Raw genomic sequence first — 72089 nt, forward strand, 5'->3', positions numbered from 1 at the left:
CATCTCCGCATTAGAGGAATATACACAAGGTAACAAACAAGTGCTGTCAGCGATTGCTTCCTTGGACACCAAGATAACTCAAATGAAAGCAGACATTTGTGATACCCTACGCGGGGAAATCGCAACGCTGAGGGCTGAAAATGATGAGGCCATCTCAGCTTTGAAAACCGTAATGGAAAACCATAATGTCCAGCTGAAAGATCTATCAGAATCAGCGACAATTACTTCAAACTCCGTGGTGAAATTAGAAGAAAAAGTCAAACAACTTTCTAACAAAGTGGAACAATTGTCTGAAAAATGCATTGATCTGGAAGGGCGTTCAAAGAGGAACAATATAAGGATAGCCGGGGTACCTGAAGGTAGAGAAAATGGACAACGTGTTAGAGATTTTGTGGCAAAGCTGTTACGAGATCTATTGGACCTGGATGAAACCCCGCTGGTGGACCGAGCACACAGAGCCCTGCGAGCGACCCCAGAAGAAGAAGCCCCGCCACGACACTTGATCGTGAGGATACATTATTGCCACACCATGGAAGAAATACTACGAAAAGTTTCTACCAGGAAGAATCTGAAGCTTGGAGATATTCGCGTTCAGATTTTCCGCGATCTACCTCAAGCAGTGGTAAAACGACGTGCAGCGTTTACTCCAGCAAGAAACCTGCTTCGAGACCAACCCGGAGTCAAATATGGACTTCTATACCCTGCTAAACTTAGGGTGACATACAATGGTACGGAACTGGTTTTTACGGATCCTAACGAAGCACACCGCTACGCACAAGAAAAATTTGGATCTTAATAAGGACGGCATAAGGTAGATAAATCAGAGCTCAGCCTCTGGCCCAGTGACACGTATTTACTTTGATGTAAGAGACTATAATTTGTTATGGAGCTTTGTTGGATAGAGGAAGTTTCGAGATAGACTATTTTGGTAAGCTCAGTTTTTGTTATAGCATCCCTTTAGATTTTTTGTTTTCGTTTTTGTTTTTATTTTTATTTGGGAATGCATGGAAGGGGATGCATCGCTTACGTATTTGTCTTATTTTGTTATGGTTATACATGGGTAGGGCGGTGGGGGGTGAGGGTTGGGGCCCATATCTTGACTGCATAAGTATGGAAAGTACGAGAATTAAGCCGCCTTAAGTTATCCAAATGCAAGACAATGGAAATGTAAAGAATGTGGACTTAACTTTTTGTACATGGAATGTGAAAGGTGTAAATGAGCCTGTTAAGAGAGGCAAAGTGTTATCACACTTGAAATCTCTTAAAGCGGATATTATTTTTTTACAAGAAACTCATCTGAAAAATGCGGCTCACAATAAACTTAGGTGTAGATGGATTAAACAGGTGTATTATTCAACATTTTCCGCTAAAACTAGAGGGGTAGCTATATTAATCAAGAAAGATACCCCGTTCAAGCATACCTCCACCATAGCTGACAAGAATGGTAGATATGTATTAGTGACCGGGGAGCTGCACGCTACTCCGATTACCCTACTGAACATTTATGGGCCTAACCATGATGATCCAGAATTCTACAGAAAGGTTTTCAGTTTAATTCCGGATATACCTAATGGTATTTTAATAATTGGAGGTGATTTCAACTTAGTGTTAGATCCATACTTAGATAAATCCCTGTCCAAAAAAACTACATCGTGTAAAGGTAGCAACTTTATTAAAACATACATGAGCAATATGAACATCTGTGATGTGTGGAGAACTTTAAATCCATCAGGTAGAGAGTACTCCTTCCATTCTCCTGCACATAACAGTTATTCAAGGATTGACTATTTTTTGGTGGATGGAAAAATGCTTTCCCTAGTTCGTAATGTAACCTACCACAATATTATTATTTCCGATCATTGTCCTGTCACCTGCTCCTTCGCACTTAGTAATCTCACTAAAGCATACAGGAATTGGAGATTTGACCCACAATTACTGAACGACTTAAAATTTAAACAGTATATAAATTCTCAGACGTCTTTATTCTTCGACATAAACGATAATGCCGAGACCTCACCGGACATATTATGGGAAACGTTTAAAGCTTATATTAGGGGTTCCATAATATCATATCAAGCTTCACGGAATAAAAATAATAAACTAGAACAATTAAAATTAGAAAAAATAATCCATGACTTGGACGCTAACAATGCAAAGGCTCCCTCTTTAGATAAGTATAACACTATTTGCGCATTAAAATATAAACTAAACCAGATATTAACTAGCAATATTAATAGAACTTTCATTTTTGTAAGACAGAAGTATTTTGAATTTGGGGATAAACCACACAAGTTGTTAGCTAGACAACTAAAGAAGTTAGAAAATGACAGAACGATTCATAAAATTAGATCACGTAATGGAAACCTGGTCACATCACATAAAGATATTAATGATAATTTTAGACAGTTTTATGAATCTCTCTATACTTCTCATCCCACTGCAGGGCCTAATGATATGCAGGATTTTTTAGATAAGTGTGATCTTCCTTTGTTAGATCAGGCGAATCGCAATATTTTGAATGCCAAGATTACAACTGAAGAAATCACTAAATCTATTGGTTTATTAAAAAATAACAAGAGTCCAGGCCCAGATGGGTTAGGGAATGAGTTCTACAAACACTTCAAGATTAAACTTGGTCCATATCTATCTAAACTGTACAACCATGCATATAAAATGGGCACCCTACCACCAACATTGAATGAAGCAATTATTACAGTACTCCCAAAAAAAGGTAAAGTCTTGGAGGAAGTGGGATCATACAGACCTATTTCTTTACTAAACTCAGATCAAAAAATCCTGGCTAAAATACTAGCGAGTAGACTTAATACAGTAATAGATAAACTGGTACACCCAGATCAAACAGGTTTCATACCAAATAGGAGTTCTTTTAATAATTTCAGACGTTTATTTAATATAATCTATTCCCCCAAGGTGCAACAGGACCTACTTGTACTTAGCTTAGATGCCGAAAAGGCATTTGATCATGTGGAGTGGTCCTATCTCTTTGCAGTTTTAGAGAAATTTCAACTGGGACAAGATTTCATTTCTTGGATAAAACTACTCTACAAGAACCCCACAGCCAGAATACTTACAAATCAAACATTATCAACCCAGTTTAAGCTCAGCAGAGGGACAAGACAGGGATGTGTTCTTAGTCCATTATTATTTGCTCTGGCTCTTGAACCCCTGGCACAGACAATTCGAACTCATACTGATATACATGGTTATGACACAGCATACACTTCTAATACTATATCGCTTTATGCTGACGACATTTTACTATACATAACAAAACCCCTAACTTCCCTTCCAGCAATCCTCTCCGTTATTGACAAATTTAGTACCTTCGCTGGCTACAAGATCAATTGGGGAAAAAGTGAAATATTGCCCATCAAATTAGAAAACAAAGAATGGCTTACATCCCTCCCATTTAAAATAACTTATGAAAAAATTACATATTTGGGCATCACAATAACAAAAAGATACAGTTCCCTAATGAAAGAAAATTTTCTCCCTCTACTGGAGAAACTTAAAAATAACATCCAGTATTGGAGGACACTCCCTATCTCATTGATAGGGAGAGTGAAGTCAATAAGGATGGTATTTCTCCCGCAGTATTTGTATTTGGTCCAAAATATTCCAATTTTCTTGCCCAAATCTTTTTTCAAAAAGTTGGACACCATCATTATGCCGTTTATATGGAACTACAAAACACATAGAATAAAAAAAGACCACCTATGTAAACACGGATCCCTTGGAGGACTTACACTACCCAATTTCATGCATTACTACTGGGCGTCAAATTTAAGAATAATTTCCCTTCTACTGGAAGATACAGCGCTACTCCCTCATGGCCTGCAAATGGAGCGGGAGGATTGCCTTCCTTATTGTGTTGGTGGAATATTACTCTCTCCTACTCCTTTGACAAATGCACATTATAATTCGAACCCAGTGATTCATATCACCTTACAAATCTGGAGACAAATAATTAAGCACTTTAAACTGAAAACACTATCAATGTGTACACCTGTTACAGCTAACCCCTCTTTCCTTCCATCATGTGCAGACGGAGCTTTCAACGTGTGGCAGGAATTGGGAATTTGTAAACTAAAAGACTTATACTTAAACGACACCTTCATGTCATTTCAACAATTAAAAGATAGATTTGGATTACCGCATAGCCACTTTTTTAGATATCTTCAATTACGAAACTATATCCGTACATATCTGCCGCAGTTTGAAAACATGCCGTCTGACTTTCTGGATAGATTCCTTAGTGATAGAAGGGGGTCTGAACAGAGAATTTCATTACTCTATAACTCAATACAGGAGATGAGTATACCCTCAACTTTCTCAATTAAAGAGGAGTGGGAAAAGGAATTTGGGATCCCCCTATCAGAAGATTTTTGGCAGGAGGTCTTACGCAACATAAACACGCCTTTTATTAATTCCCGCCACTGTTTAATTCAGTACAAAATTATACACAGATTACACTACTCAAGGGAAAGACTTCACAAAATGTACCCAGACTGCTCCCCCCTCTGTGAAAAATGCATGATATATTATGGAAATCTGTTACATTGTTTTGCACTTTGTCCAAGGCTTCAGGGTTTTTGGTGTGACATTTTTACCTACTTGTGTAATATTTTTAAGAGTAAGATTGAGCCAAATCCGATAGTAATTATCTTTGGGATCTCCAAAGAAACACAAAATTTACAACACTCTCAAAAAAGGTTTATGTCATATGCATTGATTATTGCAAAGAAACTGATCCTGCAGCTTTGGAAAGGCAACGAGATTCCTGTATTAAAGATGTGGCTTACAGAACTTACAAATACTCTTCATCTTGAAAAAATAAGATATATTATGAATGACAATGTAAAAGATTTTGAATTAATCTGGCACCCTTTACTTGCATACCTTGGGAAAATATAAACTTTTCTTTTCTGGCAGTCGGGGGATCGGGACCCATAATGGGCGGTTGTGGGTGTTTTTTTTTGTTGTTGTTTTTTTTGTTTGTTTTGTTTTGTTTTTTTGTTGTTGTTGTTGTTGTTTAATTACCCGTTTTGTTAGTTTAGAGAAAAAAGGGGCATAAGTTTTGTTAATTTGTAACAACCATGATATTTGCTCCTAATAAAAGATATTTGAAACAGACTTGTACTGGTGAGAAAATCATGGGCATAGCACAGGAGAATCTTACAGAGGCTTACTTGTTTGCAGGTGGAGAGAGAGGACTAGAGACCAGTGGTTTCACCTGAGACACATGGAACGTGGGATGCACCCGTAGTGATGAGGCCATACAGGCGTTGGCGAGCCACTGATCTGAGAGGAGTTTGCCTTGTTCTTGTCTAGGCTCAACAGCAGCACTGTACATGGTGCTGGATGGAGGGACCCCAAGTTCTGCTTCATGTTCAGGAAATAGCGGAAGCTGGTATCCTAAAGATGCTTCAAAAGGAGACAACCCTGTGGCAAAGGAGGGAAGAGTGTTGTGTGTGTATTCAGCCCAAGGGAGAAATAAAGACCAGAATGCCAGATCATGAGTAGTCATGCAACGGAGGGTAGCTTCTAGCTCCTGGTTTAGTCGTTCTGTCTGACCATTGGTTTGAGGGTGATAACTGGAACTTAGACAGGGTTTGACTCCAAGTGCTGCACAGAAAGCCTTCCAGGCCTGTGATGAAAACTGAGGACCTCTATCGGACACTATTTCTACTGGAATGCCATGTAATCGGAATACCTGCTTGACTACTTTGGGCTGTTTCAATGACAGCGGGTAGTTTATTCAGGCCAATGAAATGGGCAGCAGAATCTGTCTATGATGGTAAGAATAGTTGACTTCCCAGCTGAAACTGGTAACCCAGTAACAGTCCAGCACGATATGTGACCATGGGCGATGTGGTGTGGTAAGTGGTTGTAACAGCTCAGCGGGGTGTTGAGTGTGAGACTTATTCTGAGCGCAAACAGTGCAAGCGGCCACATACTCCCTGACATCCCTATCCAATGTCTCCCACCAGAAATATCTTTTAATCAGAGCATTGGTCCTACCTCTCCCCGGGTGGCCTGAACACCAAGTCACATGAATCCAGTCTAGAACTTTGGAACGGACAGCTGCTGGGACGTAACGCTGGTCCGCCGGGCCTGTAACTGTGTCGGGTTAGCCTTCAGTCCCTGGTGGATGGCCTCCTCCACTTCCCAGGTGATGTATCCAATCTTGCAGCTCGCAGGGAGAATGGTTGGAACTTCCAATGGTTTGGTGTCGGAGGCAAACTGACTGGACAGCGCATTAGGCTTGACATTGCGGGAGCCTGGACAGTAAGAGATAGAAACGTTAAACCTGGCGAAGAATAGCGACCAACGTGCCTGGCGAGCATTCAGTCTCTTGGCTGTTCGTAGGTAGGTGAGATTCTTGTGATCCGTCCAAATAGTAAAAGGCTGCTCAGCTCCCTCTAGCAGGTGTCACCATTCCTCCAGCGCGAGCTTAACAGCAAGGAGCTCCCTGTCTCCCACTTCATAGTTCTTTTCTGCAGGAGACAGGCGACGAGAGAAAAAGGGACAAGGTTTTAAGGGTGAACCTGAGAGCTGTGACAAGACTGCCCCTACCCCAATGCCTGATGCATCCACTTCAACAAAAATACTGCCACTCACCCACACCATGACATTATGTCAATTGCATGTCCTCACTAAGACTTGAAAATGAGTGTATGTGTGTGTGTGTGTGTGTGTGTGTGTGTGTGTGTGTGTGTGTGCACTTAGAGGTCCATGCCATATTCCCAATGGAGTAACAGCCTATCTGGGCTCAAGGCCTTGAGTTATTGATCTGCTCCTCGAAGCCATCATTCACTTTTTTTACACACTCTTGAACACTCCCACTTAATCTGTAGAGTTAAAGCTATGGCATGAAAGTTTACAGCAAAATGTTTGTCTTAAATTTCAAATGAAAGTGTTTTTCAATATTTGTGATGCATAATTACATAAATAAACTCCATAGATGAAATGCACTGAGGTGGGTTTCTAAAAATAAAAACTCTGTTGGTGAAGAAAGGAAAGTAGTGCACCGCTTAATCCTAAACTAAGCTGTTTTGCATTAATGACAGCTTCTGTAGAAATCATTCCTCAGTGGACAGAGTAAACAAGAGTGTGTTTGTTTGCTTTGGTTTTTTTTTTGCACAAAGCAAACAAACAAAAGCAACTTAAAGTCACACACTGGCTGTCTAAACCAACCACAAAATAACCTGTTTTTAACCGACAGTGAAAATGTTTGTGATTCGGAGCCTTTGAGAATAATAAAATGATTGTGAAACGCTTTGTTTAATGTATAAAGGAAGAAAAACCTGCTTTGGTGTACTGGCTCAGAAAAAAAAATGGTTTGGTTGTCATTTTGTGGTCAAAGCTAAAACTAACACTTCTATAAGATTTTGTAGAAATATCCAAGTGTACAAATCCACTTGGGTATTGGTCCTTAATTTATTATGCATGACGACAGCAAGCCCAAACAACCAACCAGAGTCACAAAAAGACAATTTAAGCCTCAAAAAGAACAAATATTTGGGCCACAAAGCGTGTGCCCACTCACAGCTCTGATCTCTAAATGATCAGGTCAGTGGGATTACGTGAACAGACACAAGTCACTGAGACAGATTGAAACCACAGAAGAATCCTTAACTTCAGTTCAGTTTTTATTGTCTGACAGTGTCTCTCTACTGCTGTAGTAATGCTCAGCCGCCATTAGTAGCATAAGTATGTGCTTATGCTTTGAAACATATAAGTGCCTCTGTGGACCATGACAGAATCAGTCAAAAACACATGAAGTCATTCTTCAAATGCAAACTTTCTCCACATACCACTCCCTCTGGTGCTGCACCTGGACTGAGCTTCCATCTCACTCTGTTTACCTCAATTTCAGTTATTCATGCATTTGTATCACCTTATTTTTTGTCAACACGCTGTCTAAATGTGAAAGACAAATTGCACAGGACTATGAATGCAACATCAGTGAAGTCTGCAAGAGCAGTAAAAGGATCAGGACAAGCAGGTGACTGAAAAGGAGAGCTGATGAGTGCTGATGAGCCCTGCCAAATCAGGTCTCTTTCTCTGATAGGAATGGCCAACTGCCTCATTCCTTTATCAGCCAGGCCTTAAAAGAAAGAGGCTTTCTCTGTATGCTTGCATGCAGCGAAGCATTCCTTCTCCTCTGGGTCTGATTGCAGTGCCTGGAGTAGAGAGAGAGAGAGTAGAAGATGGACTAGATAAAGAGATGTAATAGTGGCGGGGGAGAGCAAATGAACACTTTTATGGCCCTCCGTGAGCTTGCCAGCAAGTGCGTGTGTGTATGTGTATGTGTGGTCATCTGAAGATCCACCACAGTACAATTATACAGAGCAGAGATCTGTGTGAATCATTTTAGCCCCTACCTGCAGCTGGGATTTATCAGCTCTCACTGTTTAAACAATAGAAAAAGAAAAGAAAGCTCTAGTGTGCACCACAGTGGATTTTAAATCACACATTCAAGATCTGTTTTAATTCAGTGACTGAATGAACTATGTAGGAATTAACTGCCTTCCTCCCATAAGCTGCTTTGCCAGGTGCTTACTGCTGATGTGACCTATGCCTTCCTCCTGCAGGAGTCCTTGCATTTCCTCAGCATCACCCTTAGGTCATGCTGAAGACATCCTCATGCGTTCTTCTTTTTATTAAACAGTTCTTTCGGGTCACTAATGATCTACGGTTTGTTGTTCACGACACAAAGAATTTGATTTAAATGTATCCAGTATTAAACCCTGATCCTTTTTCCCCATGACAGAACAGAGAAAACCGACTAATAGTGTGTTAAAATATTGATATTTCTTTTTATTCAATCATCTTCCGGAAGAGAGAGAGACTCCTGCACAGCTCAAACGCCAGTTGCAAGAGCTCTAACATTAGAATCATAAACACATATAGGTGTTATTTTGGTACTTTACACGTCACACAGTTTCAAACATTGCTAATATGGAAAGTTCCTCTTTTCTGTGTCTTATCTATTAATATGCCTGTGCACTAAAACTTCCTGTTTTTCAGTCTGGCTGAGCACTTAGTTTGTGAGTCAAAGGTGGCCTTGCTCTACAAGCTTTCATTATTAAAGTACATAAAACAATCTAATGAGCAGATACACATTAAAAATACTTCTTTTGTCCCTAACACCAGTCAAACTGTTACTGTGTAACACACGACATCATCTTCCAGTCTGTAGACTCAAAGTGTGTGTTGCAGTTCCTTTATTACCTGGGTGGTGATGGAAGTGTTAAGACTGCAGTAGTGCTGTATTGTGTGCATTAGTAGTATTTGAATGCAGCATGTGTAGTACTGTTGAAATGATTAGTTGGTCCAACCATTATCAACATTCTCTGTGTTTTATTACTATTAGGGAAGTTATTACTGTGTATAAAGGAGGAGCCTCTTTGTTTTCCACTGCTTCGTATCACCAAGTTGTTTTGATATGCATTGAAATGCTTTAATGCATTTGAATTACAGTTGGCTAAAGTTGAACAGATAAAGACATTTTATTGTGTTTTAGTTAAAAACAGTCAAATTGAGTTTACCTGTTTTTTGACTTCCATTAAACTAGATAAAGTGATTATAATTAGAGATTTTAATTTGCACAGGTGATGACGCTCCCTCTCTCAGCTTTAGTTAACATAGGCGCTCATGCACTGAATTTTCTTTCTTTCAAGGAGTAATTATGAACAATGTCTACTGTGAGGATTTTTAATCAATGACACAAATGAATTTTCTTCACAGTTTGTAGAGATGATGACCCTATCCGTCCACAAAGAACTGTCCATTTGCACATATTACCCAGGCTCCAGTTTAGGAGTTTTCAGCAGTTTTTAATGCAGAGCTATTAAAAGTCTTTCAATGTAGTCTTTTAATAAGCAATTCTACTGCACACAGCACAACTACAGACAACATTTGGGGCTCTTTCTCCATGACAAACAGAATCAGTTTGAGTCACAGAGCCTCTAGTTCGATTATGGCAACACAGGGTAGAGCAGCTTATCTACCAACATTAGCTCAGTAGTTTGATCCCCCTCCTCTAGTTTGCATGTTGAAGTATCCAAAGTTGCCCCTGATACATCCACTGGTGTGTGAGAATGTTAGGCTCGAAGTGGTTAGGCATAGAAAAAAGTGCTTGTATTAATGCGTGTGAATGAGGCTTGGAGTAAGAAAGTACTTTGATTGCATGATGGGCTAGAAAAGCACTAATTAATATCTGCTAGCACCTGAAAGTTCGCTGACAAACTTTTATGTATTAATAAAGTCTTTCATTTGCAAAGATTATACACGTTCCAAAAAACCCCACGTGATCTCATATGACACTGTTATTAGCTTATCTTCTCCCCCAGTTTCTTCTTTAACCTGTTGAGCCCCAAACTCCAAAGGTTTTCTGAGCTTCCGGCTCAAAGATGACATGCCCAAAACCATTGGAGCATTTCTCTGCCGTTACAAGCTCTGTGTATAAAATTTTGGTCTCAAAATAAAGCTTACATTTGTTAGATTACATCAGAGGTGTAAATATTACAGCAGATGTTACTCTGTCAAAGTTAGTGAGGCTGGAAAGAGTAAGTAGATTTATTCCTCGCCCAATTTATTTTTGTGTTTTTTAGCATATAACCATTTTGAAAATATGCTTTGGTTCACTTTTAAATCCAGAAAACCAGTAATCAACATATGAACATCATCTATTCAAATGTGTGTGCTTCTAAAGTGAAACAGTGAAAAATTACTCCACTTTTAATAAATAAATAGCCAGGCGTTGTGCATTTTGGTACACTTTGGCACACTTTGGCACAATATTTGAGTTGAAATTATTCATGTATCAAACAGCAGAAATTATTTGATTTACATTTACATCACATCCAACGGGCCCATTATGTTGGATGGCCTACAATATAAACTGCCCTGAGGCGACTGTTGTTGTGTTTTGGTGCTGTATAATAAAACTGAACTTTTAAAACATGAATATTAATATTTTTGGTATATCTTTAACATGGCTGCTTTTATAATCAGTCTGTCACCATGGCGATGGCTTCTCCTGGTATGATGGTGTCTGTTTCTCTCTTTGCCGCTGCCAGCTGCTCATAACCATCACCTTCTTATCCTGTTCACACACACTACCAGTCAAAAGTTTGGACACACCTCATTTAATGTTTTTTTCATTATTTTCATGACTATTTACATTGTAGATTCTCACTGAAGGCATCAAAACAATGAATGAACACATAGAATTATGTAGTCAATAAAAAAGTGTCAAATAACTCAAATATGTTTTGTATTTTAGATTCTTCAAAATCTCCACAAACTCAAAATGCTGGGTCAAGCCATGACAAAACCATCTTGACTGGGTTCAGGTGACTGCGGAAGCCTGGCCACCACTCTTCTTCTTGGTCAGACAGCCCTCACACAGCCTGGAGGTGTGTTTGGGGTCACTGTCCTGTTGAAAAATCAATGATGGTCCAACTGTCAGGTGGGAGTAACGTGTTATGCTGCTATTATTTGCTGCTATTTTTTATGATCATTATTACTATTCCATTAATTATTAATATTGATATTGGATTTAGATGTTTAAACATATTGGCACCCAATTAAGCTTTTATTACAAGTCCAGTAAGAACCACTTTAAACTGTTGAGTTGAATCTATAATTTTAAATGCTTTTCAATGCTCCTATAATCTTAAATGTTTCTGTGCAGACTGCAGGGACAGGAAATATACTCTGTGTAGAGACAGGAAGTTACATGTTTTTGAAGTTGCATGCTTTGCAGAAGTGAAACTGAAAGCAGAGTCTCAGTGCAAGTGATTCTGAGGAGCAGTTTCGATGATGCTATTATCTTTTATGCATTTATCTTTGATTAAGCTTTAAGTAGTTGTATTAGATTGGAACATTTGTTTTATACAGTTTACATATAAGTCAAGATCGGCACACACAGGATGGCCTTAGCCTGGTTGCTTAAGCTGAGGTCAATTAAGGTGCAGCGTGAGGATCACACATGCACAGACACACACCCACACACACACAGTATTAGACTCATCTATATAGGTAAGAGTTTAATTATGTTTTGCTTGCAACTGCAAAGTTGTGCCTGCATGAGTGACAGTTTGTGCAGAACGTGGGCCTGATGTTCCAGAAGATAAGCCTGGGCAGGATGGTGACAGGAAGCACCTGGGTTCGAGCCGAAGACAATGTTCTTTTTTAAACTGTGTTCAAAGTTAACTGAACGTTTGTGGTTTTGGATTGACGTATGCTGTATTGAGTCTGCCTGGCAACAGGCAGACTGCCAACCCTATAAAGTCTTTGTTCTGACTATTGTAAGACAGTTCAACACTGCACAGTGTTGGACTCCACATGTGTAATTCATTAAAATGTCGTCTAATTGCACCCGGAGGATCTGTGGTTATTATTTTTGGATTCCTCCTCAATATCTGAACCTTAACACAACTAAACAAACCAGATGGGATGGCATGTCGCTGCAGGATGCTCTGGTAGCCATGATGGTTCGGTGTGCCTTCAGTTTTGAATTAAACCCCAACAGTGTCACCAGCAAAGCCCCCCTCCACCATCACACCTCCTCCTCCATGCTTATATGTTTGATGTCTTCAGTTTGTATCTACAATGTAGTAAAAGTAAAGAAAAACCATTAAATGAGAAGTGTGTCCAAACTTTTGACTGGTAGTGTACATGTCCAGTGTTAATTATTTTTTAGCTGCTTTGGTTTACAATTGCCTAACGCTCTACTGGATCATCTGTGATGGATCAATATAGCTTGTAGTCCTTTAGTTGTTGTTTAACATCTGGCAAACTCAGCTGGACCTTCCTAGGTCCATGCAGACCATAGAGACGGAGCGGGAAAAGAGTAGGAATCCAGGTGAAGCTCAAACTGTTCCAGAAGCATCAAGCAGAAGGTAAGCAATGTATGGCCTTCGTGAACATCTATGCTTAGAAGAAAAATCACCTCCATCGAAATCATCTATGTCCATAGGGATTCATGAGGACAACTTACTTCAGGAGTGTTCATCCCGATTGCTCATTTTGCCCTTTTTCTCCTTAGTGAGCAGTATTTATGAGCATCATCAATCAAGTCTTCAGTTTTTATGTCCCGTATCGTGGGCTGTTTCTGTTAGTAATCAGATTTCTGCCTTGGTAAGCACGGCTCTATCTAATGCCCAGCCTACGACTACTAAAATGTTCATGTTGAACGATTTTATATTCTCCCAGAACTTTTTTATTGCTCCATGAAATCAGAGAACAAGAATCAGATTATTCTTTCTTCAAACTTTGCTTGGTTGGTTATATCTTCATTAGCCAACCTTGGACATCCAGCTGAGGGATAGGTCTTTCTGCAGTGTGTGAAACTGGCTCTCATGTCAATCACCAAATGATATATTTTTTCTTTGTTTAAAGAACAGCTCATTAAATTTGGGATTGTTTTTGCATGTTGTTTGTGATTGTTAGTGTGCTCTACTTCTTCTTGGCTGTGGTTGTTCCCTTCAGGGACTGTGATAGCAGATCATCTGCCTCCATCTCATCCTATCTATAGCATGCTCGTGTGTAACACCAACCTTCTGCATCTCTTCACTGCATCAATGAGTCTTCGTCTCTGTTTTCCTCTTTTCCTCCTGCCTGCCACCTTTATATTCAAGATCCTTTGTCCAAAATACTGACTGGCTGCTCTGCACATGTCCAAAGTAGAGCTCCTACTCTACCACATTGATAGTAGCCAGCTAAGGCGATTTGGGCACCTGATTATGATGCCTCCTGGATATGTAATAGGTGACGTGTTTCGGACATATCCTACTGGGAGGAGGCCCTGGGGCAAACCCAGAATAAATCTCTTGGCTGGCTTGGGAAAACCATAGTTTTCCCACTGAAGAGCTGGACAAGGTGCCCAGGGAGAGGGAGGAAAGGGCATCTCTGCTTAGATTACTACGCTATCAACCCACAGCAGCAGAAAAGGGGACGGCTGGATGGATGGACAAATACTGACTGTTAGCTCAGTCAAAGAGTTCTGTTCTTCTGCTCCACCAACCTCCTCCTCTTTATTTAAAAGTTACTTTTCCATTACAGGCTGTTTCTCCATCATGTAAAAAGTGTTATGCCAAAAATATGTAATATCACAACAGTGGGTAGAGATTAATTGCAAACATTCACACACTCGCACTGCTGTATCATTAAAAAGGGTGAGAGTAATAGACATAGATAAATAAAACAATAAAAACAATAAAACAAAAATAACTCATAAAACAAGTAAAAGTACAAATGTGTACAAGTTAGAGACTTCCTCAGTAAGTTTACACTCTTTTGGAGTGATTTTAATTGTGTGTTAAAGAAGAAAGAGATTAGAGGTAAAGTAGAGGATGCAGAGTCCATCACTGAGGCCGTCTCTCCTGCATGAAGTCCAGGTGCTGGTTTTCCAGTGTGTGCGTCTGATGGCCCAAAGCTGACTCAGAGCTGTAACACCATCAATGGCTGCAGTATGGAACAGATGTGGGTGTGTCCTCATCTCCCAGAGGAGTCCAAATCGTCATCAAACAGCCCTACAGACACAAAAACATGTGAAAATATAAACAACCAGACTATCAGCAGTGATTTAAGCACTTTAAGACCTCTGTGAAAATCATTTACAGTATATATCACAGAATTTAAGGCCTTTATAATCACAGAGCATACAGAGAAAAGTACTAAACTGAATCAATTTCAGCTTTCATTTTTCATGATGTATATTGTATTAATAACTAGAAAGCGAAAATTTCTGAAGAAATTTTAAGTGTGCCTATGCCGCTGCTAATCAGTGTAGTTTGCCATTCATACGGCTGCTTAGGGCAAAACTCAGAAGAGCAGCCATTCTCCACCATGAACTATGGTAAAAACAAACACCGCTCACGCTTCACAGATGACAGCTTACAGTTTTGTGTAAAGATGAAGTTACTTCGTACAGCGCCGATTTGCAGATGCTGTGCACACAGGTTCATGAGCAGACGTCCCATTGTACCACGGCAGACCCGACAATGTTTGCACGAACACGCTTTGAAGCATTACGTTATGGACCACTTTTCACACATGGTTGGTTTACCCACACAGCCGGCTGTAGCTTTTCAACTTACAGCCCGACACACACCCTAAAAACAGCCGAGAGAGCACAGACTACGCCCGAGAGGCGTGATTGCAGATGCCGCTCAGGTGGGTCCACTTCCCCTGCAGCGGCACTGCAGACCACGCCCCGCCACACACATCAAACACGTAAAATAAATATTTATGCACTTTTGCATTCACTTTTTGTTTTTTGTTATTTTTACACAGTGTTCTGAATGATGAACAATGGTCTACAGCCAATCTTGTGTATTATTATACAAACTTTGGTTGTAAGATTCAGATAACTATTTAATAAAAGCTAAATATTTTATATGAGAGTAAGAAAGAAAAGTATATCTTTGTGTCCACCTTTCTCTGTTAATGCCCTACCTGGCCCCCTGGCAAAAGCTTTGCTAGATCCGCCCCTGCACAGTTACCAGCTGTCAGCTACACAAAAAAGGAGCTTGGTCTTTATTTGTCTCTCAGAAACAGTTCATAACTTCCCTTCAACTCATTCATGTCACCTAAAGGGTAAACCTGTTTCTCCATCACCTGTTCAGCTCTGATGATTCAGTAAGGACATCTGGTTTGGACCAGCCGTTTTTACAGGTGTGGCTCCAGCAAACATCAGCTGATACTAGAAATTAAAAGCAAATGAATTCTAACAACAGCTGGTCAAGCTTAAATGTGCAGCTGTTGTTTAGCGCCATAAACAAACAAGAGCGAAAAGCCGATCATTGATCAGTTTCATGATTGAAGTTGCAACAGGCAGAGAATGACAGGGGAGGCTTCGTAACGACAGAATAAATCGTAATATTTTCTCTGAATGTGGGACGATTCAGTTTGTACGGCAACTCTACGAACTAACCCTTATGAATAAAATAAAGTCCAACGTCAGTAACTTAGCGCGCACACAGCTGTATATATGTATATATATATATATATATGTATATGTATGTATATATATATATATAACTCCCGTCGCGCGCAGTACGATTGTAAAAAGTCAGCACAACGAAAATAAACTACACCTAAACTCGGTTTATATCTGACCCAAATAGAGTGCAGTTCATAACTTCTTACCTGAAATTCAGTTCACCTCACGCTCCTGCCTTCGGTTTCCCTGATCCACGATTGACCTACGCGTTAGCAACCACTGGTCTATCGGCGGTCGCCTCGCCGCCTCATATGTCTCGTTCGCGGCATGTCCTTTCTGTCATACACCAGTGGATAGCTGCTCTCTGTTGTAGCTCCGCGTTATAGCACCACCAAACAACTCAGTTATTTTTTCCACATCCAGCTGTAACTCCGATTCTGTGCGAGCATTTGCGAGAGACCGGGGAGGTGAAACGAGAGAGAGAGTCCCCTCGCTGTCCATTTGCAGCCAAGTGCGGCAGCTAGCTAGGTAGCCGGCTAGCTGTCAGGCAGGACCGACGTCGTCAGAGCACTGTCGCTAATATGGGATGTCTTGATAAAACAAACAGATATTTGAAGTTTACACACCTACATTCTCGCCTGAAAATATCTTAAAAGTTGATTTTGTGACCTAGAAACACTAATAAAAGACATATAAAACGAAGTGGTGGCCGCCATTGTTTACTCTGTAGAGGCGTGCTATGAATTGTGGGATATGGAGTTTTCGCCCAAGCATAGATCTTTTCGCCTGTACTACTCCGGGTATACCACTAGAGAGAGCCAACACACCACAAATGAAGTCTGTTTCTATGGGGCCAAAAGTAGAATCTTTCTCAGGAGCCTAGAAATTGGCCCAAATTTGCACTAAAATCAAAATATTTCAAAAACTATAAAAGTCATAAACACCAAAAGTCATACCATACTAGTACAGCTTCAGCCGCACAAAATGATCTAACATATGTAACCCTATTGTCAAAACTGTGCGGCAGAGAAGCGCGGGAAAATTTTCACTAAAATATTAATATTTAAAAAACTATAAAAGTCATAAACACCAAAAGTCATAGCACACCATTCCAGATCCAGACGCACAAAATGAGGTAACATATATGAAGCTTGTCTCAAAACTGCGGGGTAAGTTTCACTGCAAAATTTCAGGCGGAAACTGAAGAATAATAATAATAACTAGAAAGGGAAAATTTCAGAAGAAATTTTAAGTGTGCCTATGCTACTGCCAATGAGTGTAGTTTGCCTTTAATGTGGTTCAATTAGTGCCGTTTGCCATTTATAACACTAGAGGGAGCAATATGCAACATGAGCATAGTTTGCTATTTATACCACAAGAAGGAGGGAAATGGAACACAGCTGATTTTCAATGTAAATCAAAGTAAGCTGTATTGTGATCTCTGTTATATGCAGCATACAGAGATGAGAGAAAGATACTCCAGTTACATGATTACAAAAGACGTTAACAGATATAAAAGAAATAAAATAAATTATGCTTTAGTGTCAGGTGTTCAAGAGAAGTTACAATTTAGATTTTACAGTTTTGAGTCGTTTAAAGTGGTAGAAAAAAAAAAAGTCCATTAAGCGGTATTCAATTTGTATTTCAAAGGTATTTTAATGTGAAAGGGAATATTTTGTACAAATACCATTTACAATAATGTATGACATTTAAACATGATATTTAGATTGTGGTAAATAGCAAAGGAATATAAAATAAAAAAGGAAAAGGAAACCATTCAAGTAACTTCATATTATGAACTGAAGAGTAAGGCAAAAGTATAAATGAAAAGTATACAAGCATTAATGTATATAGATAAACCCAACAATCATATGACCCCCTATGAGTAAGCACTTTGGCGACAGTGGGAAGGAAAAACTCCCTTTTGACAGGAAGAAACCTCCGGCAGAACCAGGCTCAGGGAGGGGCGGCCATCTGCCGCGACCGGTTGGGGTGAAATGTAAACAAATCCAAAACTGTCCACAGAGCTACAGGGGGCACACTGGGATCGCAACAGCAGCCATAGAGGGAAACAGATTAGGATGTTCTTCCCAGTACTGAAGTTGGTCGGCTTTTCTTATGTGTGCGTTTTTCTCTGAGAGGTAGGTCTCCACTTTAGTTTCTGTTGATGAGGCACTCACGGATACTTCTGGATAAGGGTCATTTGGAAGCAAGAGGTTGGCTGACTTTGCGAAAACAGCTAGAAACAGATAAAAGTAAAACACAATTTAAAACAATAAAACAAGAGACATCACAAAGCGCAGCTCTTCAGTTAGCAAACTGACAAGTAATGAAGTTCTAATAAATAATTGCAAAAACAAATCTAACTTTAGAACTAAATTACCCAAAACTAAATTAAAAATGAAGTAAAAAAAGAAATTGGCTTAATATTGGTGTCTTTTGATGAGGTAAGTTGCCATGCGAGGTAAAAACCACACGTGGCTGTAATTTGGTGGCCTGTATACAGTTCCAATCCAAGCATGTAGTTGGCTTAAATGGGTTTAATACTGGTGTCTTTTGATCACTTGACTGTATATAAACCTGTTGAACAAAAGGTGCATTTTAATTTCACTATACCTGCCCATCCTTGTAGCCGGTCTCTACTAGCGTGGCACAGTTTCAAGATCAGTGTAGGGCTTCTCCACTGCCTTCACTGGACAGAACACATCTGAGGAGTTATGAATGGATGGATGACTTAATGAATGGATGAGATTATAGTTTGTTTCAAACAATATCAATATCAAATGTTACAATATAAAGTAAGAAACAAAAATACAATTACCTGTTATGGCAGGGATCCCATCAGGTGCAGTTGCAGTCTTTCTGTTCACGTTTCTGGTCAGCTCTTCAATGGATGAGAGCAGTCTTATCTATCAGCTCCCACTGGTGAGCTGTCAGTGTTGCTGGTAGTGTGCTCAGTTGCAAAGACACTAAGATCACTTGGCAAGTCCATATCCCTCACAACCTTGCAGTCATTTTGTGTTAGTGAATTACACAATAAATGGGGTTGTGATAACTGTGATATGTATTCAGAACACCTGATTGGAGGCAGGCGTATGGCTGTGATATGTAAAGGTGATCAATCAATGTGTGTTTTTCGGTGGTTGCAGCAGTAATAAGTTGTGCATATCCTCTTGACTGAAACAGTTCTTGGATGGGTTTTTTCCCTCTGCTCATAAGGTCCTCATTGAAGTCTCCACAAACAATAATTGGTTGGCAATTCATCATTTCCAATGAGTCCAAAAGACATTGCATTTGTGGTAAAAACCTCACGTGGCTGTAATTTGGTGGCCTGTATACAGTTGCTATCAAAGCTGTGACTGGCGATTCAACCTTGATAACAACAAATTCAAGGTCAGTCACATTTTGCAGGTATTTTCGAGACTCTGCTGTAAGAACTGTTTTGTAGTACATTGCAACTCCACCGCCATTTACCTTCGCCATGTCTGTATGGTTTGTGTAAGAGACGTGTCTGTTGCGTGTGGCCATGTTGTATTGTTCCAGCTGGAAGCGGGGAGAAACTGATGATCCAGACAAGTGAGTTTCTGTTATGCATAAAACATCAGCAAGGCTGAGTTCATGGTGGCATCTCATGTCCTCCATGTGAGTTGGGAGACCTTGTGCGTTGTGATGGATAATTGTCAATGTGGGGACTGTGGGAACAACTGATTTTAAGAATTGCAACAGTGGTCTTGCATTCTCAAATGATGCATGTCTCATATTTTTGAGTGCATCTGTGATGGCAGGATCAGCATAGATTTTCCTTTCATCAAAGTCTGTGATGTACAGTCCTTTAAGTGAGGTTGTGCGGCTGAGTGCAACATAGGCCATTCCAGGTTCAAAAACACGCTTCAAACATACTACTGCTGACTCCATTGTCATGCCTTGTACTTTGTGAGCTGTACATGCAAAGGCCAACTTCATTGGAAATTGCCTGCGAAGAACTCCTTTTTTACTTGTAGATTCTTCACATTTCTCAATATATACCAGGTTGTCTGAGGATCCTTGTATTTTTCTGCGAAATTTTTGCCCAGAATTTTGATTGTCCAGCGTAAGTCCAATGAGATTCACAGTTTTTGGTCCATCCTGTGTGGTTGTCACAATGTTCGTGATTGTTCCAAATGTCCCATTAACAAGCCCATCTTCAACATCCAAATTTCTAATAATCATAACACACACTCCAGGTGCAGCTTGTATGTTATCAGGTAAATCTCTTTTGTTGCCTTTCATCATATCTGCCAGGAGGACCATCTCACCCGTTCGTGGGTCTTTTCTGTAGTCTTCGGCCTGAATATTTATGATATCAGAATGAAGAGCAGTTACAGTTGCTGAATTGTGTTTGTCGACCTCTTTGTTTGTAGCACAAATGTGTAATACATTAGATGGACAGTCTTTTATGTCATGGATAGCTTGTGTGAGCAAGGCTTTATCATTGGCTTCAAGAGAATCTGTTTTTTGCTTCACTCTTATCCTGTTCAGAACTTCAGCAAAAGAATGATCATCTTTCTCTCGCATGATTTCTGTCAGGTTGACCATGTGGAAATAGTCTTTCCAGAGATCAAGGACATTGTCCTTGTACACACAGAGTGGTTTGGCTTTTCCAAGGGGTGGCAGCTGGTAAAAGTCTCCTACTGCAAGGATAGACATCCCACCAAAAGGCTTCTTGTTTCCTTTGATCTGCTGAAGTCTCCAGTGGATGTAGGCAAAAAGGTCTTTAGAAACCATAGATATCTCATCAATGACCAGAATCTCTTCATTTGAAAGTGAAGCTCTCACTTCATCCAGTGCATTCCCCAGGCCCTGATACGGCAGTTTTAAAGATTTTGGCAGCTTTAGCAGAGAGTGCAGTGTTTTCCCAGATATGTTAAAAGCTGCAGTGCCAGTAAATGCAGTCAGCAGTACTGCAGGGTAGGACATGTCTGCTTGGTCACGGAATCTGGGGAGTTGGTGCAAAATCTTTGTTGCCTCCTCATATATGGACTTGATAACATGTGATTTTCCACAGCCAGCTCCTCCAGAGACAAAATAAAAGAACTGTTCAGGACAGTGACCCCACACAAGTTTGAAACACCACTCACGCACTGCGTAGAATATGGATGATTGGGTTTCATTCAGACTTTGGTACATTTTTCTGACAAAGTCTGGGCTCAGCTTTGGTGCTATGATTGCTGGCATGGCTCCACTGCTGCTACCACTGACTTGGTAGTCTGGAACAATGTCCATTTCATTTTCGTCAGTGTCATGTCTGGATTGTCGTTGGGCCACACACTCTAAACGATCTACTTCAACCTCAGGTGCAAAGGTGTTCCATGCATTGATAAGTGGGCCTTGTTGTTCAATCTGTTCCAGTGCCCTTTCCATTGTTTTGCCATGGCTTTCATAACGCTTTTTGTTAAAGGTAACAATTGGCCGTACTGCAAAACCATGTTTTCCTCCACTTTTGTAGAACTGTTCAGATGTGGGGTATTTTGTGTTTTTAAGGTCATCATTTGATCGATGTGGAAAATAAAGTTTTAGTAGTCTGCTATAAAACTTCTCTGGTTGTTTCTTTTCTGAGAACCGAGGATATCTGATTATTGCAGGTTTCCCTCTTGTTCTCTTTTGAATATAACCCATGTTATTCAAAAGAGGGATGGCATTTTTTGACTCTGTTTGACGGCTGTAGAGAATCCTGTACTCTGAAGCAAATTCAGCCAAACACATTCTTTCAAACTCAGGTGTTCTGGGTCTGTTTGCATAATTTTCTGGCAATCCAGACATCCACACATTTTCATCATCTGGTGCCATGCTCTGCAACCTGCTCATCGGGAGACTCATTTTCAGGGCATCATCATCAGTCTGTATGAACACCACACTGCATGAACACTTTTTTAGTGGCAGGCTGCATGTCCTTGCCACGGATTCTTGGGCACTGACTTCTCTGTGTTTAGCATATGCCTGCATTATCTGTTTCATTTCATCTCTTTCATTGACATTGGACTTTTTGACCTCCTGGATGACTCCATTAAGAAATTGTGTCATCTCAAATTCGGGTTTAGAGACATAAGACATCATGTACATCAGGCAGCTGTAGTCATCAATGACATTATGGATGTCCATGTTGGCATTCCAGGCTCTCAGCAGATCTGCATTGTATGCATTCACCCAGCAGTCATTAGGTTCACGCTTTAAGAGGATGACATGGCCATTGCTTAAATTGAAGACACAATCCAAGTATTGTTCATAAGTTAATTTGCATTTGTGAAGCAGCTCAGACAAGTCTTCAAACGAGGAATTTGGGTCACAGAGCAAATCTCTCAATGGCTGGAATTTTTCTTTGGCCTCTTTCTGTTTTTTTGCGAGAGCCATTCGTCTGTTTTTTTGCTTTTGTTTTTCATTTGTGCCTTTCTCCTTACTTGTGCTATGCTGCTTATCATTGTGATCATCGTCATCATCTGGGCTTGGGAAAGTGATCATTGTTTGGTCTACCGGTAGTTTGTGGAACCCAAACCTACATGACACATTACCTTTTTTACAGGATCTGGAGTGATTTCTGCTGTGGACTTGAACCTCAGACACAATTTTGTGAAGTTCAGGATCGGCATTTTGGTCAGGCATCTTACATGTTATGTACTTGTCAATAAATTTGTACACGTGGTCTTCAAGGTCGCTTCCAAATTTAGGTGCATCTTTGACCCAAACCAGTAAATGGATATGAGGGCTACCTCTGGCCTGAAACTCCACTCGATAAAAGTAATCTTCTACTTCACCGATGGGCTGTGCTGGGGACAGGATCAGTGTTGTCATTAGTGCATCGACTCTTTTTTCAAACAATCGCATCACAGTCACAGGGTTGCTTCGGAGAATTTCACACTTTGTGTTCCAGTCAAGTTGTGAAAAATCCACTTGTTCACCTTGTTGAGTTTTTATGACCTCAACAACCTCAGGCCATCTCATTTCAGCAGCTGAAAATGTCAGGAAAAAAGTTGGCTTTCCTAACTGTCTGACCATAGCATGGAGATCTTTCAGTGCCTTCTCCCAATAGGCTGGAGTACCTCTCAGAGGTTTCATGAAGCGTGTTGCATATTTGTTATTTATCAGTCTCTCCACTTCGTCTTTATTTTGAAGCATTCTGTTACAAATTCTACGTCCATCCTTGGTGATTGCCTTACCTTTGCGCAATTGGATGGACATGCTGTTTGTAGCCATGTGTTTTTCTGTTACAAACTGTGCACAGAATAGGTAGCTTTGGTCAGTTGCAAACCGTGTATCTGCAGAGAACAGCCGTGTATTAAAATACATGCTTGGGGACAGTTTGACTTGTCTGGCTTCATCTAATGTGTTCTGTCCAGTTGGGAACTGCACAGGAAAGGCCATGGCTTCAAGTTTAGGAACAGAGAAGAAGCCAACAGGTCTATTTCTTTGGGCGGGTGCAATGCTAAATATTCCTTCACCATATGATAAAATGTCCTGTGCTATATCTGGTGGTTGCATACAGGTGTCTAGAACAAGACCGGGGCGAAGTTCTTCCTTTTCTTTCTCCATATCTTGTAAGGGCTCTCCATTTGAGTGTTCAGGCTCCAATAGTTCGTTTACATCATGACATGGCTCAAGTATTCCAGCTGTTGTATCCTCAGTGGTTCTTCTTTCTGGTACAATTTGGTTGTCGAAGTTTCTGGGCAGTGCATCTTGAATATCTACATCAGCAGTGTCATGTTCCGTCTCGATTATCTGATTATTTGTGGGATCAGCAAAAGTAGCGTCATCATCGATAGATACATCTTTGTATTCTGAATGCATCTCTTTTAGCTTTGATAAGCCTGCTAACACATTCTTCATGTTCACAGTGTAGAAGTGTTGGTATCCTTTGAATCTGATGTGTCTTTTCAGTTGTACCTGCAGGAGCTGGGCTTCATTGCAAGGTCTGGGAAGAGAGTTTACTGTGGTTTCCACATCCGACGGTACACAAACAACAGCCCCATGTACGGCTCTTTGCTGTCCTTTTGGTAATGCAATGATTTTGGCAAACGGGAGAATTTTAGCAATCAGTTGTCGTTCTAGTACATTTAATTGACCCAGTTCAATTGGAATGGGTGCTAGTGCTAAATTGTTTGCCACTGCGATGGAAGAGATCTTTCCTCGTTGTAGGTGGCTGTCACAGTTGTAGCAAATCCACTCTTGCATTCTTTGTTTTGGAAAGGTACAATTAGCTGTACATTCACTATCACAAACATGGACAAATTTTCCTGTCAAGCAAGTGTCAACAACGTGACTATTTGTAACATACTTTGATCTTTTGCAGTGTTGAACTTGATTAGGAAACAGAGTTCTGTGGCACACCGTACAGACATGGGTGGGTGCTAACTTAATTGTTTCACGGAAAGCTAATGTGGCTGCTTGCATCACACTATTCACTACAAGCTGGGGCTGTGCTTCAGACTGTGGACCCTGCTGGAATTGTGTTACTAGTCGTCTGTATTTCTTCTTTATTCTCTGTGCACACAACTTTTTATAAATGGCGAAAGATGCAGTGGTAGCCATTTTGTGTCTCTGGTACTGGGCACAGCGCTGTATATGGTGCAGTCTGAATTGTGAGTCATTGTGGTACCTGGCATGAATTGATTTTTTTTGTTTGTGCCTGTAGTTTGGATCCGATGCATATTTTGTTCTTATGTATGCCTTCTTCCTTTCTCTGACATGATCCTCTTTGTATTTCTGGTCCATATATTGCTTCTGTCTGGTTTGAAAGCTGGCATCCGTGTTGTACCTCTGGACCATATATTGTTTCTGTCTGGTTTGAAAGCTGGCATCCGTGTTGTACCTCTGGACCACATATTGTTTCTGTCTTGTTTGAAAGCTGGCATCCCTGTTGTACCTCTGGACCACATATTGTTTCTGTCTGGTTTGAAAGCTGGCATCCGTGTTGTACCTCTGGACCACATATTGCTTCTGTCTGGTTTGATAGTCAGGATCTGTGGTATATCTTCTGATAATGTAGTTTCTCATTTTTTGTTGAAAATGATGATCACTTTGGTATCTCTTCACCTTGTGGGCTTTTACTTTTTCTTGAATATGAGGATTTGCATAATAATTTTTGGCTGATAATAGTCTTTGTTTACGGTAATGACAGTTTTCAGCATATTGAATTTTCATAGTCTGTAATCTTTTCATTCGAAATTCACGACAGCAGGCATATCGTTCTCTTTCATGTCTTTTTTTGTTTGTCTTCTTTGCCACTTCTTCAGTTGAAGATTTGTCTTTAGCTTTTACATACTCCCTCTGACTTTTTTGAGCTTGACGAATAGCTTTCCCACGTCGTCCTTTATTTAATCTGCTCACATTTCTTGCTTTTTGGTGGGTTTTATCTTTTACTTTATCTCTTTCATTATTGAGGCTAATTTCTTGTTGTTCTTTCTGGATGTTGCTTGTTGGGTCAACAGATGTTTCAAGTTGATGTTCACAGATTTGATTTGAAGCCATTTTGTCTTGTGATGAGTTTGAAGTATTTTCTAACATTGTCATGTAGGTTTGGGCTGATTCTGGTTGAGGCACTTGCACAGTGGAATTTGTGATTTGTGGTTCATCATTTTGTGGTTATGATGTAGCTGTTGCTGCTGTTGCCCGAGTTGACTGTGCAGGCTGTTCGTTGTGAGTGCTGACTCTTTTGAAAGAAACAGGCACAAACTCATATCTTGCATACCTGCCTTGATTTTGAAAAAGGTTATGCAGGTGGTTGATCAGGTCATTCACATGAGTGAAAGTGAGCATGACTGCTGTTCCATTTGGCTGGTGTAAACCTGCTGCACTTCTTGAATGTGAATCAAATAATCCATACCTCCCAGATTTGTCACGGAAAACTGCAATGCACTGAGGTGAAACCATGAGCAAAGCATAGTTCACATCTGTTGACAGACATACAAGGCGACTAGCAAGAGGCAACCACCACTCTTTTCTTTGGTAAGTTTTGTCTGCTGCTTTCAGGTATCCATACCTTATGTTGTCCATTTTCACACTGTAGACATTTATGTCAGCATGAACTTCTTTGGGTAGGTCCTCCATGGTCAGATGATCTTGTGTATAACGCCTCTCCTGCTGAAGATTTGTTTTAATCCAACAGTAGAGTGCATCTCCCTGTTTAAGCACCTTATCAAGTCGGGCTGTGTTGAACTGGTGTTCCTCATTAAGGTAGGCCAGGAATGTGAGGGCATTACATGTGCACTGATGATTTCGAGAGAATTCTGTGTACCTTTCATCACTTTGACAATGAGTTGCACTGACACACCAGAAGTGCTGAACTGCGTTGCTCTGTAGCTCCTCTGTCAGTAGTTGTTCATTTATGTTGTGGAAAGGCTGATCAAGGAATGGTAAAGGTGACATGTTATTGTTTAGTATTTAATGATAAGCATTTCAAGGTTGAGCAAAAACATATGCAACTCTTGGTACAATGATGTAAGACATTTTTTAAGTGGCAAGGGTTGTATAAATAAAGATTTTCTTTAAAGAAAAACATTTTTAACTATGGTAAAACAATGAAGCAATGTTCAGGCAAATTAAGCCAAATTATATCACTGCTGAATCATATTACAGCATAATCTAAAGATACGCAGCATCAGATAAGCCAGAAACTGGTAGAAAGAGTGTGACAGGAACAGTGAGAGAGAGGTGGGAAGTAAAAATGACGAATATTTTAGATATCTGCAATTTGCTTGAGTGCTGTTTTTTAATGACCTTTTATAAAAGTCACATCTGTACTTTCTGCTCCTTATATTTTCCAAGCAGTTAATTACTTTACATATAACACATTAGCTGTTTCCTAAAATGTCGGCTGTATCCTTCGGAGGACCCGACCTACGCGGTCTATGTGAGGCGGGTCCTTCGAAGACTGAGAAGGCCGGAAGTACGAGGCTGTGAAATGGGACGGTCTAGCCTGTAGATTTGCGTCACCACTGTCTCGGTGGAGTTTAATAAACTCGGCCAGGACACTGGCGAAAAGTCTCGACTGTCTCACACTTCTGTTTAAGCAGTTTTCTGTTTGACGTTTATTCAGCTGTGTGAATATCCCGGAGGAAACCACCCAATTGATTAATAATGTTTTATTTAATCCAATAATCTTATAACTTTGATCTCAGACAAACCGATTTACTTCGAACAAATAAAACAGAAAAAAGGCAAACAATTAAAATTTTAAGTTATCCAAGTGACTTATATATCATGTTTAACCTGGGTAGCGAAAGAGCGGGCGTCTGAAAACGATGAATTTAGGAGTCTGCTGGTCTTGCCGGCTGGAGTGACCATTGCCCCCCCCCCCGGCTTGGTATCGAGTGGGTGGGTAACAGACGTCTCCGAAAACGTCGGCACACTTTTGCAAATATACGATAGATAAACCAAGCGGATATTTGTAATTTACACTGCTACTTTTTTCACATGAAAATATGTTAAAAGTTTATCTTGCGACCCAGAAAGATTAATAAGACTAATTTTAAAACTTAGTAGCGACCGCTATTGTTGGCACCTGGAATTTGACTGGGCCGCGCTATGAATTCAAATGCGGCCTCCGGAGGATGCAAGCGACGTTTTGGGACACAGCTTTTATTTTAGGTTGCTGCCAGCCTTCAAACATCTACTAAATTGCAGCCTAAATACATATGTTTGTATTTAGGCTGCAATTTGAAAGGAACATATGAAAGGAAATCATGTTTACGTATTATTTGTAAGAGGATCTCAGATGCTCTTAAATCAGATGTAATTCATTCACCGATTTCAGATTAAACCAGATGGTTCTGTACATGTGACATAGTTGTGTTACGTTTTGTAAAGAAAGTACAGAAAATTCAGTTACAGGTTAAATGTGATAGAAACAAAATACATTGACATCCATCTTGATAAAAGATGAGTGTCACAAAGCCATGTTTGTATTTATTCTGAACAATATATATAGAAATAGGTAAATAGACAGACATAAATACCTGGTGAGATGTCTGCATTTTAGGAATGTGATGAAAGACATTGACAAATCTATATGTTTAGTCTAACATTTTAGTATAATTAGTGCGAGTTAGCAAGCATACTTAAGGTGAAAGACTAAATATCAACCCCGGTGATTATACAGCAAACATCACATGTATATTAATTGGTTATAGACATTTGTGGGCATACCTTTTTAGGTGGAGAATTTGATGCCGTGTGGAAATCATCGGTTGCCCAGACTCGTTTTGCTGGTGGACGAGTTTCTGAACTCTGATAATACAGTTAATCAAAATTAGAAAACCTACTAACAGATTTGAAATAGAGTGTAACACTGGATACTTTAAAGAAAACATGAAACAGTAGCGGTTACTAAACTTACAAAGCAATTAAAAAAAAAATGAAGCTGTTTGCATAACTACTAAGAAATTTGAAGGTTAGTGTAACTTTAAAAACTTTAAACAAAACTAACAGAAGCGAGAAAACAAAATTCTTACTGTTTGCATAAGGCTAACATGTAACCATATGTCTTTAACATTTAATGGTAATGTAACTGTCCACTATAAATCCTTAATGGAGGAATACTGTTTTAAATTTACCTTGCTGCCTGGAGGACATAAGGAGGTGGGTCTATTCTCCGTTTCCAAGGACAAGCTGGCTGGTGCTGTCTGCTAACCCAGGCAAAAAAAGAATATAATGTTAAGACATTAAGTGACCTGACACTTTAATTTCACTTTACAATGCAATGCATGGCATGAACTGTTATGCCAGTTGGGTAACATTACAAGATAGAAATGGTCAACTGTATGGGTAAGTGTAAACTTTGCTACAATGTCGTAGCTGCACCACGGAGCAACACTGTAAAGTTCACTAAACATACATGTTTTAAAGCCATTATTCAATTGTTAATTATTGTTATTGTTAAATAAATATTGTCAAATAATGGAGATCTAGATTTCAGTGAAAATAATTGTGATTATCATTTTTGCCATAATTGAGCAGCCCTATGGGTGGGCATACCTTGTAATTTCTTAATAGAGGAATATTTTTTGATATTTACCTTGGTACCTGGGGAACATAAGGAGGTGGGTCTATCCTGTGTTTCCAAAGATAACCCGGCTGGTGCCGTCTGCTAACCCAGGAAAAAGGGTATAGAAGACATTAAGTGACCTGACACATTCATTTCATTTAAATGTTCTGTATACCATGCACTGTTATGCCAGTTGTGTGACATTATAACAAAAAATCCTAAACTGCATGGGTAAGTGTTCTTAACTGTCTCAAACGTGTTTTGAAAACTGTTCAACTGTCTGTGATCACTACCATATCCTCATTACCTGGTCAGATGGAAAACTACTGACTGCCTCATCTTGGTTGTGGCCAGTGAGCATTGGGACAGCAGGATCGACCAGGTCAAGTGGTTTCCAGCGCTTCTTTTGTGCCTGGGATCTTTTATTTTTTCTCGGCATCTGGTAGAATGTCAACATAAAAACAGAATATTAATTATTGGCATTTCAAGCAATTTGTTATTTTAACCCTCTGATACATTGACAGACAAGATGACTACAAGAACAAAAAAAAATCTCTCTTTTCTTTAAATAGACATATTGATAGTGTCACTACCCGGTCTTAAGGCTTTGTTAAGTAAAGTTCCATAACAGTTTGTATATTGTAATTGAGAAAGTGATTACCTTGAATGTTGGGAGGCAGATTTGTTGACCACGACAGTTACTTTGTTTTGGTGTACAGTAATTGGGAAAGTAATTACCTTGCAAAGCTGGGAGGCAGTGTTGTTGCTGAGACGCTGGTCAAATGCCAGCAGCAAGCAAACCCAGATGTTCACAGCTCACAGTTACCACCTCAAACTTTTCAAACAAATCTTACAAGAACATTTGGCAAAGTGATTGGCTTGCAAACTTAGGAGACAGTCTTGTTGCCCACAACAGTTTTGTTATAGAGTAATTGGAAAATTGGGTACCTTGCAAGGCTGACAGGCAGTCTCGTTGCTGGGGCTCTGGCAGAATGCCAGCAGCAAGCAGACCCAGATGTTCACAGTCCTACTTAACACCTTAAACTTTGCAAACAAATCTCACAGAACAATTAGCAAACTGATTGGCTTGTAACACTGAAATGTAGCCTTGTACTGTCTGGTTTAAATTTCCTACTGAGAGACAAAGAGGAACTTTACTGTTTGGAAGGGAGTAAAAACACTGTACCATCTAATCTTAAAAGTTTTAATTACAAACAACAGCTCTGGAATAAAATGACATCCAGCGCTAAACACACCTATTTTTTTCTAAATATCAGCTGAACACATACATAGAAAATATAAGGGGGGGCACTTACCTTGGCTGAATCAAGAGTTGAGGTATTAAAGGGTGCTGTAGTTAACGCCTTATAAAGACAGACAAAGAAAGGTGTGAAACGCGACTACAACGCAGTTATTGTTTCGTACGCGGTGAGAGTCGCATCTTAAAAAGTTTTAATTACAAACAATACCACTGGAATAAAAATCACAGTCATTTTGTAGATATCAGCGTCAAGACACAGAAAATACCTCTAAAAGTAAATCACTTTCAAAATCAATTTCAAACCGGGAGACGCTTAATATCTGCTAACTAGCCAGCAACAAAACCACGAGACAAAGAGAGGTGTGAAACCCGACTACAATGAAGCCATTTTTTGAGAGTCGCATCTTAAAAGTTTCAATTACAAACGATACCACTGGAATAAAATCACAGTCATTTTGTAGATATCAGCGTCAAGACACAGAAAAGCACTTTTAAAGGTCAATTTCAAAACTGGAAGAGGGACAGAAACCTGACTATCCGCTAACTGGCTTTAGCATCGTGCCGAACGTGCCGAAACAAAGAAATCGATAAAGAAACACAAAAAAAATCACTTTCAAAGCTAAATTTCAAACCAGAGACAGAGAGATACACTTACCTTGAAAAAGCTTACGGTGTGTCTTAGTAAACACTTCAGAAAATCACTGTAAGTTCAAGTCCAAAGCGGAGGAGGGGGGAAAGACGCGGTACCGGTGAAGCGATAGCCACGCTGTTTCAGAAAATCATGTCTACGGTCAATTTCAAAGCGGAGGAGGGGTGTCGTCATTGCGTAGTGTCGTCATACGCTAGTGGTGCTAGCGGCGCTAGCTAGCTAGCCGGCTATCAGCAACACGTAAGAGCACTGTCGCTAATATGGGATGTCTTGATAAAACGAGCAGATATTTGAAGTTTACACACCTACATTCTCGCCTGAAAATATCTTAAAAGTGTATTTTGTGACCTAGAAACACGAATAAAAGACATATAAAACGAAGTGGTGTCCGCCATTGTTTGACTCGGTAGAGGCATGCTATGAATTGTGGGATATGTAGTTTTCACCAAGCATGGCACCCTTTAGGCCGTACTACTCCCGGTATACCACTAGAGAGAGCCAACACACCACAAATGAAGTCTGTTTCTATGGTGCCAAAAGCAGAATCTTTCTCAGGAGCCTAGAAATTGGCCTAAATTTGCACTAAAATCTAAATATTTCACTAACTATAAAAGTTATAAACACCAAAAGTCACACCATACTAGCCCAGCTCCAGCCGCACAAAATGATGTAACATATGTACCCCTATTGTCAAAACTGTTTGGTAGAGGAGCGCGGGAAAATTTTCACTAAAATATTAATATTTAAAAAACTATAATAGTCATAAACACCAAAAGTCATAGCACAGACTTTAAGCCGGAGAGGCATGATTGCAGATGCCGCTCAGGTGGGTCCGCCTCCCCTGCAGCGGCACTGCAGACCATGCCCCGCCACACACATTAAACACGTAAAATAAATATTTATGCACTTTCGCATTCACTTTTTGTTTTTTCTTGTTTTTACACAGTGTTCTGAATGATTAACAATGGTCTACAGCCAATCTTGTGTATTGTCTTGATGCATTCTCAATCATCCAGGAAAGTAAATCTCCAAAAGTTGAATCTGTTCATCTGGACGTAGCGTTTTGTGGGAGAAACGTTTCGTCACTCATCCAAGTGACTTCTTCAGTCTCAGCTGACTGCAGGTTTCCCCAAACCTTATAAACAGTACATTTGCATAATGACTGAAACCAGCCCACTGAAGGAACAATGGGCTGTGAGGTCAGTTCCTTAATCATAATTATGCAAATTCCCATGACCACTGATCAACAATCACTGACCAAAACCCACTGATCAAAGAACACTGATCAATGGCCATGAGTACCATTCACAGAGAGTTGGGGAATGGCTGCAATCACAGCATTGTAAGATGGCGAAAGATGTACCCTTAGGCCCCCTCCTCGATTCAGAGATGGTCTTTCCCTTTTCATGTAAATGGCCTCCTTGACTCCGCGCTCAAACCAGCGTTCTTCCCTGTCCAGGATGTGTACATCCTCATCGTTGAAAGAGTGTCCACTGGCCTGTAGGTGTAAATAAACTGCAGAGTCCTGGCCTGATGAGGTTGCTCTTCTGTGTTGTGCCAGCCGCTTCACTAGAGGTTGTTTGGTTTCCCCGATGTATAAATCCTGGCAATCCTCCTGGCACTTAACAGCGTACACTATGTTACTCTGTTTGTGTCGGGGGACCCGATCCTTGGGGTGGACCAGTTTTTGGCGCAGCGTATTTTGGGGTTTAAAAGCCACAGAGACCCGGTGTTTAGAAAAAATGCGTCTCAACTGTTCCGATACTCCTGACACATATGGGATCACTACAGGTTTTCGCCTGGGCAGCGGTTGACCTTCTCTCCTGGATCGGCTGGAGCTTTCTTTAGGTGCCTTCCCAGCTTTGACAAAAGTCCAGCTGGGATAACCACATTTACTCAGGGCCTTCTTGATGTGCTGTTCTTCTGCCTCCCTGGCCGCTGTGTCAGTGGGGATGGTGTTCGCTCTGTGTTGTAGCGTCCTGATGACACCCAGTTTGTGCTCCAGTGGATGATGAGAGTCAAACCTTAGATACTGATCCGTATGCGTAGGTTTACGGTACACATCAGCTTTTAGATGTCCCCCATTACTGATGGAAATCTCACAGTCTAAGAAGGCTAACCTGCCACTTTTCATATCCTCCCTGGTGAATTTGATGTGTTGGTCCACCGAGTTAATGTGATCCGTGAAATGTAGTACGTCCTGAGATTTGATTTTCACCCAGGTGTCATCCACATACCTGAACCAATGGCTTGGTGGTGTTCCAGGGTAGGATAGCAACGCCCTCTTTTCCACTTCTTCCATGTACAAATTGGCCACAATGGGTGAAACTGGGGAGCCCATGGCACACCCATGTTTCTGCCTGTAGAACTGACCCTTGTATGTGAAGTAGGTGGAATGAAGACACAGTTCCAAAAGCAAACACACTTGGTCGATGCTGAGAGTGGTCCTGTTGCTGAGGTTGGTGTCATCCTGTAATCTCTTACGGACTACCTCCAACGCTTCCGTGACTGGGATGCAAGTGAAGAGAGATGTAACGTCGTACGAGACCATGGTTTCATCTGCCTCCATAATGACATCTAATTTCAATTTTTTATTTATATAGCGCCAAATCACAACAAAAGTCGCCTCAAGGCGCTTTATATTGTACAGTAGATCGCACAATAATAAATACAGAGAAAAACCCAACAATCATATGACCCCCTATGAGCAAGCACTTTGGCGACAGTGGGAAGGAAAAACTCCCTTTTAACAGGAAGAAACCTCCGGCAGAACCAGGCTCAGGGAGGGGCGGCCATCTGCTGCGACCGGTTGGGGTGAAAGAAGAAAAACAGGATAAAGACATGCTGTGGAAGAGAGACAGAGATTAATAACAGATATGATTCGATGCAGAGAGGTCTATTAACACATAGTGAGTGAGAAAGGTGACTGGAAGGGAAAAACTCAATGCATCATGGGAATCCCCGGCAGCCTACGTCTATTGCAGCATAACTAAGGGAGGATTCAGGGTCACCTGGTCCAGCCCTAACTATATGCTTTAGCAAAAAGGAAAGTTTTAAGCCTAATCTTAAAAGTAGAGATAGTGTCTGTCTCCCGAATCCAAACTGGAAGCTGGTTCCACAGAAGAGGGGCCTGAAAACTGAAGGCTCTCCCTCCCATTCTACTTTTAAATACTCTAGGAACAACAAGTAAGCCTGCAGAGCGAGAGCGAAGTGCTCTAATGGGGTGATATGGTACTACAAGGTCATTAAGATAAGATGGGGCCTGATTATTTAAGACCTTGTATGTGAGGAGCAGGATTTTGAATTCAATTCTGGATTTAACAGGAAGCCAATGAAGGGAAGCCAAAACAGGAGAAATATGCTCTCTCTTTCTAGTCCCTGTCAGTACCCTTGCTGCAGCATTTTGGATTAACTGAAGGCTTTTCAGCGAGTTTTTAGGACATCCTGATAATAAAGAATTACAGTAGTCCAGCCTGGAAGTAATAAATGCATGAACTAGTTTTTCAGCATCACTCTGAGACAGGATATTTCTAATTTTAGAGATGTTGCGCAAATGGAAGAAAGCAGTCTCACATCTCTCACCTTCTCAACAAAATCCAGGGTGTTCTGGATGTGGTGTTCAGAGCTGCCCACCAGCGGGTTGAGGATCGAAGCCAGAAACTTGGAGATGTTATAGGTGACCGAGTTGATCATGCAGACAATTGGTCTTAAAGGTGCACCCTGCTTATGTATTTTCGGTAAACCATACAGACTTGGTGTAGACTCCCCTGGGTACAGCCTGTGGTATGAGGTCCGGTCGATAGCCTTGTCTTGTTCTAACTGCTTCAGACAGTCTATGACCCTCTTCCTGTAGCCACTTCCTGGGCTAAACCTGGCGAAAACCTGTAGTGATCCCATATGTGTCAGGAGCATCGGAACAGTTGAGACGCATTTTTTCTAAACACCGGGTCTCTGTGGCTTTTAAACCCCAAAATACGCTGCGCCAATCAGTGGGTTTTGGTCAGTGATTGTTGATCAATGGTCATGGGAATTTGCATAATTATGATTAAGGAACGGACCTCACAGCCCATTGTTCCTTCAGTGGGCTGGTTTCAGTCATTATGCAAATGTACTGTTTATAAGGTTTGGGGAAACCTGCAGTCAGCTGAGACTGAAGAAGTCACTTGGATGAGTGACGAAACGTTTCTCCCACAGAACGCTACGTCCAGATGAACAGATTCAACTTTTGGAAATCTTGTGTATTATTATACAAACTTTGGTTGTAAGTTTCAGATAACTATTTAATAAAAGCTAATGTCAAAGAATTGTTTCAGCAGGCAAAGAAAGACACAACTCAAACATGTATATACATGGGTGATCTCAGTGCCGCTCACACTGAGACATCAGTTCCCTCTTTATTTATACACTGCTCCTTCCTAAAATATGTCAGGTCGGCGCCCCTTGTGTGTAAAACAACTCCTTACAAGGTGATAAGCATGAAACATATGTTCAAACTGTTAAAAATAGTAACCGGTCAAGCTTATCTCAGCAAGGGTGGAGGCACCTGTGGTATTTCCTCATGCAAGCTTTGTCATGAAACACAGTCAAATAGGAGATTTAAATGAAGCTAAACAACTAAGGGTTTTTTAACTACAATAAAGCAGAATACATATAAAAATCCTTTAACAGCTAAATATTTTATATGAGAGTAAGAAAGAAAAGTATATCCTGGTGTCCACCTTTCTCTGTTAATGCCCTACCTGGCCCCCTGGCAAAAGCTTTGCTAGATCCGCCCCTGCACAGTTACCAGCTGTCAGCTACACAAAAAAAGGAGCTTGGTCTTTATTTGTCTCTCAGAAACAGTTCATAACTTCCCTTCAACTCATTCATGTCACCTAAAGGGTAAACCTGTTTCTCCATCACCAGTTCAGCTCTGATGATTCAGTAAGGACATCTCCTGGTTTGGACCAGCCGTTTTTACAGCTGTGGCTCCAGCAAACATCAGCTGATACTAGAAATTAAAATCAAATGAACAACAGCTGATCAAGCTTAAACGTGCAGCTGTTGTTTAGCGCGATAAACAAACAAGAGCGAAAAGCCGATCATTGATCAGTTTCATGATTGAAGTTGCAACAGGCAGAGAATGACAGGGGAGGCTTCGTAACGACAGAATAAATCGTAATATTTTCTCTGAATGTGGGACGATTCCGTTTGTACGGCAACTCTACGAACTAACCCTTATGAATAAAATAAAGTCCAACGTCAGTAACTTAGCGCGCACACAGCTGTATATAAACTCCCGTCGTGCTAGCTAGAACACAGTACGATTGTAAAAAGTCAGCACAACGAAAATAAACTACACCTAAACTCGGTTTATATCTGACCCAAATAGAGTGCAGTTCATAACTTCTTACCTGAAATTCAGTTCACCTCACGCTCCTGCCTTTGGTTTCCCTGATCCACGATTGACCTACGCGTTAGCAACCACCGGTCGATCGGCGGTCGCCTCGCCGCCTCGTATGTCTCGTTCGCGGCATGTCCTTTCTGTCATACACCGGTGGATAGCTGCCCTCTGTTGTAGCTCCGCGTTATAGCACCACCAAACAACTCAGTTATTTTTTCCACATCCAGCTGTAACTCCGATTCTGTGCGAGCATTCGCGAGAGACCGGGGAGGTGAAACGAGAGAGAGAGTCCCCTCGCTGTCCATTTGCAGCCAAGTGCGGCAGCTAGCTAGGTAGCCGGCTAGCTGTCAGGCAGGACCGACGTCGTCAGAGCACTGTTGCTAATATGGGGTGTCTTGATAAAACAAGCAGATATTTGAAGTTTACACACCTACATTCTCGCCTGAAAATATCTTAAAAGTTGATTTTGTGACCTAGAAACACTAATAAAAGACATATAAAACGAAGTGGTGGCCACCATTGTTTACTCTGTAGAGGCGTGCTATGAATTGTGGGATATGGAGTTTCCCACCAAAGCATACATCTTTTCGGCTGTACTACTCCAGGTATACCACTAGAGAGAGCCAACACACCACAAATGAAGTCTGTTTCTATGGGGCCAAAAGTAGAATCTTTCTCAGGAGCCTAGAAATTGGCCCAAATTTGCACTAAAATCAAAATATTTAAAAAACTATAGAAGTCATAAACACCAAAAGTCATATGTCTGTGAAGGTTCTCACCAAAAGTCATACCATACTAGTCCAGCTCCAGCCGCACAAAATGATCTAACATATGTAACCCTATTGTCAAAACTGTGCGGCAGAGAAGCGCGGGAAAATTTTCACTAAAATATTAATATTTAAAAAACTATAAAAGTCATAAACACCAAAAGTCATAGCACATCATTCCAGATCCAGCCGCAAAAATGAGGTAACATATATGAAGCTTGTCTCAAAACTGCGGGGCGAGTTTCGCTGCAAAATTTCAGGCGGAAAAAGGAAAATAATAATAACTAGAAAAATTTGCATTTCCTGCGAAAATGCTGTGTGGATGCCTTTACACTGAAGCTGTCTGCTGAAAAGATGAAAAAGATGAAAAGTTGCATGGTGGTGAAAAAAAAAAAATTGCGCTGAGCAGGATTCGAACCTGGCCCTCCTGGACTCAAGGCAGCTACTCATCTCACTGACCCAAACTCATTCTCACAAAGAAGAGGTGGAGAGACGGACAATTCTGCTGAAATTAGCAGAAGCTGCTGAGAACTGTGCTGATAAGAGGTGAAAAGGCTGAAAATTTTGCAGAAAATAGGTGAATCAGCAGAATTTCTGCTGAAAAGAGGTAAAGAAGCAGAAAGTTGTGCTGAAAAGAGATGAATCAGCAGAATTTCTGCTCAAAAGTGTTTTTTCTGAAAACATCTGAGATTTGTGCTAATAAGAGGTGAAAAGGCTGAAAATTTTGCAGAAGAGGTGAATAAGCAGAATTTGGGCTGAAAAGAGGTGAAAATTCTGCTGAAAATAGTTCAATCAGCAGAATTTCTGCAGAAAACAGTTCTGCAGAACTCTTTTCAGAATTCTGCTGAAAAGATCTTTTTGCTGAAAATAGCTGAAAAAGCTGGGATTTGTGCTGAAAAGTGGTGAAAAAACTGAAAATTTTGCTGAAAAGGGGTGAAAAAGTTGAAATTGAGTTAAAAAAGTTTAACTGTTAACTGAAAGAAATGTTGCCATAAGCGGGATTTGAACCCGGGCCTCCCAGTCTGAGAACGGATGCTCATCTCACTGAGCTAAAACACAGGTCATCCCGGCAAGGAAAATCAGTGATGCCACTGATAATATGGCAGAAATGGGCAAAAAATATTGCAAAAAAAATTCAATATCTCAAAAAGTATAGAAGTTATGAGCACCAAAAGTCATAGCACACAATAGCAGAAAGAGCAGAATTTTTTAAAGTTTGAACTGAGAAAATCGGCTGAAAACTGAGGGAGTAGTTAAGCGGCAAAAAACGTACGGAAACCCCAAGGATAATAATAAAGAACTAGAAAAATTTGCATTTCCTGCGAAAATGCTGTGTGGATGCCTTAACGCTGAAGCTGTCTGCTGAAAAGCTGAAAAAGATGAAAAGTTACAAAAAGTTGTATGGTGGTGAAAAAAAAATGCCACCCTGAGCAGGATTCGAACCTGGCCCTTCTGGGTACAAGGCGGCTACTCATCTCACTGTGCCAAATTCACTCTCACAAGGTAAGAGATGGAGAGACTGACAATTATGGTGAAATGAGCAGAAACTGCTGAGAATTGTGCTGATAAGAGGTGAAAAGGCTGAAAAGAGGTGAATCAGCAGAATTTCTGCAGAAAAGAGGCAAAGAAGCAGAAACTTGACCTGAAAAGAGATGAATCAGCAGAGTTTCTGCTGAAGAGTTTTTTTTTTCTGAAAACAGCCAAAAAAGCTGGAATTTGTGCTGAAAAGGGGTGAAAAAATTGAAAATTTTGCTGAAAAGGGGTGAAGAAGCTAAAGTATACCAAATCAAAGTATTTGTGCCAAAACATAGTGTTTCTGCCATATTATGGTACTACTACATTACAACATGAATACAGATTAAAGATGAAAGAAACTGGCAACAAATTCCTCCACTACAAACCAGTCTGATACCACTTCTTTGCAGTGTTCATGTTTACTAAGGCACTACCCAAAAGGCGCCACAAGAGGGCACTCCAACACAAGAGATGAGGTGAATGAGCAGAATTTCTGCTGAAAAGAGGCAGAAGGTTCTGTATGTAGAAAAAGAAACACTGTTGAACCATGTGTGAAATAAATAAAAAAATGAAATGAAAGAACAACCTGGTTCTGCTCAAATTCACCAATCAGAGGTACTGCCTCTGTCTGCTTCATCAGGCTGTGTACTTGTTTCTGCCATGGAGCGTTAACAAGAATCTGAGGTCCATATTAGAAAAGCTGCTAAAAATCATAAAAGTTTGCAGAATTGTAATAAATTAGCAATATAAATTACAGGTCTGTGATAGTGTATAAATTTGTAGTGAAAAAAAAAACATGGACCAAGGTGGGATTGAACCCACGACCTTTGAGCTGCAGAGCCGAGTCATTACTGATTGCGCCACCTGGAAAGGGGGCGGCGGTCTGAAAGACAGATACTTGGGCAGTCAGAAAATAGATCGCGGTGAGAGGCGAAAAACGCCGTTTTTTGGAGTTACAAAACGTCGTGTAACTCAAAAACTAGGAGGGCTAGCAGCATAATTCTTGTACTGGGTGAATCAGCGGACTTTGGTGTATTTTGTCTGCCATTTTCATAGCTCGTTCTACCTCCGTCGCGGAGATATGACGAGAGAAGAAACGGCTTCATTTCCAGAGTTTGAAGACTGAGAGAAGGACAGATTTCCACCCCTCAAACAAACGTAATTCATTGCTCAACGGTAAGATAATTGTAAAAACTGCTTCCACTGTGAGTGTCAGCAGTGTCTGAAGATATATTGGCACAAGCCTCATGTCCTAACTTTGCTATGTTAAAGAGATATGGCGATTTGAAAATGCCTCCCGTTTCAGAATTTCAGCTCTGAATTTCAAAACCTCCCCATAGACTTTGAATGGGGAGTATTGAGACCTTGTGTCACTCCGAGGCAAATTGCGAAAAAACGGTAAGTCTCACAATAAAGATAGTGACATTGTCTGAAAGCCAGCAAAAATACCTACGTTTTGATGTATAATTTGTGGGGGTTGAGTGGAAATTGAGCGAGTAGCAAGAAGTTGTTTAGAGATGAAGAGAAAATTCAGAACGGACCAGCACTCACTCTGACTTAATTGCATAGCAACCATAGCAACGCATGTATTTTCTGAAAAATCACAAAGTTGCAACTGAAAACTTAAAGAGAGATAAGATTAAAACGGTAGAAGATCTGAAAAAGCTGAATCAGACAGGAATAGCCCAATAATTTGAGAACATTTTAAAGTTTGAATGGAGTTTCTAGGTGAAAGTATGACAAAGTAGTTAAGTTTCAAAAACAAGCAAGTTTTAGCAGAATTTCTGAAGATTTCCATTCATTTCAATGGGACAAATTAAAGGAAAAAAGTGTAATATTTTAAAAAGTATAAGAGTAATAAACACCAAAAGTCATAGCCATCATTAGCAGAAAGAGCAGAACAGTTTAGAGTTTGAACGGAGAAAATCGGCTGAAAACTGAGGGAGTAGATCCACGGCGAAAAATGTACGGAAGCAACTAGAACTAGAAAAATTTGCATTTCCTGCGAAAATGCAGTGTGGATGCTGTAAAGCTGAAGCTGTCAGCTGAAACTAGCTGAAAAAGCTGAAAAGTTGCAGAAGTTGTAAAACCTTTGCAAAAAATTGTAATAACTTTGCAGAAGCATAAGAACTTAGCAAAAATGTAATTACTTAGCAGAACTGCAATAACGTAAAGAAAACATAATACTTGGCAGAAATACAATAACATAGCAGAACTTAGCAGCAGAAATTAGAATAAATATTGTAACTTAGCAGAAACAAGATAACTTTTCAGAAATACAGGATTTTAGCAAACATGGTACAAGATTACATAGATACTTTATTTAAACAAAAATACCTAAACATTGCACAAATACTGTGATTTAGGACAAATACTACAACATAGCAGAAATGCTGTAATTCAGCAAATATATTATGCTATGGCACAAATAGAAAGAATATGCTCAAATACTATGATTTTGCTCAAATAATATGATTAAGCAATAATACTAAGATTTAGTAGAAATACTGTATTTAGCACACACACCGAAAAGTAGCAGAAATACTGTAAATTAGCATAATAGTAATAACTTGCACAATTACAAATATGGACATGGTAAATGGCCTGTATTTATATAGCGCTTTTATGGTCCCTAAGGACCCCAAAGCTCTTTACATATCCAGTCATTCACCCATTCACACACTGGTGATGGCAAGCTACGTTGTAGCCACAGCCACCCTGGGGCGCACTGACAGAGGCGAGGCTGCTGGACACTGGCGCCACCGGGCCCTCTGACCACCACCAGTAGACAACGAGTGAAGTGTCTTGTCCAAAGACACAACGACCGAGACTGTCCGAGCCGGGCCTCGAACCGGTAACCTTCCGATTACAAGGCGAACTCCCAACTTTTGAGCCACGATCGCCCCCATATATGGAAACAAACATGCACAGAGACACACACAGGATCCAATTCAATCAACCAGTGTAAATATATTGATTTTAAATCACACAATAAGATACACCCATAAAAAGGCTCTCTCTCTCTCTCTCTCTGTTATACAGACACACACACACACACACACACACACACAGCAGCAGCAGGAGCAGAAGCAAGTGAACAAACAGGGGCTGTACATACAGTGTTTCCTGTATGTTTCTAGGTGGGTCAAAAAGCCTGGAGCTGCTTAATTTGAATCCACCAATCAGAAAGGCTATGTACTTTTTCCCGCCAAAACAGGTGCACCTGTTTTTACACACGCAGCACAGAGACAGGATTTGTGCAGTCTATTTTTCATAGTGAGGACTCCTCTCAAACAAATGGCTATAATTTGCTTACCAGCTGCCCCACTGGGAAAGACAGTGAGCTCTTGGGAAACGGGGTGATGAGCAGTCAGAATTAGATCGCGGTGAGAGGCAAAGAGCGCTGTTTTTTGGAGTTACAAAACGTCGTGTAACTCCAAAACTAGGTGGACTAGAAGCATAATTCTTGTACTGGGTGAATCAGCGGACTTTGGTGTACTTTGACTGTGATTTTCATTACTCTTTGTACATCCGTCGCTGAGATATGACGAGAGAAGAAACGGCAGACCTCAGATATGATTGGCTGGCTGGGAAGCTGGCAGAAATATATAGTAATAGTGTGATTAAGCATAAATACTACATTTAGCAGAAATACTGTATTAAGCACAAATCCTATAAAAAGCAGAAATACTATATTAAGCACAAATCCTATAAAAAGCAGAAATACTATATTAAGCAATATAAAAATCCTATAAAAATGGTATAAAAAGCAAAAATACTGTAATATGATTTGGTAGAAAAACTATAATTAATCAGAAATACTATATTTGGCAGAAATACTGTAATCAGCACATATACTGTAACATGACAGAAATTCCTCCACTTAGTAGTAATACTATAACATAACACAAATGTTATGATGAGTTGAGCGGCTGGTACTCTGGTGCAGTCAGCACAATCTGGAGCTGAACACTCTTAAAACTGTAGAGATGACAGTGGACTTCAGGAGACATCCCTCAACTCTGCCCCCCCTCATCATATCAGACAGCCCTGTGTCGACTGTGGAGATCTTCAAGTTGCTGGGTACCACCATCTCCCAGGACCTGAAGTGGGAGACCAACATCAACTCCATCCTCAAAAAGACCCAGCAGAGGATGTACTTCCTGAGACAACTGGGGAAGTACAGTCTTCCACAGGAGCTGCTGATCCAGTTCTACACTGCAGTCATTGAGTCTGTCCTGTGCTCCTCCATCACAGTCTGGTATGGTGCAGCCACTAAACAGGACAGGTGCAGACTGCAGCGGACTGTACGGGCAGCAGAAAGGATCATCGGCGCCCCCTGCCCTCCATCCAGGATCTGTACCTCTCAAGAACCAGGAAACGGGCAGGGAAAATCATCACAGACCCCTCACACCCTGGACACAGACTTTTTGATCTGCTGCCCTCTGGCAGACGGTACAGAAGCCTGCAGACCAGGACCACCCGACACAGGAACAGTTTCTTTCCCCTCGCCATCTCCCTTCTAAACAGTTGAACTGTCACACTGCTCCCACTGCCAGACTGCAACTGCACCTTATGTACATTCTGTAGTATTCATTCCACCTCATTTCATTTCTGTATTTTATGTATATAAGTTTAGATTAGTTATTTATAGTTGGTTTACACAGCTTTGTGTATGTATGTGTATGCATGTGGGTGCGTGCGTGCGTGCGTGCGTGCGTGCGTGCGTGCGTGCGTGCGTGTGTGTGTGTGTGTGTGTGAGATTTACATTGCTGTGCTCGAGAGCCACCATCTACCGGAACCAAATTCCTTGTATTTGTATGCACATATACTTGGCCAATAAACACGATTCTGATGACTTGGCACAAAAACCATGATTTAGCAGAAATACTATGATTGAGCAGAAGTACTAAGATGTAGTAAAAGTACTTTGATTTAAGAGAAATCCAATTATGGAGGAGTAATACTTTAAAATGGGAGAAATATTGATACACACACATTCACAGAGCCTAAAGGGAAGAGTATTTGTGCCATGGAGTGTTAAGAAGAATGTGAGGTCCATATTAGAAAAGCTGGTAAAAAGTTTTGAGAATTGTAATAAATGATGAATATGAATTAGTGGTCTGTGATAGTGTATTAATTTGTAGGGCAAAAAACATGTTGTCCAAGGTGGAGTTGAACCCACGACCTTTGGGTTACAGACCTGTGTCATTACCAGCTGCCCCACTGGGAAAGACAGTGAGCACTTGGGAAACAGGGTGATGAGCAGTCAGAATTAGATCGCGGTGTGAGGCAAAGAGCGCCGTTTTTTGGAGTTACAAAACGTCGTGTAACTCCAAAACTAGGTGGACTAGAAGCATAATTCTTGTACTGGGTGAATCAGCGGACTTTGGTGTACTTTGACTGCGATTTTCATTACTCTTTGTACATCCGTCGCTGAGATATGACGAGAGAAGAAACTGCAGACCTCAGATATGATTGGCTGGCTGGGAAGCTGGCAGAAATATATAGTAATAGTGTGATTAAGCATAAATACTACATTTAGCAGAAATACTGTATTAAGCACAAATCCTATAAAAAGCAGAAATACTATATTAAGCACAAATCCTATAAAAAGCAGAAATACTATATTAAGCAATATAAAAATCCTATAAAAATGGTATAAAAAGCAAAAATACTGTAATATGATTTGGTAGAAAAACTATAATTAATCAGAAATACTATATTTGGCAGAAATACTATATTTAGCACAAATCTTATAAAATAGCAGAAATAGTATGATTCAGCACAATAGTAATAACTTAAACAGAAAAACTGGAAAAGCAAAATGGACAGCTGAAAAAATGCTGAACATGCTAAGGGTCCTTCAAATGTACTTGTTAAATGAAAAAAAAACTCAGCAAAAAAAGTGTAACAGTCACACAATCACAAATATGGAAACATATGGAAACACACATGCACAGAGAGACACACACAGGATCAAATTCAGTCAACCAGTCTAAATATATTGAATTTAAATCATACAATAAGATGCTCCCATAAAAACTCTGTCTCGCCCTCTCTTTCTCTCTCTCTGTCACACACACACACACACACACACACACACACACACACACATATAGGGAGAGACAAGCAAGTTTCTAGGTCAGTCAAGCAGCCTGGGAGCTGCTAAATTTGAATCCACCAATCAGAGAGGCTGTGTACTTTTTCCCGCCAAAACAGGTTCAGCCGTTTTTACACACTCAGCACAGAGAGACACAGGATTTCTGCAGTGTATTTCTCATAATGACGACTCCCCTCAAACAAATGACCATAATTTCCTAACCGTAGGGGCTAGAACGGTCATTCTTACACCGTTTTGTTCAGAAGAGATGGGGGAATCTTAAAGTGTTGACACTTTATCATTAAAATATGAATTATTAAAGATATTTGACTTCTAATGCAGCATAACTGAGTAGAGCAAAGCAAAAACTGCCTTGACTTGCCCTCAAACAACGCTTTCTAACTCTAAATCTATTTGGAGTATCAATATCATTCTTTCACCGTAAGAGACAGCAGGCTTTGGTGAACAATCATGGAAATTTTCAGGTCTCTGTGGAAATCCATTAAAAAGATATGACGAGAGAAAAAAGTGGTTCATTTCCAGAGTTTGAAATCTGAAGAAATCTGAGCGAAGGACGAATTTCCTACCCTCAAAGAAGTCTAACTCATTTCAGAACGGTAATAGGTGAGAAAATAATTCTTGAATTGTGAGCGTCAGGAGTGTCTGAAGATATACGGGGACAAGCCTCATGTCGTAACTTCACTTCGTTAAGGAGATATGACGATTCGAATATGCCTCTCATTACAGAAATCAAGCGATGATTTTGAACAAACTCTCCATTGACTTTCTATGGAGAGTTTTCTGACTTTGTGTTGGTCTGAGGAGATTTGCCAAAATTCTATAAATTTCACAACAATGATGGTGACATTTTCTGAAAGCCAGCAAAAATACCTACGTTTTGATGTATAATTTGTGTGGGTTGAGTGAAAATTGAGTGAGTAGCAAGAAGTTGTTCGGACATGAAGAGAAAATTGCCAAAGGTACAGTGGCTCACTTAGAACCAACTGCATAGCAACCATAACAACGCATGTATTTTGTGAAAAATCACAAAGATGAAACTCAAAACTTAAAGAGGGATAAGATGAAAACGGTAACAGATATGAAAAAGCTGAATCATTAATGAATAGCCCAATAATTTGTGAACATTTTAAAGTTTGAATGGTTGTTCTACGTGAAAGTAGGAAAAAGTAGTTAAGTTTCAAAAACAGGCAAGTTTTAGCTGAATTTTGGAAGTTTTCCATTCATTTCAATGGGACAAAAAAAAGCATAAAAAGCTTAATATTTTAAAAAGTATAACAGCAAAAAATACCAAAAGTCATAGCCGGAATTAGCAGAAAAAGCAGAATAGTTTAAAATTTGAACGGCAAAAATCGGCTGAAAATTGTGGAAGTAGATAAGGTCCAAAAAACGTACGGAAGCAACTTGAAGAATAAAGTATAAAGAATAAAGAGAAACAGGAAAACAATAGTGTGGATGCTTAAAGCATCCACACAACTAGAAAAATTTGCATTTCCTGCGAAAATGCAGTGTGGATGCTTTAAAGCTGAAGCTTTCTGCTGAAACTAGCTGAAAAAGCTGAGAAGTTGCAGAAATTGTAAAAGCTTTGCAGAAGCAAAGGAACTTTGCTAAAATGTAGTAACTTAGCAGAACTGCAATATCTTAGAGGAAACATAATACTTGGCAGAAATACAATAGCATAGCAGAACTTAGCAGAAATATTGTAACTTAGCAGAAACACGATAACTTGTCAAAAATACAAGAATTTAGGAGAAATAGTATAAGATAACAGAAAGAATATATTTAGCCAAACACTCTTGAACATTACAGAAATACTATGATTTAGAAAAACAGTACAACATAGAAGAAATGCTGTGATTTACCAGAGACACTGTAATATACTATGAATATTGTAATTTTATATAAATACTATGTTTTAGCAAAAATACTCCAGTTTAGCACAAATATTATAACATAGCAGAAATACTATTCTATAGCAGAAATGCTATATTTAGAAAGGAAAATATAATATAGTAGAAATACTATGATTTAGCAGAAATCCTACAATATAGCTTAATAACAATGATTTAGAACAGATACTATGATTGAGCAGAATAGTAATAACTTAAGTGAAAATATTGGGAAGGTAAAATGACAAGCTGAATAAAAAGGAACATGGTTAAGTTTGCTCAGAACTCATTTTTGTTTACCTCTGAAAAAATAAAATAAAAATACATTTAGGAAAAAAACAAATAAGAACAGCCAACAGATACATGCAAAATCAAATATGGATATACAAATCAACAGATACACACAAAATCAAATATGGATACAAAAATGTACAGAGAGAAACACACAGAATGGGTCTATGCCAGTCAACCAGTCTGAATATATTATATTTTTATCCAACAATGAGATGCTGCCCTAAAAAGGGTCTGTGTGTGTGTGTGTGTGTGTGTGTGTGTCTCTCTCTCACACACACACACACACACACACACACACACACAGCAGCAGAAAGTGAATAGGGGCTGTTAACAGCATGTTTCTAGGTCAGTCAAACAGCTGTGAGCTTCTCAATTTGAATCCACCAATCAGAGAGGCTGTGTGCTTTTTCCCGCCAAAACAGGTGCACCTGTTTTTACACACACGCAGCACAGAGACAGGATTTTTGCAGTCATTTTCTCATAGTGAGGATTCCCCTCAAACAAATGGCTATAATTTCCTAACCGTAGGGGCTAGAACAGTCATTGTTACAGCATTTTGTTCAGAAGAGATGGGGGAATCTTAAGGTGTTGACAATTTATCTTAAAAATATGAATTATTGAAGATATTTGACTTCTAATGCACCATAACTGAGTAGAAGCAAAGCGAAAACTGTCTTGACTTGCCCTCAAATGATGCTTTCTAACTCTAAATCTATTTGGAGTATCGATATCATTCTTTCACCGTAAGAGACAGCAGGCTTTGGTGAACAGTCATGGAAATTTTCAGGTCACTGTGGAAATCCATCTAAAAGATATGACGAGAGAAAAAAGTGCCTCATTTCCAGAGTTTGAAATCTGAAGAAATCTGAGCGAGGGACGAATTTCCTACCCTCAAACAAACCCAATTCATGGCCAAATGGTAATAGGTGAGAAAGAAATTCTTGAATTGTGAGTGTCAGGAGTGTCTGAAGATATATTGGCACAAGCCTCATGTCTTAACTTCGCTGCGTTAAGGAGATATGACGATTTGAAAATGCCTCTCATTAGAGAAATCCAGCGGTGATTTTGAACAAGCTCATTGACTTTCTATGCAGAGTTTCCAGACTTTGTGTTGGTCTGAGGAGATTTGCCAAAATTCTATTATACAGAAATACTGTAATCAGCACATATACTGTAACATGACAGAAATTCCTCCACTTAGTAGTAATAGTATAACATAACACAAATATTATGATTTGGCACAAAAACCATGATTTGGCAAAATAGTATGATTGAGCAGAAGTACTAAGATGTAGTAAAAGTACTTTGATTTAACAGAAATACAATTATAGAGGAGTAATACTTTAAAATGGGAGAAATATTGATACACACACACATACACAGAGCCTAAAGGGAACAGTATTTGTGCCATGGAGTGTTAACAAGAATCTGAGGTCAATATTAGAAAAGCTGCTAAAATCATAAAAGTTTGCAGAATTGTAATAAATGATCAATATGAATTAGTGGTCTGTGACAGTGTATTAATTTGTAGGGAATAAAACATGTTGACCAAGGTGGAATTGAACCCACGACCTTTGGGTTGCAGACCTGTGTCATTACAAACTGTACCACTGGGAAAGAGAGCGAGCGCCTGGAAAACAGGGTGATGAGCAGTCAGAATTAGATTGCGGTGAGAGGCGAAAAACGCAGTTTTTTGGAGTTACAAAACGTCGTGTAACTCAAAAACTAGGTGGACTAGAAGCATAATTCTTGTACTGGGTGAATCAGCGTACTTTGGTGTACTTTGACTGTGATTTGCATTGCTCTTTGTACATCTGTCGCTGAGATATGACGAGAGAAGAAAAGGCAGACCTCAGATATGATTGGCTGGCTGGGAAGCCGTGCAGGCCCTGATATGTAAATTTTATATGTATCAGTCCTCACAGAGGATTAGCTGCCTGGGGACCTGGCAGAAATATATACAAATAGTATGATTAAGCATAAATCCTACATTTAGTAGAAATACTATGTTTTAGCACAAATACTATAAAATGGCAGAAATACTATAATTAAGCAGAAATACTATATTTGGCAGAAACACTATATTTAGTACAAATCTTATGAAATAGCAGAAATAATATGATTTAGCAGAAATGCTGTATTTGGCACAAATACTGAAAAGCAGCAGAAATGCTATGACTTAGCACAACAGTAATAACTTATAGAAAAATTGGAAAAGCAAAATGGACAGCTGGAAAAATCCTGAACATGCTAAGGGTCCCTCAAATCTAATTGTTAAATATATTGAATTTAAGTGATATAATAAGATGCTCCCATCAAAAGGCTCTCTCTCGCTCTCTCTCTCTCTCTCTCACACACACACACACACACACGCACACACACACACACACACACACACAGAGCCTAAAGGGAAGAGTATTTGTGCCATGGAGTGTTAACAAGAATCTGAGGTCCATATTAGAAAAGCTGCTAAAATCATAAAAGTTTGCAGAATTGTAATAAATGATGAATATGAATTAGTGGTCTGTGATAGTGTATTAATTTGTAGGGAAAAAAACATGTTGCCCAAGGTGTAATTGAACCCACGACCTTTGGGTTGCAGACCTGTGTCATTACCAACTGCGCCACTGGGAAAGAGAGCGAGCGCCTGGAAAACAGGGTGATGAGCAGTCAGAATCAGATTGCGGTGAGAGGCGAAAAACGCTGTTTTTTGGAGTTACAAAATGTCGTGTAACTCAAAAACTAGGTGGACTAGAAGCATAATTCTTGTACTGGGTGAATCAGCGTACTTTGGTGTACTTTGACTGTGATTTGCATTGCTCTTTGTACATCTGTCGCTGAGATATGACGAGAGAAGAAAGGGCAGACCTCAGATATGATTGGCTGGCTGGGAAGCCGTGCAGGCCCTGATATGTAAATTTTATATGTATCAGTCCTCACAGAGGATTGGCTGCCTGGGGACCTGGCAGAAATATATACAAATAGTATGATTAAGCATAAATACTACATTTTTTAGAAAAACTATATTAAGCACAAATCCTGTAAAAAGCAGAAATACTATATTAAGCAATATAAATATCCTCTAAAAATCCTATAAAAAGCAGTAAAACTGTACTATGATTTGGTAGAAAAACCCTAATTAATCAAAAATAATAAATTTGGCAGAAATAGCAGAAACACTATATTTAGCACAAATCTTATGAAATAGCAGAAAGAGCATGATTTAGCAGAAATGCTGTATTTAGCACAAATCTCATAAAATAGCAGACATAGTATGATTTTGCAGAAATGCTGTATTTAGCACAAATACTGAAAAGCAGCAGAAATGCTATGATTCAGCACAATAGTAATAACTTAAATAGAAAAATTGGAAAAGCAAAATGGACAGCTGAAAGAATCCTGAACATGCTAAGGGTCCCTCAAATGTAATTGTTAAATGAAAAAAATCAGCAAAAAAAGTATAACAGTGACACAATCACAAATATGGACACATATGGAAACACACATGCACAGAGACACACACAGGATCAAATTCAGTCAACCAGTCTAAATATATTGAATTTAAATCATATAATAAGATGCTCCCATAAAAACTCTCTCTCGCCCTCCCTTTCTCTCTCTCTCTGTCACACACACACACACACACACACACACACACACACACACACACACATAGGGAGAGACAAGCAAGTTTCTAGGTCAGTCAAGCAGCCTGGGAGCTGCTAAATTTGAATCCACCAATCAGAGAGGCTGTGTACTTTTTCCCGCCAAAACAGGTGCAGCCGTTTTTACACACTCAGCACAGAGAGAGACAGGATTTTTGCAGTCTATTTCTCATAGTGAGGATTCCTCTCAAACAAACAGCCATAAATTCCTAACCGTAGGGGCTAAAACGGTCATTCTTAGACCGTTGTGTTCAGAAGACATGGGAGAATCTTGAAATGTTGACCATTTAAAATAAAAATATGAAATATCATAGATATATGACATAGATGATTGGTTGTCTTAGAAGCCATGATTGCCCCAATATGCAAATTTGAATGTGCAAGGCCTAAGATATGATTGGCTGGCTGGGAAGCCATGAAGGCAACAATATGCAAATTTGAATGTGCAAGCCCTCGGATATGATTGGTTGTCTTAGAAGCCATATAAAAAGCAGTAAAACTGTACTATGATTTGGTAGAAAAATTATAATTAATCAAAAATACTATATTTGGCAGAAATACTATTTTGTAGCAGAAACACTATATTTAGCACAAATCTGATGAAATAGAAGAAATAGTATGATTTAGCAGAAATGCTGTATTTAGCACAAATACTGGAAAGCAGCAGAAATGCTATGACTTAGCACAATAGTAATAACCTAAATAGAAAAATTGGAAAAGCAAAATGGACAGCTGAAAAAATCCTGAACATGCTAAGGGTCCCTCAAATGTAATTGTTAAATGAAAAAAAAACAGCAAAAAAAAGTATAACCGTCACACAACCACAAATATGGACACATATGGTAACACACATGCACAGACAGACACACACAGGATCAAATTCAGTCAACCAGTCTAAATATATTGAATTTAAATCACACACACACACACACACACACACACAAGATCCAATTCAGTCAACCAGTCTAAATATATTGAATTTGAATCTTACAATGAGATCATCCCATAAAAAGGCTTTCTCTCTCTCTCTCTCTCTCTCTCTCTCTCTGTCACACACACACACACACACACACACACACACGATCCAATTCAGTCAACCAGTCTAAATATATTGAATTTAAATCTTACAATGAGATCATCCCATAAAAAGGCTCACTCTCTCTCTCTCTCTCTCCCTCTCTCTGTCTCTCTCACACACACACACACACACACACACACACAAGATCCAATTCAGTCAACCAGTCTAAATATATTGAATTTGAATCTTACAATGAGATCATCCCATAAAAAGGCTTTCTCTCTCTCTCTCTCTCTCTCTCTCTCTCCCTCTCTCTCTCTGTCACACACACACACACACACACACACACACACACACACACAAGATCCAATTCAGTCAACCAGTCTAAATATATTGAATTTAAACCATAGAATAAGATGCTCCCATAAAAACTCTCTCTCGCCCTCTCTTTCTCTCTCTCTCTGTCTCACACACACACACACACACACACACACAGGGAGAGAGGAGCAAGTTTCTAGGTCAGTCAAGCAGCCTGGGAGCTGCTAAATTTGAATCCACCAATCAGAGAGGCTGTGTACTTTTTCCCGCCAAAACAGGTGCAGCCGTTTTTACACACACAGCACAGAGAGAGACAGGATTTCTGCAGTGTATTTCTCATAGTGAGGATTCCTCTCAAACAAATGGCCATAATTTCCTAACCGTAGGGGCTAGAACGGTCATTCTTACACCGTTTTGTTCAGAAGAGATGGGGGAATCTTCAGGTGTTGACAATTTATCATTAAAATATGAATTATTAAAGATATTTGACTTGTAATGCACCATAACTGAGTAGAGGCGAAGCAAAAACTGCCTTGACTTGCCCTCAAACAACGCTTTCTAACTCAAAATCTATTTGGAGTATCGATATCATTCTTTCACCGTAAGAGACAGCAGACTTTGGTGAACAGTCATGGAAATTTTCAGGTCTCTGTGGAAATCCAAAAAAAAGATATGACAAGAGAAAAAAGTTGTTCATTTCCAGAGTTTGAAATCTGAAGAAATCTGAGCAAAGGACGAATTTCCTACCCTCAAACAAGTCTAACTCATTTCAGAACGGTATTAGGTGAGAAAAAAAATTCTTGAATTGTGAGCGTCAGGAGTGTCTGAAGATATACGGGGACAAGCCTCATGTTTTAACTTCGCTTCGTTAAGGAGATATGACGATTCGAATATGCCTCTCATTAGAGAAATCAAGCGATGATTTTGAACAAACTCTCCATTGACTTTCTATGGAGAGTTTTCTGACTTTCTGTTGGTCTGAGGGGATTTGCCAAAATTCTATAAATCTCACAACAATGATCGTAACATTTTCTGAAAGCCAGCAAAAATACCTACGTTTTGATGTATAATTTGTGTGGGTTAAGTGAAAATTGAGCGAGTAGCAAGAAGTTGTTCGGACATGAAGAGAAAATTGCCAAAGATACAGTGGCTCACTTAGAACCAACTGCATAGCAACCATAACAACGCATGTATTTTGTGAAAAATCACAAAGATGAAACTCAAAACTTAAAGAGGGATAAGATGAAAATGGTAACAGATATGAAAAAGCTGAGTCATTCAAGAATAGCAGAAAAATTTGTGAACATTTTAAAGTTTGAATGGCTGTTCTAGGTGAAAGTATGAAAAAGTAGTTAAGTTTCAAAAACCAGCAAGTTTTAGCAGAATTTTGGAAGTTTTCCATTCATTTCAATGGGACAAAAAATTGCATAAAAAGCTTAATATTTTAAAAAGTATAACAGCAAAAAATAGCAAAAGTCATAGCACACTTTAGCAGAAATAGCAGAATAGTTTAAAATTTGAACGGTGAAAATAGCACAAAAATTGTTGAAGTAGTTAAACAGCAAAAAACGTACGGAAGCAACTTGAAGAATAACTAGAAAAATTTGCATTTCCTGCGAAAATGCTGTGTGGATGCCTTGACGCTGAAGCTGTATGCTGAAAAGCTGAAAAAGATGAAAAGTTGCAAAAAGTCAGCCTCCTTGAATTGGCAGAAATAATGTGATTTAGTAGTAATACTATAACATAACAGATATACTGTGATGTTGCAGACATAGTATGTTTTTGCACTACTCATTTGTAGTGAAAAAAATTAGCAATATAAATTACAGGTCTGTGAAAGTGTATAAATTTGTAGTGAAAAAAAAATGTTGACCAAGGTGGGATTGAACCCACGACCATTGAGCTGCAGAGCCGTGTCATTACTGATTGCGCCACCTGGAAAGGGGGCGGGCGGCTGAAAAACAAAGACATCAGCAATCAGAAATAAAAGAGATTTCTGTTGAAAACACGTGAAAAAGCTGGAATTTGTGCTGAAAAGGGGTGAAAAAAATGAAAATTTTGCTGAAAAGGGGTGAAGAAGCTAAAGTATACCAAATCAAAGTATTTGTGCCAAAACATGGTATTTCTGCCATATTGTGGTATTTGCGCCACAAAAGTTACTACATTACAACATGAATACGGATTAAAGATGAAAGAAACTGGCAACAAATTCCTCCACTACAAACCAGTCTGATACCACTTCTTTGCAGTGTTCACGTTTACTAAGGCACTACCCAAAAGGTGCCACAAGAGGGCACTCCAACACAAGAGATGACCTATGTACACTGATGCACTTAGTAACAGTCAGCCTCCTACTTAGCCACTACGTAATACAGCGATATTACAGTGTACAAATTCACATAAATTTGCAGGGGGAACAAACAAAGCAGGAACAAGCCCAAAACAATCAAATAATTGTGCTGCCATAGCTATCTCTAACTAGCACATACGCTAAAGGTAACTAAAACCAATACACACAAGTAGCAGGGTAAACATCTTAAGCATGGAACATTAACTCACGTTTATGTGACACACACCATCCCCAACAAATACAGGATGGGCTATTTGCTCCCCTTCCCAGCAGCTCTCTCCTCAATCGTTAGCCCAGGAACGAAGGAAGACCATCTAGCTCAGAAGTCCCATGAATTCCCTCACTGCTCAGAGGCTGCTGGGTAATGTAGCTCATAATAACACAGGTTTTTCTACAAGCACAAATACTATAACATAGCAGAAATACTGTGATTTTGTTGAAATGCTATGCTTTAGGACAAATAGTATGATTTGGCAGAAATACTATGTTTTAGGACATATACTATGATTTGGATCAAATACTATGATATAGCAGCAATACTATGTTTTGGTCCAAATGCTGCGTTTAGGCACAAATATTATGATTTGGCAGACACTATGATTTAGCAGAGATAATATGATTTGGCAGAAATACTACACTTTGGCACAAATACTATAATTGAGTGCAAGTACTTTAAGATAACAGAAATACTATGATTTAGCAGAAATACAATGTTTTTGCAGAAACACTGTAATTTCACTCAAACACTATGAAATAGCAGAAAAACTATGATTTTGCAGAAATTCTATGTTTTTGCACAAATACTACAACAACTACTACTACAAATACTACAAGAAATACTATGTTTGGGCAGTAATACTATTATTTGCTATAAATACTATTATTTGGCACATATACCATAATCAGCAGATATACTATAACATAACAGAAATTCTATGACTTAGTAGTAACACTAATATAACAGAAATTTTAACTGGCCACAAATAACATGATTTGGCACAAATACCATGATTTGGCAAAAAGATACCATGATTTGGCACAAATACGATCATATTGCAGAAATACTATGATTGGGTACAAATACTATGATTTGGCACAAGTACTATGAATAAGTACAAATACTATGATTTGGCAGAAATACTATGATTTAGCAGAAATAGTATGTTTTAACATAAATAATATCTTTTCACAGAAATTTCTGCTAAAAGGTACTATTTCTGCTTTTTAGCAGAAATACTGTAATTTTGCATAAATACTATGATTTGGGATAAATACTATGATTTGGCAGATATACTATATTCAGCACATAAACTATAACATAACAGACATTCCTGCACTTAGTAGTAATCTCATAACATAAAATAAATATTATGGTTCTGCCCCCAAACCATGATTTGGCACAAATACCATGATTTTTCAAAAATAGTATGATTTAGCAGAAATACTATGATTGAGCAGAAGTACTAAGATGTAGTAGAAGTACTTTGATTTAGCACAAATACTATTATGGAGGAGTAATACTTTAACATGGGAGAAATATTGATATACACACACACATACACAGAGAGCAAAGTGTGCAGAGGCTGTTGAGAGTCTGGGTTTGGTATATCTAGGTCAGCTAAATTGGCTGCACCTGCTGTAATCAGCACTTACACACACAGACACAGAGAGAGGTGTGAGTTTTCTGCAGTGTATTTCTCACATTCAGGATTCCCCTCGAACAAATGGCCATAATTTCCTAACCGTAGGGGCTAGAACGCTCATTCTGACACCGATTTGTTCAGAAGAGATGGGGGAATCTGCAGGTCTTCATAAATCAGAGATATATATCTTTAATAATTTATATTTTGACTTGTAATACACTGTAACTGAGTAGAGGCAAAGCAAAACTGCCTTGACTTGCACTCAAACAATGTTTTGTAACTCTAAATCTATATGGAGCATCAAAATCATTCTTTCATCGTAAGAAACAGCAGGCTTTGGTGAACAGTCATGGGAATTTTCAGGTCTCTGTGGAAATCCATCAAAAAGATATGATGAGAGAAAAAAGTGCCTCATTTCCAGAGTTTGAAATCTGAAGAAATCTGAGCGAGGGACAAATTTCCTATCCTCAAACAAGTGTAATTCATGGCCAAACGGTAATAGGTGAGGAAAAAATTCTTGAATTGTGAGCATCAGTGACGTCTGAAGATATATTGGCACAAGCGTCATGTCTCAACTTTGTTTCGTTAAGGAGATATGACGATTTGAAAATGCCTCTCATTAGAGAAATCCAGCGCTGATTTTGAAGAAACTCTCCATTGACTTTCTATGGAGAGTTTTGAGACTTTATGTTACTCTGAGGAGATTTGCAAAAACTCTGTAAGTCCCACAACAATAGCAGGATAGTGACATTTCTGAAAGCCAACAAAAATACCTACGTTTTGATGTATAATTTGTGGGGTTGAGTGGAAATTCAGCGAGTAGCAAGAAGTTGTTCAGACATGAAGAGAAAATTCAGAAAGGACGAGTGCACACTCTGAGTTAATTGCATAGCAACCATAGCAACGCATGTATTTTCTGAAAAATCACAATTTTGCAACTGAAAACTTAAAGAGGTATAAAATTAAAACGGTAGAAGATCTGAAAAAGCTGAATCAGACAGGAATAGCCCAATAGTCTGAGAACATTTAAAGTTTGAATGGAGTTTCTAGGTGAAAGTATGACAAAGTAGTTAAGTTTCAAAAACAATCAAGTTTTAGCAGAATTGTGGAAGTTTTCCATTCATTTCAATGGGACAAATTAAAGGAAAAAAGTGTAATATTTTAAAAAGTATAAGAGTAATAAACACCAAAAGTCATAGCAAACATTAGCAGAAAGAGCAGAACAGTATAGAGTTTGAACGGAGAAAATCGGCTGAAACTGACAGTAGAAGACGGCAAAAAACGTACGGAAGCAACTTGAAGAATAACTAGAAAAAGTTTGCATTTCCTGCGAAAATGCTGTGTGGATGCCTTAACGCTGAAGCTGTCTGCTGAAAAGCTGAAAAAGCTGAAAGTTGCAAAAAGTTGTATGGTGGTGAAAAAAAAAGTTTTGCGCTGAGCAGGATTCGAACCTGGCCCTCCTGGACTCAAGGCAGCTACTCATCTCACTGAGCTAAACTCATTCTCTCAAAAAAGAGGAGGAGAGACTGACAATTCTGCTAAAATGAGCAGAAGCTGCTCATTTTTTGTGCTGAGAAGAGGCAAAAAGGCTGAAAAGTTTGCAGAAAAGAGATAAATCAGCAGAATATCTGCAGAAAAGAGGTAGAACAAAAGAACAAAAGAGAAACTGAAAACAGGTTTTGCCATGACTGGGATTTGAACCTGGCCGTTCTGGTCTCAAGGCAGCTGCTCATCTCACTGAACCAAACTCATTCTCGCAAAAACAAGAGATGGAGAAAGGGGCAATTTTGCTAAATGAGCAGAAGCTGCTGAGAATTGTGCTGAGAAGAAGTGAAAAGGCTGAAAATTTTGCAGAAAAGAGGTGAATCAGCAGAATTTCTGCAGAAAAGAGGTAAAGAAGCAATAAGTTGCGCTGAAAAGAGATGAATCAGCAGAATTTATGCTCAAAAGAGTTTTTTTCTGAAAACAGCTGAGATTTGTGCTGATAAGAGGTGAAAGGGCTGAAAACTTTGCAGAAGAGGTGAATCAGCAGAATTTCTCTAAAAAGAGTAAGAAGCAAAAGTTGCGCTGAAAAGAGATGAATCAGCAGAATTTCTGCTCAAGAGTTTTTTTCTAAAACAGCTGAGATTTGTGCTGAAATACTAAGATTTGGGTGAAAAGCTGAAATTTGCAGAAAAGAGTGAATCAGCAGAATTTCTGCAGAAAGAGGTAAAGAAGCAATAAGTTGCGCTGAAAAGAGATGAATCAGCAGAGTTTCTGCTGAAAAGAGTTTTGTTTTTCTGAAAACAGCCAAAAAGCTGGAATTTGTGCTGAAAAGGGGTGAAAAAAATGAAAATTTTGCTGAAAAGGGTGAAGAAGCTAAAGTATACCAAATCAAAGTATTTGTGCCAAAACATAGTGTTTCTGCCATATTGTGGTACTACTACATTACAACATGAATAGGATTAAAGATGAAAGAAACTGGCAACAAATTCCTCCACTACAAACCAGTCTGATACCACTTCTTTGCAGTGTTCACGTTTACTAAGGCACTACCCAAAAGGCGCCACGAGAGGGCACTCCAACACAAGAGATGAGGTGAATGAGCAGAATTCTGCTGAAAAGAGGCAGAAGGTTCTGTATGTAGAAAAAGAAACACTGTTGAACCATGTGTGAATAAATAAAGAAATGAAATGAAAGAACAACCTGGTTCTGCTCAATTCACCAATCAGAGGTACTGCCTCAGTCTGCTTCATCAGGCTGTGTACTTGTTTCTGCCATGGAGCGTTAACAAGAATCTGAGGTCCATATTAGAAAAGCTGCTAAAATCATAAAACTTTGCAGAATGTAATAAATTAGCAATATAAATTACAGGTCTGTGATAGTGTATAAATTTGTAGTGAAAAAAAAAAAAACGTGGAGCAAGGTGGGATTGAACCCACGACCTTTGAGCTGCAGAGCCGTGTCATTACTGATTGCGCCACCTGGAAAGGGGCGGCGGTCTGAAAGACAGATACTTGGGCAGTCAGAAAATAGATCGCGTGAGAGGCGAAAAACGCCGTTTTTTGGAGTTACAAAACGTCGTGTAACTCAAAAACTAGGAGGGCTAGCAGCATAATTCTTGTACTGGGTGAATCAGCGGACTTTGGTGTATTTTGACTGCGATTTTCATAGCTCGTTCTACCTCCGTTGCGGAGATATGACGAGAGAAGAAACGGCTTCATTTTCGGAGTTTGAAAACTGAGAGGAGGACAGATTTCTACCCCTCAAACAAACGTAATTCATTGCTCAACGGTAAGATAATTGTAAAAACTGCTTCCACTGTGAGTGTCAGCAGTGTCTGAAGATATATTGGCACAAGCCTCATGTCCTAACTTTGCTTTGTTAAAGAGATATGGCGATTTGAAAATGCCTCCCGTTTCAGAATTTCAGCTCTGAATTTCAAAACCTCCCCATAGACTTTGAATGGGGACTTGTCAGACCTTGTGTCACTCCGAGGCAAATTGCGAAAAAACGGTAAACCTCACAATACAGATAGTGACATTGTCTGAAAGCCAGCAAAAATACCTACGTTTTGATGTATAATTTGTGGGGATTGAGTGGAAATTGAGTGAGTAGCAAGAAGTTGTTTAGACATGAAGAGAAAATTCAGAACGACCAGCACTCACTCTGAGTTAATTGCACAAAATTGTGGAAGTTTCCCATTCATTTCAATGGGACAAATTAAAGGAAAAAAGTGTAATATTTTAAAAAGTATAACAGTAATAAACACCAAAAGTCATAGCAGGAATTAGCAGAAAGAGCAGAACAGTTTAGAGTTTGAACGGAGAAAATCGGCTGAAACTGAAGTACTAGTTAAGCGCAAAGAACGGAGCAACTTGAAGAATAAGTATAAAGAATAAGAGAAACAGGAACTCAATAGTGTGGAAGCCCTTTAGGGCATCCACACAATAATAAAGAATAAAGAGAAACAGGAACTCAATAGTGTGGATGCCTAAAGCATCCACACAATAATAAAGAATAAAGAGAAACAGGAAAACAATAGTGTGGATGCCTTAAAGCATCCACACAATAAAGAACAGAAGACAATACTGTGAATGCTTTTACAAGCATTCACACTAACTAGAAAGTGCATTTTCTGAAGAAACTGCAGTGTGAATGCTTGAATCTGAATGTATGCACTGAAATGAATTAATTGCTGAATTTTAAGATAAAAATGTTGAATGAGCTGGAAAATACAGAATTTTTAACCTGAAAACAAAAGTGCAGAAATTTTGAAAGCTGACGTTCACACAGAAGAAGTTGGAAAATAGCTGAACATGTTTAAAATGTAAATTAGAAAAACCTAAGTAATGACAAAAGAAAATTTAGAGTCAGAAAACCTCTGAATGAATAACAAAAGTTCATATTCTTCTAATCACTTAAAGAGTGGAATTATGTATTATAAATCTCTAATTCATAAAAAAATAATAAAAATAAATGTAAAAACAAATTTGTTGAATTGAACTGAAAAGATGAACAAACATTCTGTAGAAAATACAAGCTTTAATATACAGCATAATGTTTTTCAGACATATACACATGTGTATATCATGTTTAATGGTATTAGATACATCAATTTGTTTTGTATGTCATAGAAAATAACATAAAAATCTTAAGTCATATTTTACAGATTCTTTCTGAAAAGAACTTAAATTAATTCAACAAATGTTTTTTTTTTTCAAAATAGAATAAAAATCATTTTGAAAAAAAAGAGACGTTTGCAATGTTTTAAGGTGTTAATAATCTGATCCTGTCATGTATCTGTTCAACTTTAGTTTTTGGCACAGACTCCATTCTTAAAGAACAAATTACAAAATAATAAACAATAAAATTGAAATTAAAGTAGCTTTTTTTGTTAAACACTTCACAGTAGAATAAATAAAAATAACTAAATTAAATAACTAAATGAAAATAATAAGCAACATATGAAATACATGAAAATTCAACTTTTAAAACCACAATCCTGAACCTTTAAATTGTGTTGGTTTCTTAGAACATGGCTGAACAGCTGTTTCTATCGGTCTACTTAATCTTCTGATCTGTCTACACATCTTTTTATTACTCATTCTTTTTTGTGTTTTAATGTAAACAGAGTCCACACAGTGGTAAAAGAGAACTGTATAGAGATTTTTGAGTGAACTCAAACGAAAGCCTAAGGTGGTGACACAGTTTAACACATGCAAATAATCAAATGAACACATTAGTCCTTTTTGTGAACATGGATAAATAAGTATCATTAGTTTACAGCATTGTTCAGCCATGCCACTAAATGCTTTTTTACACAGTGTTTTAACCTGGGCTCAGACACAAAGTCCCAAATTTAGTTAGTCCCTGACTTTGAGTTGTGGTTATGACTAATTATTATACACAAGGCATTATCTATCTGAACTCTAAGGACACAAATATGAAAAAACCTATACTTACCAGCCGATACCCCACACTACACACTAGGTGTGCCATGTGACCTGAAATTTGGTACAAACTCATCAAATCATTCTGTTAACACTGTTTTTTTAACACTGTTTGTGTTGCCGTTCAGCAGTTTAAAATGTTTTAGATTGGATTACATGGAATGAATTTGAGTTCTCTTGGGGTTTTTTCGTCTGTTTCGTTCTTAGCAGATTTTTTTTTCCATACTGTTGAATTCCAGTTACCACATTTCTGGTCATATGACATCCCAAGTGTCCACTTAAAAAAATCCCCACAGTTAATTCAACATTAAAACAAAATAAAATATGTTAAATAAATAAGGTTGCTCTGTGATGAAATATTAAATAACCATACACTGTGCAGAGCACTAACAATGAAAACAATCCTTTAGCCTGTTAATCAGAGAGAGGCCGTCATTATGTCCATTTAAAACCTGTAATCAAAGAGCACAACGTTTCTGTGAAACTATAAAGTCCCATATGATCCTCATCATGTCCAGTGACTTCAGAGTGGATCCTCCCTGTCATCCGGCCAGTGTTTGATGTGTGGCACGCAGCACAGAAGCAGGATAGCTGAGGACTTTAAAAGAAGAGCAGAAAACAGGAACATATGTAGTTGTAAATGTAAATATCAGTGATACTTGTCTTGTCAAAGGGAATAAAATGATGAAAATGTTAACTTACACACTCATTTAGGGAGGATCTTGACACTGCACAGAGGAGGCAAAGTCAGTCTGACAATGGTGGTGATCTCCAGGGATGTTTCCTGCAGCAACATTCCTCCCAACTGGCCATATGATCCAGAGTAGTTGGTTTGTAATGAACAGAAAGGTGTATATGTTAGGTAGTGTGCACTTAGAGCTGGTCCTAAGAAACAAACACATCCTGTAATAAACTGAATACCTGTAGTAGTGCTGCTGCAAATATAAAGCCCTTCTATCATGTGTGGTTTCAAAGAAGGTGTTTTGGAGGCTCAGTCACAGAAACTGTGCAGTCTGTTCAGTCCTGAGTGTCTCAGCTCTGAAGGGATGGATCACAGAGGGAAACACCTGAGTACAGACATTAAAATACACTCAAATAACACTCCTAAGGTCAAGTGAAAACACAATTTAAACACTTTACAAAGAATTAATACATGTTTTCATGAAAATAATGTCATTAACCCTTTTTGTTGTGAGTAAATCTCACCGACTGCTTGTGGGACAAGCTAGAAGGAAGACTTATCACAGAATTTCTCCTGTGCTCCAGATGTGAAGTCTCACGCTCGGATCGTACAGCGATGAAGATGGTGATGATGAAGCCTCTCTGATCTGTGGCATTACAGTTTCTGGCTGCTATGTGCTTCACACTGTTGGATTTTACATGTGAAGCTTGGAGAAGACACAGAACTGTCTCTCTTTAAAAAAAAGAAAAAGAAAAAAGAAACCTAACAACCTCCCACCGCACCCCCCCACTCAACTCCCACCTACCCACTACACTCAACTCCCCAGCCTCACACCATCCAATGTCTATACAAATGTAGGGTATCAGCTGGTAACAGAAAGCAAGTGTAACATATGTAGTACATATGTAACACTGCTGAAACATTTCTGGCCAGAAATGTGCAGTTATCAGCCAGTGCATTTATCAACCCAGACCCAGACCAACCCTGATAAATGCACTGGCTGATAACTGTTTTTATATTATGTTTAATAGTGTTACATACATCAATTTGTTTTGTATGTCATAAAAAATAACATAAAAATCTTAGGTCGTATTTTACAGCTCGTTTCCGAAAAGGACTTAAATTAAATCAACAAATGTTTTTTTCAAAATAGAATAAAAATCATTTTAAAAAGAGATGTTTGCAATGTTTTAAGGTGTTAATAATCTGATCCTGTCACGTGTCTGTTCAACTTTAGTTTCTGGTTTTGTTAAACACTTCAGAGTAGAATAAAGAACGATAACTAAATTAAATAACTAAATAAAAATAATAAGCAACATATGAAATACATGAAAAATTAAATTTTAAAACCACAATCCTGAACCTTTAAACTGTTTTGGTTTGTGTTGGTTTCTTAGAACATGGGTGAACAGCTGTTTCTATCGATATGATAAAATGTAGTACTGAAACATGATAAAAGCTCATAAAAATGTATGTTTCATCAAAAGATTTGTCCAAAAATATAATCATATACTTTTGAAAAAGTTTAAAGATTATAACAAACTGAAATCAATAACATTTTGTAAATATTATTTCAAAATAGAGGCACAGATAAACTGGCTTAACTGTCATTATTGCTGTAATTAGGTTTTTCTTTTTCTTTTTTTCTTTTTTTTTTCTTTTTTAAAAAAAAGCAACCGTTAGTCTGTGTTGTTCTCTCAGAAACAAGGAAGAAGCTGTTGAACATTTGTTGTGTTGTGTTGTGTGGGCAATCCTCTGGTCCACCCTCCCTCCCTCCCAGCCACAGTGAGACTGGGGCAGCCTGGCAGGATTTTGAAGCCTGGCTGCAGAGAGGATATGCCTACACTGTTCGTTTTAAACTGGTATATTTGATTTTTCTGACATTCATAGATTACTGTAGGTGATTGTTAGATTTTCTGTAATAAATAAAATTGTCATATTTTACTGATATCATTACTTAATTCATTTAATTGTATTTTATGTAAAAGAATTCAAACATTATACTGCAATGCAGGGCGTTTTTTCTTAAGTCAATTTTTAAATATCGCTCTACTTTCTTAAGTCATTCAGAAATATAAAAATTACTTACTGTATTCACAGATCTAGATCATGAATCATCACAAGACAATACACAGTATACAGGGTCATGGTAACTATGGTAGGTCTTCATGACTCCAGAATGGAGACATCGCTCTGGCTGAGAAATGAAAATAAGGTCAAGCAGTGTGTTCTTCTCTGTGGTAGGGGCAGTGATGACCTGTGCGTATCCCCTAGACTCAAACAGCTCCAGGATTGGTTTGTTTACACTGGATAAAACATTCTCATTAAAATCACCACAAACTATGATGGGATGACAGTCCATGATCTCTAATGAGTCTAATAGGCTTACCAGGTTTTTCAGGAATGGCCTCAGAGTGTAGTCTGGAGGTCTGTATACAACTGCAATCAGTGCACTGACTGGTGCTTCAACCTTTAAAGCCAGAAATTCAAGGTCAGTTACATTATGGATGTACTGTTTTTCATGCACTTGAATGTCACTTTTCACATAAACAGCAACACCACCACCACTTCTGTTTGCCATCTGGGGAAAGTTTGTGTAGGACAGGTGTCTGTTGCGTTTGAACAAATTATAATTTTCCAAGTGGAGACTCTCTGCGACAAAAGAGCCCCGCAGGTGTGTTTCTGTTAGGCACAAAACATCTGCTAGACACAATTCATGGTGACTCTTGATGTCATTAATGTGAGCTGGCAGTCCCTCTGTGTTATGATGAACAATGGTGAAAACGTCTGACCTGCTCAGTGTTTGTCTCACATGTAGAAGAGGCATCATGTCATCAAGGTTGGCTTGTCTCATGTTCTCAAGCGCTGCAGTGATTTCTGGGTTGGTGAATATTTTTTTCTCCTCCATATCAAGAAGATACAGTCCACTGAGAGACGTCACTCTACTGACAGCTACGTAGGCCATGCCGGGCTCAAAATGCTCTTAAGAGAGACAACAGCTGATGTGGTTGTCATACCCTGTACCTTATGTATTGTACATGCAAAGGCCAGCTTCACTGGGAACTGTCTTCGTACCACTCCTTTCTGCTTTAGATTCTCCTCTGCTCTCTCAATGTACACCATGCCGTCTGCTGGTGTGCGGTTATTCTTTCCAGATGTCTCATAATCCATTTTAAGTCCAAGCTTGATGATATGTTGGTCATTTTCAGAGTAAATTACTCGAAGTAATTTTCCAAAAGCTCCATTAACCAAACCATTTTGTATGTCAATGTTTCTGGTGAGCATGACACGAGCTCCTTCTGCAACTTTCAGTGTGTCTGGTAACTCATTTTTACCTCCTTTGAATGGTCTGTCTTGAAGTGCCATTCTGCCAGTTCTAGGATCCTTTCTGTAATCATCTGCATGGATGTTAATGATATGAGTATGGAGCAGAGCCAGTGTTGCAGAGTTGTGTGCATCCACTTCTTTATTAGTTGCAAAAATGTGCAACGCATCAGTCGGACAAAGGGCTGATTCAGTTATGGCCTGTGACAACAAATTTCTATCTGCTTCGCAAAGCTCATCCAACTTTCCTTTCACACGGATTCTGTTCAGCATCTCAGCAAAGACAACATCATCTTTCTGACGCATAATCTCAGTCAGAGTGATCATCTGAAAATGCTCCCGCCACAGGTCGATCTCGGACGGGTCGTGCACACAGAGAGGTTTAGACTGTCGCACTGGGGGTAGCTGATAGAAGTCTCCAACAGCAATGACTGACATGCCTCCAAAGGGTCTCCGAGTCCCTTTGATCTGTTTGAGTCTTGCATCTACATATGCAAAGAGATGTCTTGACACCATAGACACTTCGTCAATGACGATTATTTCAGCATTCAAAAGTTCTGATCTGACTTCATCCAGCTGATTGCCAAGTCCCTGAATGGGAGGTTTTAAGCTTCTAGGGAGCTTGAGTAGAGAATGCAGTGTTGTTCCAGAAATGTTAAATGCTGCAGTCCCAGTGAAAGCAGTTAAAAGGACAGTGGGTTTTGATATGTCAATGTCGTCTGCATATCTGGGCACTTTGCTCAGTATCTTAGATGCTTCTGAGTAGATGCATTTGATAAGATGTGATTTTCCTGTTCCAGCACCACCATTAATATAAAAGAAAAACTGCTCCGGATTTAGAGCACAGACTCTTTTAATGCACCAGTCTCTAACTGCATAAAATATGGAGGCTTGCTTCTTATTCAGATTCTGAAACATCTGACGTAACAATGTGGGATCAATAGCAGGGGGTTCCCTGATGGCTCTGACTTCTGTTGAAGCATCAGCCTGACGGCTGTAGTCGGGCACGTCTTCCTGTTCATTTTCATTGTCTCGCTCTCTTTCTTGTTCAACAAGTGGCAACCTTACGAGATCTGATTCAGGTGCCAGATTACACCATTCATCAGTCACACCTCTGTTCTGCTCATATTCCTCAACAGCGCTCTCGATCTCCTCACTGTTTTTCTCATATTTCTCTCTGTTTCTTTTGACAATGTGTTGCACGTACTCAAGACGGTCAGTACCTGGTAGCTGTACACAGCCAGCACCATAGAAAGCCTGATAGGTTGGCAAAGATGGCGTTTTCAGTTCGTGGTCTGAACGATGAGGAAGGTACAGTTTAAGAAGTCTTACGTAATATTGCTCAGGATGTTTTTCCTGTGAGCAGCGGTGAAATCTGATGATAGCAGGCTTATCGTTTTTGCGCCTTTGCACAAATCCCATCTCATTGAGAAGGGGCAAAACATCTTTACCTTTTGTCTGTTGGCCATAGACAATCCTGCAAGTAGCAGCAAAGTCTGCCATGCACATCTCCTCATACTCTGGTGTTTCAGGTCTCGCTTTGTATTTGTCATTCAAAGATGTCATCCAAACATTGGAAGACTCAGGTGTTGTGTTGTCCAGAACTGACAGGGGACGACTCATTTTCACAGGATTATCATCAGTTGGTATGAATATTACAGCACGTGAACATTGCTTCATGTGAAGACCACATGCACGAGCAACACACTCCTGCGCACTGATCTCTCACTTCTTTGAATATGCCTGCATGACGGCTCTCATTTCATCGCACTCATTTACACTGTCCTTATGGGAGTTCTCAATGACAGTTTTCAGGTACTCAGATAGCCCGCCCTCTTTTTTTGATATATATTTCATTAAATAGTTTGCAGCGCCGAAAGCATCTAGAACAAAGCTTATGTCGATATTACTGTTCCAGGCTTCAAGCAGATGTGGATTATAGCTGTTTATCCAAGAGTCTTTTGGATCACGCTTTAGTATGATCGTACTCCTTGTGTTCATTTTATTCAGGTATCTCTCATATTCTGCATGCGTCAACTTGCATCTTGCCAAGAGCTGCTCTAAACTCATGGAAGCAGTTTCAGGTTCATTCAGTAGCTGGTTCAGTGGTCTGAGCTTGTTCTTTGCTGTTTCTACCTCCAGTTCATCATCCTCACTTGGTCTTGTGATCATTGTCTCATTGCAGGGTGGTTTAGGAAAACCAAAACGGCACCCGGAGCTTAAACTCCTAAAGCACGTCTTTGTGTGGTTCTTACTGTGTTTTTGCACTTCTGTTACTTTCTTGTACAGTTCAGGTTGTTTATGTGGATCAGGCAGCTGAGCTGTGATGTATTTGTTTATAAAATCCACAACAGTTTGCTCATCATCCTCCTCAAACACAGGAGCACCTTCTACCCACAGGAGACAGTGTATGTGTGGGCTTCCTCTGTGCTGAAACTCGACTCTGTAAAAGTAGTCAGTGACTTTGCCAAGTGGCTGTGCAGGAGATAAGAGTAAATCTCTAAATAATGCTTCAACTCTCTTGTCAAACATGCGCATTGTTGTGACAGGATTGCTTCTCAGGATGTCACACTTTGCTGACCAGTCGAGACCTTCAAAATTCACTTGTTCACCTTGCTGCCTTGTTATTGCCTCAATCACTTCAGGCCAGCGCATTTCAGCAGCTGAAAATGTGCAAAAGAACGTGGGAGTTCCCAACTGTCTGATCATGGCAAAAAGATCTCTTGTTGTTTTCTCCCAATAGGCTGGGGTTCCTCTCAGAGGCTGCATGAATCTCACTGCGTCTTTGTTTCTCACCAGTTTCTCCACCTCATGTTTATCTTGTAACATGCCTGAGGTTATTTTTCTCCCATCTCTGGTCAGAGGCTTTGCCTTCCTTAACTGTATCGTCATGCTGGAAGTAGCCAAGTGTATTTCAGTCACAAACTGTGCAAAGAACAAATAGTTTGTGTCTCTGGCAAAACGATCATCAATGCAGAAAAGTCTTGATTTGAAATACCCACTGGGGGATACTTTGATCAGCCTTCTTTCATCAAGTGTGTTTTGGCCTGTAGGAAACTGCACAGGGAAGGCCATGGCCTCCAGTTTAGGTGTTTTGAAAAAACTTATTGGATTGTTTCTCTCTGCAGGAGCAACAGAGTAGATTCCTTCACTGAAACATAATATCTCCTCAGCCACATCAGGGGCTGCAAACAGGACTCGAGTGCAAAACCACCATTAGTCAGTCCATCTGCTTGGTCTGAATCATCTCTCATCTGCTCATGTGATTGTTCACCATCACAGGGTAACATGTCAATATCCTGTTCATTTTTATTTTGTGCTTCACTCAGTGCATTTTTCTCACAGCAGTCAATTTCCATTAAATCAGCCTCATCATAATCGTCCTCATTCATGTTTTCATCATCCTCCTCCTCATCATCTTCATCAGGAAGAGTTGGATCACACAGCTCAGCATCATCTCTGATGCTCACATCCTTATACTGTGGATGAATCTGCTTGAGTTTATGCAGTGCTTGCACAAGTTTAGACCAGCTTACAGTCTGAAACAGCTGATGACCTTTGTAAGACAAGCGTCTCTTCAGTTTTACTCTCATCACCTGAGAATTAATTCTCAATCGAGGCAATGCTTCAACAGTTTCCTGTACCTCTGATGGGACACAGACCACATTTCCTCTAATTGCTCTCTGCCTGCCTTTGGGAAGAGGAATAATCTTGGCAAATGGTATGCACTTGGCTATGAGATGTCTCTCCAGTATGTTGAGATCAGACAGTTCAGGTGGAATATCAGCAAGCTCCAGTTTATTGGCAACAGCAAGTGCTGGCATGGATCCATTTTTAAGATGATTGTGGCAGGTGTGACAAATCCACTCTCTCTTTCTCTCATCAGGTACATTGCACTGCTCATTTCTGCAGTTTTCATCACAAACATGAACAAACTTCCCTGTCAAACATGTTGCAACCACATGTGGGTTTTTGACATAATTTGACCTTGTGCAGGGTCGCACTTGGTTTGGAAATGAAGCCTTGAAACAGACAGTACATGGGTATGATGGTCCAACTTTGATTTGTGATTTGAACACAGATATGGCCTCGTTGATCACACTGTTGTCACTCTCTTGGGTTTGTCTGTTCACCCATCTGTATTTCCTTTTTATTTTCATGGCACATCTCATTTTGTGCATAATCCTAAATGCTTGATTACTTTGATACCTGTCTCGCATTAGTTGTTTCATTAGTTGTCTGTGTCTCACTCTGAATGCATTGTCACGTTCATAACGCTGAGTCATTCGAGATCTCTGTCTCTCTCTGAATTCTGGGCTCTCTTGATACCTTTTAGTGACATAGCTTTTTTGTTTTTGTCTAAATTCAGCATCAGCACAATAGCGTCTTTTAATATATTGTTGACGTTTCTTTCTGAATTCGGCATTCTCACAATAACGTCTTTTCAGATATTGTTGATGTTTCTGTCTAACTTCAGGATCGATTTTATATGCCTTGCTTGTGCAAGATTTTTTCTTTTCTCTGTACTCTTTATTTGAAGCATATTTTTGTCGTTCTTTCCTGTTTTGGTTTTCCTTTCGCTGATTTTTGGGTTTCTCTGATACCATCAATCTTCTTTTCATTTTTCTCCTTCGCTGTTTATTAACTTTTGTCAGTTTACAGATGTTTTGTAAAACTGTATCAAAAAGATCAAAGGCAGCACAATTTTTTATTGCAGCATCAGATTGACATGAAAAAGCATCATTTGATGGAAGGAAATTAAATTCACTGGATGGTTCTTCAGTTGGTATATTAGTAAATTCATTCTCAGGAGCTTCATGTGATTTGAACTGAGCCATGTAGGTTTCTTGTTGTTTCACTAGTGGCGTACAAATGGACATTTGAGAAGGGATGTTCTCAGTGGTTGTGTTTCTCCTTGTAGTAGAGGAATTTGCTTCATCAACAGTTTTATCAGAGTGAGTAGGTGCCACAGCAGTGGCAGCTGTTGGTCTGCAGACTGTGTCTGTGATGGTATCACTCAGGTTAACTGTGCTCATACTATAAAACTGCACAGGCTTCAGCTCATAGTTACAAGAAGGTGATATCTCCATCTCTTCATAAGAATCTTGGAGCCTCTTAATCATGTCACTCAGGAGTGTGAATTTCAGCATCACAGCTGTACCACGATTACGTGACTGTAGTGGTAGAGGAAGACCACTGGGTGTTCTGGAGTGTGGGTCAAAGAACCCATATTTGCCTGATGTGGATCTGAACACTGCGATACACAGTCCACTCATAATCAATAAGGCATACTGCACATCTGACAACAGGCAGCTCAGTCCTGCTTCTAAGCTGAGAAAGGTATCTACTGCCTCCTCTGGAGGTTCTTCAAATGTCCCATACCGGGAAGGCTGTGTCATGTCGACATGATACATAGACCTGTGAGCATCAACTTTGTCTGGCAGCTCATCGGTTGCCAAATGAATATTTTTAGGAAATCTTTTCTTGGCCTCTTTGTACATCACATCACCTTTATCCAAGACCAGATTAAGGTCAGCTGTAGTCATGTTTTCATTCTCATGAAGGAATGCAAGAAATGTGAGTGAGTTACATGTGCACTGCTTGTTTCTGGAGTCTCCATATTTAGGATGTGCCTGGCTGTGAGATGCACAGACATGTGTTACAGAGGGCTGGTTTTCAAGGTTCACTCTTTCTGCACGAGATGGTCCTGCCACATCACTGTGACAGCCTCTTTGCACAAAATCAGCATAACCCACCTGTGGGGCACTTGACACCTCATGTTGTTCATTAAATCCATGCTGCAGTCCACTCTTTACAGCATCAGCATAGGATACCTGTTGTACATGTGCAGGAACATGTTGACCTGCCTGTTTAACACTGTCAGCATTGGTCTTTGCAGACACACTGTCTTCTGTAGAGCACTGAGGAAAATCACACTCGGCTTGTTCACATATTGGTACACTGTGAATCTCATGGAACTTCTTCCAGCGTTGTTTTGCAGCTTGTGACTTTTTCTGCTTCCTTGGCATTTTTACACAAGTGTTTCTCTTAGTCTTTAGAAAATATGTTCATAAAATAAGAGTGGTACACACCAGGAGATGTTTTTGTCTTTATATTTCACTTTTTATTTTTCTGAAACAGTTGTCTTTGTTTGACAGTTTGTTCTTCAGTCGAGAGAATATTATGCACTCTCTTTATTGGCTTGACACAATTTAGCAGCAAGCCCAGAATGAAAAACAGGTAGAGAGAAAATTTAGAAGAGAGAACAGGCAGAGCAGGAGAGACACGGCTGGGAAATCACAATCAAACCGTGAATTAGAGTTTTCTTTGTTTGTTCAGTTTGTTCTCAGGTTGAGGCAAAATATGCACTCTTTATTGCTTCAATGGCCCGGCACTTTCAGCAGCAAGCCAAGAGTGAAAAACAGGTAGAGAGAAAATTTAGCAGAGAGAACAGACAGAGCAGGAGAGACACGGCTTGGAAATTCTCATCAAACCGTAATAAGAGTTTTGGTTTGGCAACTGAGCAACAAACCACAGAGTGAAATACAGATGGAAAGAAGGAAGAGACAACAGGTGGAGCAGGACAGAGGATAGAGGGGATGGGGGGTTGGGATGTGAGAGAGAAGATCTGATCCTTGTTCTTCTTCTGCACACTGTGAAAAAAATATGAAGAAAATACATTAATTGGACTAAAATAATATCACATGCCAATTGTATAAACCAAATGTGTTTATAGCAACTGTGACTACTGAAACAAATATTCAAGCTAAACTGTTCTTGGATACCA

At 39.4% G+C, this 72089-nt stretch overlaps 3 protein-coding genes across 9 annotated transcripts in view; all 3 read right to left on the reverse strand.

Annotated features, from left to right (window-relative positions):
* Positions 1-18631: 18631 nt before the first annotated feature.
* On the reverse strand, positions 18632-36343 carry LOC109202959 (uncharacterized). Of its 5 annotated transcripts, XR_003221098.1 has the most exons (7): positions 30908-30922; positions 29299-30355; positions 29022-29093; positions 28561-28632; positions 28154-28234; positions 18801-26347; positions 18632-18686 (listed from the first exon to the last, which is right to left on the reverse strand). XR_003221098.1 is itself a non-coding variant. In XM_025909258.1 (6 exons), exons 2-6 carry the CDS (start codon positions 29446-29448, stop codon positions 25592-25594), a joined length of 1125 nt encoding a protein of 374 aa, XP_025765043.1. In that variant the 5' UTR covers positions 29449-30355; positions 36295-36343; the 3' UTR covers positions 21184-25591. The 5 variants fall into 5 exon arrangements, 4 of the variants coding, with proteins under 4 accessions (XP_025765043.1, XP_025765042.1, XP_025765039.1 ...); XM_025909258.1 differs by lacking the exons at positions 18632-18686; positions 30908-30922 and adding an exon at positions 36295-36343 and having other exon boundaries at positions 21184-26347; positions 28561-28629; positions 29022-29090; XM_025909257.1 differs by lacking the exons at positions 18632-18686; positions 30908-30922 and adding an exon at positions 36295-36342 and having other exon boundaries at positions 21184-26347; positions 28561-28629.
* A 25742-nt stretch (positions 36344-62085) lies between these two features.
* On the reverse strand, positions 62086-64950 carry LOC109203116 (uncharacterized). Of its 3 annotated transcripts, none has more exons than XR_002063052.2 (2): positions 62503-62946; positions 62086-62334 (listed from the first exon to the last, which is right to left on the reverse strand). XR_002063052.2 is itself a non-coding variant. In XM_019362160.2 (2 exons), exons 1-2 carry the CDS (start codon positions 64941-64943, stop codon positions 62329-62331), a joined length of 582 nt encoding a protein of 193 aa, XP_019217705.1. In that variant the 5' UTR covers positions 64944-64950; the 3' UTR covers positions 62086-62328. The 3 variants fall into 3 exon arrangements, 2 of the variants coding, with proteins under 2 accessions (XP_019217705.1, XP_019217704.1); XM_019362160.2 differs by lacking the exon at positions 62503-62946 and adding an exon at positions 64368-64950; XM_019362159.2 differs by lacking the exons at positions 62086-62334; positions 62503-62946 and adding exons at positions 64108-64248; positions 64368-64950.
* A 422-nt stretch (positions 64951-65372) lies between these two features.
* LOC102077700 (uncharacterized) overlaps positions 65373-72089 on the reverse strand; it is a 7904-nt gene continuing 1187 nt past the window's right edge. The window contains exons 3-8 of the mRNA XM_025899144.1: positions 69949-71955; positions 68646-68781; positions 66754-66906; positions 66415-66597; positions 65547-65787; positions 65373-65376 (exon numbers count right to left, since the gene is read on the reverse strand). Of these exons, the coding sequence (XP_025754929.1) occupies positions 65373-65376; positions 65547-65787; positions 66415-66597; positions 66754-66906; positions 68646-68781; positions 69949-71331 (2100 nt within the window). The 5' untranslated portion in view covers positions 71332-71955. The remainder of the gene's footprint in view (positions 65377-65546; positions 65788-66414; positions 66598-66753; positions 66907-68645; positions 68782-69948; positions 71956-72089) is intronic.

Source organism: Oreochromis niloticus, linkage group LG2 (genome assembly GCF_001858045.2).
Source record: "Oreochromis niloticus isolate F11D_XX linkage group LG2, O_niloticus_UMD_NMBU, whole genome shotgun sequence".
Lineage (NCBI taxonomy): Eukaryota > Metazoa > Chordata > Actinopteri > Cichliformes > Cichlidae > Oreochromis > Oreochromis niloticus.

What these genes read in the sequence shown, in the direction of transcription:
- LOC109202959 (XM_025909253.1), bottom strand. Translation starts at nt 29,448, where the DNA reads ATGTTGACATTCTACCAGATGCCGAGAAAAAATAAAAGATCCCAGGCA. An exon ending in TATGTCCTCCAGGCAGCAAG is followed by an intron (nt 28,235 to 28,560) that starts GTAAATTTAAAA and finishes CTGTATTATCAG; the next exon opens with AGTTCAGAAACTCGTCCACC. An exon ending in CAAATTCTCCACCTAAAAAG is followed by an intron (nt 26,348 to 28,153) that starts GTATGCCCACAA and finishes TTCCTTGATCAG; the next exon opens with CCTTTCCACAACATAAATGA.
- LOC109203116 (XM_019362159.2), bottom strand. Translation starts at nt 64,943, where the DNA reads ATGGCCTACGTAGCTGTCAGTAGAGTGACGTCTCTCAGTGGACTGTAT. An exon ending in GGCCATTCCTGAAAAACCTG is followed by an intron (nt 64,249 to 64,367) that starts GTAAGCCTATTA and finishes GTTTGAGTCTAG; the next exon opens with GGGATACGCACAGGTCATCA.